This window comes from Pinus tabuliformis, chromosome J (assembly GCF_031772625.1).
Source record: "Pinus tabuliformis cultivar Carrire ecotype Pingquan chromosome J, CPIR1, whole genome shotgun sequence".
NCBI classification, from domain to species: Eukaryota; Viridiplantae; Streptophyta; class Pinopsida; order Pinales; family Pinaceae; genus Pinus; species Pinus tabuliformis.
This window is the reverse complement of record NC_142295.1, coordinates 370,731,417-370,803,505: the sequence shown is the minus strand read 5'-3', so window position 1 is coordinate 370,803,505 and position 72,089 is coordinate 370,731,417. Positions and strand designations below refer to the sequence as shown.

Sequence of the window (72,089 nt, the reverse complement as noted above, 5' to 3'; positions counted from 1 at the left end):
AAAGGTCTTGTATAAGGATCAGATGCAGGAAAATAAACAAGAAAAGGAAAACAAATAATACACAGTGCTTGATGAGATCACAGGAAAAGTAAAGGTGCCTGAAAATTATAATGATTAGCAACCACAACAACCAAAATAGCAACATGCACCTCAAACACCTAAAAGTTGTGTTAGAAAATCTACTAGGATAAGTAGACCCCCTGAATGATACTCTCTGTCATTATAAATTGTATTGTTGACTGATTATGGCGAAACATAATTTTATGAAGAAGTAATGCAGGTAGAAACCAGGAAGAAGTGGGAGCTATCCATGAAAGAAGAGATGGACTCCTTGATACATAACCAAACTTGGGACTTAGTCAGGTTGCTTGTAGGTAAAACAACATTGTAGAATAAATGGGTTTATAGGTTGAAGGAATAAGATGGAGGTAAATAGAAGTACAAGGTTAAATTTGTTGTAAAGGGGTTTTCACAGAAGAAAGGTACAAACTTTGATGAAATATTTTCTCCTATTGTTAAATTGACTTCAATCAGAACTATTTTAAGTATTGTGACAGCAGAAGATTTTCATCTTGAGCAGTTAGATGTAAAGACAACCTTTCTCAATAGGGATTTTGGGGGAAGAGATCTATATGCAGTAGACACAAGGGTATGAGGTCAAAGGGGAGGAGAAATTAGTGTGCAGGTTGAAGAAGAGCTTGTATGGCCTGAAACAAGCTCCAAGGTATTGGTATCTAAAATTTGATAGGTTTATATCTGAACAAGGTTATACTAGATGTCACTTTGACCATTGGTTAGAAATTTTTATCTCTGACAAAAGGTGTTAGAAAGATTTAATATGCAGAATGCAAAACCAATTACTACACCTTTGCCTAGCCATTTCAAACTAAGGAGATGTGTCCCAAGACCTAGGGAGAGATGGATTATATGTCTAAATTTCCATATGCATCAGCAGTTGGAAGCTTAATGTATGCAATGGTTTGCACAAGGCCTGATATTGCACATGGAGTGGGAGTTGTAAGCAGGTACATGAAAAATCCAGGAAAATAATAGTGAATGGTAGTGAAATGGATTCTCAGGTATTTGAGAGGTACCAAAAATCAATCATTATGCTTTGGTGGTTCAAACATTTCTCTACAAGGATATGTTGATGCAGATATGACAAGTGATAAAGATAACAGGAGGAGCACCACGGGGTATGTGTTTACTTTAGGTGGAATATCTATCAGTTGGGTTTCAAAATGCAAAGTGTTGTTGCACTTTCAACAACAGAAGTGAAGTATGTTGTTGCTACAGAGGCCAATAAAGAAATGATTTGGTTACAAATGTTTATGGATGAATTAGGCAAGAAGCAAGAGATGGGTAGGTTATACAATGACAATAAAAGTGTCATTCATCTTGAAAATAATTCAACATTTCATTCCAAGACTAAACAATATACATATCAATTACCATTTCATATTGTCAGTGTTGGAAGATGGACAGTTGAAGCTAGAAAAGATACACACTAGCCAGAATCCTACAAATATGTTAACAAAAGTTGTAACCAAGGAGAAACTGGAATTATCATAAGTTTCAATTGGTCTTCAAGAATGATGATGAAGATGATAAACAACCAGGTCCAAAGTGGAAGCATTGTACAAAAAGTGAAGTAGCGGTGGAGTTTCTATAATCAATCTCCAAGTGGGAGATTGTTGGGTGTGGAGCCTGATTATCTTCCTGATCCAGAGGTCTTTGTTTTCAACCAGATGTATACCCCAGGAAGACTATACACCCCTCCATGCAGGGGGGGACTTCCTCCCCCCCCCCCCTCACAAGGATCCTGAGGGGACCATCCCCCCATTTAGGGGGTACAGGGGCCAACGAGCCCCCGACAGAGGTTCGGGGGCAGCACCCCTGAAGCTAAAAATAAATGAAATTTTGCCTTGTAAAATATTGTAATTTCGTAGTCAATCTCAGTCGTTCATGATGTTGTCCTCTGAGATGATTCTAGGTTAGTTAATCATGCCAGAGCATCTAAAATGTTTTGTTTGTTTTTAAAGTTTTTAGATGACCAATGTTATGAACAATTTGGAAACAGGTGCTTAAGCCTTAACAATTGCTAAGTTGGATGAAAGGGTTGTCTATTTGTCTAAAATAGTTAATTGATTTAAAGTGGGTGAACAGCTGAGTCTTAATGAAATATAACTTGCTAAATATTCAAACAAAGTATTTGGTTGGTTATAAGAAAAGAATACAGGAAAACAACATTTTCCCATACAACAAAATATATTTAATCTAATGTAGATGGGTGTGACAATTAATTGATATAGAGGAGTTTATAATAACAAATAGTTTTATAAACTAGTCCCTAATTATTGTTTATAACTTCACAGGCGATTTAAGACTGACTGATACTCAGTATGATCTTACCTAGATTTCTGCATAAAGGCTTAAATACATGAAGAAAGACATAATGAAATAAGAACATAAGAAAAACTTTCTAGGAGACAAACTATAGGAGGCAAATTCATAATCCTTTCATTAACTTGAAGCAAATCTCCAACTCGATTATAATTCTTCTTTGAAAGTTCATCCAAGGGTTCAACCCTTAATAACTCAAAGGAGGAGTTATTTATACAAAATAAAAGTTCTAGATATTTTAAAACAAAAATACAAAAATAGTACAAAACTATAGGAATTTTAAAACTGTTAGGTGTTGGCACTATCTTTCGGGAATTTGTTATTGATATGATCCCCAAAAAGTGTTGCCCAGTTGTCTGTCAATTAATGATGAAATTTACTCAATAGTTTCACATAAGTGATCCCACCTGTCTTGACTTGGTATAGAAATATTTACCAATTTCCAGTAAAATTCATCAACCTCGCTGTACTTTTCAAAAATGGGCTTATTTACAAAAATGTGTTAAATCTCATGCTTAATTCTCAAATCTAAATCTAAAGCCTCTAACTTTGTTTCCTGGTAAGATTACCCTTTACACCTGCGAAACTAGATTTATCAGTTGCTATTGTATAAAGCTTCTAACAATATTCCTCCAAACTTATCAACCTGTCATTTGGTGCCACTAATCTTGGTAATCCTCTCTGATTAAGTAATTTTAATCTAAAATGAAACCTTTGAACAACTGTCTTCAAGGCTTGGCACTTGGTCTCCAACTGAGTCACGAGGTTATTTTTCTACAAAACCTTCTTAATATCAAGAATGGTTTTTGTTCTGTCCAGAATCTGAATCTACTCCAACTCGGCCCTGGCTTTTGAATTAAGAGCTTTGATCATGTCAGTGGCTTCACTTGGTTTGTCTTTAAGAAGTTATTTAACTTATTCAATAGCTATTGACATCTGTTTATAAGTTCTTCCTGCTCAAAAATGATCTTTATGGAGGGCCATACTTCAGTTATGGCTTGACTGATATCTGCCCAAATGTTTTCTTTAGCTTGGGCCAAGGTCTAAGTCATTAATGACTCACTTTCCAACTCTTCTATTCTTCTGGTAAATATGTGGGTCTTCTACATCTCTTCAACATAAATAATGTCATTTTTAACCTTTTGAGTCTCCAGATTCTTAAATTTCTTGTGAGGCTTTTCATTCTCTTGTTTCTCGTGAGTCAGCTCCTGTAAGAATTTGTTCAAATCTCCTGTTTTTTATGTAGATTTTTTTGTTGCTGATGTCAATTCCCCTGTTGATCTTGTATTACAAATGAATGATCCTACCTATGACTTGATCTTAAACTGAGATTTCATCTTCCCTGAAATGAAATGAAGTTCATCCATAATAATCATCTTCCTAATATATTCTAGAGAGAAAATTCTCATTGGAACATATTTGGGCAATTTATATGGAGCTAATTCACAGCCATATAATCTAATCTATGTATAATTATGATAAAGATACCAGTCTCTTGTTCTAGCTTGATCACTGAGGTGCAGGATCCTTTTGATTTCTGGACTGGTCCTGGGCTCACTCTAGCTGTTGAGAAATTGTGCAATTGGGTGAATGAAACAGTCAATGAAGTCTGAAAATTTGAACTCAGTTGAGTTCCTTCTTATCAATGAGGTCCACTGTGTGACTGTTTGATTCACTTGCTAATCATCCTGCTTGTGTAGAACAATAGGTAACTTGTCTCTTTGCTGAAAAATAGTCATATGTACTAGTACAAAAGAATATTTAAACACTCCTTCAGTAGTGATTTTCATCAGTTGTTCATGCATAGTTTCAGCCAAAAATTGATTGTAATTATACATGAAGGCAGGTTTATTTTCTTTAGAGAAAATGGATATATAACCTAGGATAGATTCATCTACCCATTGATCTGTTTGGTAGCCTAACAAACAAGTAACTAGGGAAATGATGTGTTTATCTATCTCAGGGAACATGGATACTGGATAGGGAGGATTATTTTTAGGAAGTTCATCATCTTCAGGGAGAAATATCTCAAAGATATAAGCTCTTTGATGGAAAGTAAGCTTATGATATATGTCCAGTGAAACAGCAGTTGAGAAAAAGCTAAGGGAATTTTTTTCATGGATCAGAAGCATTTTGTTGATAATTTCTAGAGTGATAGATATCAGAATGTCTCCATTCTGAGCCACCACAGTTCTCTACAAAGGGTTATACTTAGCTTGGCACCACATGACTAGATAAGGAAAGGAATGGGTTTGAGCAAACACATACAGGGGCAAAATGGATTCCCATAGATTAATTTTGTCTTCAGAGTCAATATAGGTTTGTTTTAGCCAATTGTGAAATTCGAACATGTCTAATCCGCACTCTCTATCTGTGATTTTGAAGAACTGATCAACCAATGGAATGTGATCTAGGTCTAAGGCATCATAGGCCTTTGGGTTTTCTTGTAATGAAGATGAACTGGCAGATGGCTAATATTTTCTCTTAGGAGCCATGATTACAGAATTGCAATGAAAAGATAATATAAAATAGGGATACAAATACCTCAAGTTGATGGGTTCTGGTAGTAAACTCAACAGTGACATAGAATAAAAACAGGAAAAAGTGATCATATGAAACAATGAATCGGTATATAAGAGGATTTATGGAAAATAAATGGCGTAACAAGGGTGAGGGTAATCTTTATAACTGGGATAAGTTAACTATTACGGGAAGCTCGTTGTTGAACGGAAGGGTTAACGTTAATGCAAAGGAAAGAACATTAACGGGAGGAACGGATAGCACATGAGCGGAAATGAATAGGGACATGTGGAATGCAATGGTTAGGAATGGAAGGCGCAGGAAGGATATTACCGCTGGCACGATATCAAAAGGCGCATGAAAAATATTTACTGTTGGCATATTTTGAGGGGTGGGTGGTGGTAAGAGGTAATGATCGATGGGGGTGCAAAGTGCGAAGGGGGTGACACGTAGCAAGGGGCCCGCGAGAATGAAATTGTTTTTCGAATCCCCCCTGCCATTATCGCATAGCGTAGTAAGGGGTTGAGAAATGGCTTCCCTATTGTTGATCTGGGCGGGGAAGCAGATAGTCGTCTGATTTTGTTCGACCTTTAGTGCTTTGTGACAAAACAAGTTTGTCCTTTTTTGACTTTGACTAAAAATTTTTGCAATGTTTATTTACATAAAAGTTAATCACCGATTAAAGGTAATTAAATCCTAATCAAATCTTAATCTAACTTTCTGGCACATTTGGACTAGCGGCCATTATTTTGCCTAATTTACTTGTAATCCTAATCTAATACATCTTTAGCCAAATTTTGAGCATATTAGGCCATATTTATTCTATTATGACCTATCTAATCATGTTCTACCAAGATTAAATAGTTTGGTGAACTTATTCTCTAATCTAAAACATAAATTTAAATGATTTGATCAAGATTAAATTGTATGATTCAAATCAGAAGAAAAGGTAGTGGCATTTAAACAAACACACTTATACAAATTTTGATTTTATTTTGGTGGGGTTTTATTTCATCTCTTTTTTTATTTTTCATATTTCCATTTTTATTCTTTATTTTTTCATACCCTTTTTTATAAATAAAAACTAACTTATTAAAAATAAAGCATGTTACAACAGTTCATTAGGCGAATGATTTGATGGTAGAAGTTATGTTAATTTAGGGTTTTTTCCCCTAGAAGGTAACCCTCAATTTATAAGAGGGAATTGTATTGCATTTTTGGATTATTATTCTGAGTGAGAAAGGAAGAGGGGACTATGTGAGATCGAAGAGAAAATTACAACGATTTTTTTGTAGGTTGTATCTCTTCATTTCACTGGATAATATAGAAGGAAGGACTAGTTATTTCTCCTTGGACGTAGCCAAAATTGGGTGAACCACGTATATTTGTGTCTCTCTTGTTTTATGTGTTTTCTATGTTTATGTTTCCACAATATTTTATGTGTTCCATTGCTCTTTAATATATAATTTTCTAACAAATTTAGCAATCTAGTTTAGTTATTCTCGGGTGTATTCATTTAACTAGCCTCTAACTACTGATAGAGTCAATTGAAGGTCAGTTGTACAGAGGGACAACAGTCTAACTCAGAGATCTATCAGTTAACTGGTCAATCAGCCCAAAATATCTAATGTGTGCATGGAATTTGAATTCCTCAACTGAAGTGGAGATGATAAGGCCAGTGTAACATGAGTTGTATACTAGTTGAGTGTATAGTTGTTGCATGGAGTTAGGAGATCAATTCCTTGTGAAATATGTAAGGAAATAGGGACTTCCCTATTGTTTAGGAGCTTGAATTTTCTTATATTTGCATAAGGAACTAGCAGGCTAGAAGAGCAGATAATTGGCTAAGTGTTGGCCAGAGTTTCTCATTCAACAGAGAGAATAGTTATTCTTTTGCGGTGTGCTCAAAGCTTGAGAAAGAAATTGTAATAGTTTTTCTATTCAAATGATTAATGCAAACATGCTTGAGGTCTTTTTCCCAGTTGGGTTCCCCTAGAAATCACTGTGTACTTGTGGTTGTGCTTGTTGCATGTCTATGCATGTTGTTCTAAATTGTGATTTTCATTCTGCAAATCGGTAGAGTAGAATTGTGTCTCTTGTTTTTTTTGTTGAAATCTTGAGAAGTTGGCATTTCTAAAAAATTTCTACATGGTATCATAGCCCTGAAATCATGTTAGAACTAATATTTCAAACGTGTCCCTCATGAATTTCGAATTCGCAGCGTTAGTGCAACAGTTTTTCTTCAAGATTGAGAGAATGTGTTTCAACGAACTGAGATTGGAGTATGCCCTTGAGGGTAGATCGAATTTCATAGACTGTAAGTATCAAATAGAAGTAGTGTTTGATGATAATGGTGTGTTAGAATATTTCAAAACTGATATTGCAAAACCTCCACAGTCGGATGCACAGTAGTTAACCCAGTGGAAGAAGGATGTTGTAAAGGCCAAGAGAATTATTCTGGAAGGTGTGAGAGACCATGTGGTCTCAAATATCCATGGAAAAGAGACACCATTTTCTATGTGGAACACATTGACTGAGCTATTTGAAAATAGAAGTGACCATAGAAAGTTGGCCGTAAAAGACAAACTTCGAAACATTAGGATGTAGAAAAATGACACTATTCCACAATATCTCTCCAAGTTTACACAAGTTCGAGATGAGCTTGGAGGGGTTGGGGTGAATGTTGAAGAAGATGACCTAGTGAGCCTAACTCTTATAGACCTTCCAAAATCCTGGCACACCTACCTAGAGTCTGTGAATGGAAGGGAAAATTTATCAAATTTGGAAAGGTTGTGCCCTGATTTGGTTCAAGAAGAGTTCAGGAGAAATTTCATCTAGTGCAGAGGATGAAGAGAATTTTCCATTGGTTGGAAATGGGAAGAAGGGAAAAGGAAAGAATACCCAAATAAAACCTGAATCCGGCCAAAATAATGGCAAGAAGAAAGACTCGGGCAAGATAAAATGTTTCCACTACCATGAATACGAGCACCATAGAACAAAATGTTTGCACAAGAATTCTAACAAGAATCCTTCAGGAGGAGCAATAGGTGAAGCATTGGCTTCACAATTATAATTAGGCTTCACCCTAATAGATTGCATGGACATCACTATTATGAGGAGTGTGTAGTGCCTTGATTATGATGCCTTGTTCCATATGATAGGGTTCAAGGAGTTTTTTAGTAGCCTGGAGGGGAAGGATCTCCAAATGCACATCGAATTGGGGGATGATAGGAGGTATAGTGCTACAAGAATTGTATTGTCACCTTTGAGAGGGAGAAAGTCTCCCCTCTTCACCTCAAAGATGTTATGTTTGTACCTGAGCTAAAGAAGAACTTGATCTTTGTATCAGTATTGGAGGATAGAGGCTGTGATGTTATTTTCAATAAAGAGAAATCCTTTATGAGCTGCATAACTACCAGGCAAGTGAAACAGATTGAAGTTTGATTCAAGAACCTATACAAACTTAAGGTGGTAGAATGTGTTGCATCTAGCGACAAGGTAGAAAAATTGGAGAGTTGAGACGTTGGAGAACCCTAACACATGAGATTGGGTCATCTACACCATGGTGCCTTAAAAATCAGGAAGCAAACTACAACCAGTCTCCCTAAAGGCTCCCTTGACAAGAAAGATGTCTACAAGGGTTCCACATTGGGGAAATATGTCAAATCCACATTACATGGCTGATATAGAAGAGAAGATGCAATCTTGGAGTGAGTCCACTTTGATGTTTTTGGACCCTTTTCTACATCCTCCACAACAAAACATAAGTACTATGTTATTTTTATTGATGATTTCTCTAGAAATTGTTGGATCTTCTTCATGCAAAAGAAGGATGAAGTTTTCTAAAAAAATATTGAATTCATGCATTGGTTGAGAAAGAGACTAGGAAGAAGGTGAAGTCTCTCAGGAGCGACAATGGAGGTGAATTTGTTTTGAATTATGTCAAGAATTTTTGTGTCAAAGAAGGTATTTGAAGGGAACTGATAGCGCCCCATAACCCATAATAGAATGGGGTAGATGAGAGGAAGAGCAAGAGAATAGTGGGAGAAGCAAGAGCCGTGTTGCATGATTAGGGGCTACCATTGCATCTATGGGTAGAAACATGCAACACAACAATCTACTTGTAGAACTGGATCCCTCATAGAATACTTGACATGATCACACCAGAGGAAGCTTTCTCTAGGAAAATGCTTGATGTGTCTCATTTCAGAATTTTTGGAGATTCAGTTTATTGTCATGTCTCCAAGGATTCAAGGAAGAAAATTAAGCCTACGGCAGAGTTGGGGGCTTTTGTAGGATATAACGAAACTCCACACAATTACCAATCATACTTACCTGCACTAGGGATGACAGTTGCGAGGAGAGATGTCAACTCGATAAGGATAAGACTATGAGATTCTCTCTGAAATGAGAGTTGAGTATCACACCGAAGCAGGAGCTTCTAGCTCCAGAGGAGCCTTAGGATGAGCTTCTGGAGGTTGTGGAGCAGACAGGAGGCAAAGTAGAGGCACCCACTTAACCGAAATCTTCCAAAATGGGGAGAAAGAGAACCATATAAGTTGATAGGTTGTTGTAGGATGTTAGGGAGGATGTGGGAACCCCTACATTAGTACGCAGGAAAAGGAGGTCACCTGAGAGGTACATTGGTTACATGGCTCTCATGACAGAGCTCATTGACACAAAGCCTTCTTCATTTGAGGAAGCAATTTCTCAACCTGTTTGGGTTGATTCCATGGTGGAAGAATACGAATCCATCATGAAGAAAAGTGGATGGGAGGTGTTGTCGAAACCATAAGGGAAATCAATGGTTTGTTCCATATGGATCTACAAAGTGAAGCATGCAGCTGATAGGAGCATCAAGAAGTAGAAGGCCAAATTTATGGCCAAACAATTATCTCAGGTACACGGAGTGTAATATGAGGAAACTTTTGCACCAATTGTGAGATATTCCTCTATCAGATCCATTCTAGCATTGGCTATGTAGATGGGGTGGAAAATACACCAGATGCATGTGATGATCGCCTTTCTCAATGGTGTTGTTGAGGATGAAATTTACATAGAGAATCCAGAAGGCTTTGAGATGTATGATCATGAGTCATGTGTGTGCAGACTCAGGAGAGCATTGTATGGTCTCAAATAGACGCCCCAAACATGGTACACTCGGATCAAAAGTTATCTCAATGGGTTGGGCTTCACCAAAAGTGAAGCAGATGCCAACCTCTATCACATTGTGGTAGATGGTAAGTTGATTATTCTTGTTTTATATGTTGATGATTTAATATTGATAGGTGATGAGCAGTTGATTCACTCTTGCAAAGAGGATTTTGCAAGGGAATTTCAGATGAAATACATGGACTTAATGCATTACTTACTCAGGTTGGAAGTATGGACATGTGATGGTGAATTGTTTGTTTCTCAGGGGAAGTATGCCTCTAAAATAATTCAAATATTTCACATGGATAATTGTAAGCCTATGGATACACCTCTAGCTACAAACTGGAGGAAGGAGAATTCCATTTCACATGAAGAGGTTGATGTTACCATTTATAGGCAACTTGTGGGGTCTTTGATGTATCTTGTGAACAGAAGGCCCGACATGTGTTATGCAGTATGTTAGAAAATTATATATTACAAATAAATGGAACACATAAAATATTGTAGAAATATAAACACAGAGAACGCATAAAACAAGAGAGACACAGATATATGTGGTTCACCCAGTTTGGGCTACGTCCACCTCGAACAGCCAGTCCTTCCTTTCTATTATCCAGCAAAATGAAGAGACACAACCTACAACAAATCCGCTGTAATATCCTTTGTTTTCTCTCACAGTCTCACCTCTGAACAATCATTCTCCACACACAACAATCTCCCACTTGGAGAATCAATGTAGAAACTCCACCGCTGCTTCATTTGTTTGACAATGACTCCTCTTTGGACCTGGGTGTTTCTCATCTTCATCGTCATCCTTGAAGACCAATTGAAACTGAGAATATTCTCAGTTTCTCCCTGGTTACAACTTTTGTTAGCATATCTGCAGGATTCTGGCTAGTGTGTATCTTTTCCAGCTTCAACTCTCCATCTTCCAACACTGATCGTATGAAATGGTACTTGAGCTGTATGTGTTTAGTCCTAGAATGAAATGTTGAGTTCTTTGCAAGATGAATGGCACTTTGGCTATCACTGTATAACGTGCCCATATCAGGCTCCTTACCCAATTCACCCATAAACCTTTGTAACCAAATCATTTCTTTACTAGCCTCTGTAGCAGCAACATACTCTTCTTCTGTTGTTGAAAGTGCAACAACACTTTGGATTTTTGAAATCTAATTGACAGTTGTTCCACCAACAGTAAATACATATCCTGTAGTGCTCCTCCTGTTATCCTTGTCACCTGCCATATCTGCATCAACATATCCCTGTAGAGAAATGTTTGCACCACCAAAGCATAATGCTTGATTTGTGATACCTTTCAAATATATGAGAATCCATTTTACTGCCATCCAACGTTCCTTTCCTGGATTGTTCATGTACCTGCTTAAAACTCCCACTGCATGTGCAATATCAGGCCTTGTGCGGACCATTGCATACATTAAGCTTCCAACTGCTGATGCATATGGAACTTTAGACATATAATCCATGTCTTCTTGGGTCTTTTGGCACATTTCCTTACTAAGTTTGAAATGGATAGCAAAAGGTGTACTAACTGGTTTTGCATTGTGCATATTAAATCTTTTCAACACCTTTTGTATGTACTCATTCTGAGACAATGTTAATTTGCAATTTTTCCTGTCTCTAGTGATTCTCATACCAAGGATTTGTTTTGCAGCTCCCAAATCCTTCATTGCAAATGAATTTGACAATTTTCTTTTGAGTACATTTATTTCCTGCATGTTAGATCCTGCAACAAGCATGTCATCCACATACAATAACAATATAATATAGTTGCCATCATTTTGCTTTTTCAGATAAACACAATGATCAGAGTGACATCTAGTATAACCTTGTTCAGACATAAACTTGTCAAATTTTAGCTACCACTGCCTTGGAGCCTGTTTTAAGCCATACAAGCTCTTCTTCATTCTTCACACTAGTTTCTCCTTCCATTTCACCTCATATCCTTGTGGCTGCTACATATATATCTCTTCCTCCAAATCCCCATGGAGAAAGGTTGTATTTACATCTAACTGCTCAAGATGCAAATCTTCAGCTGCTACAAGACTTAAAATAGTTCTGATTGAAGTCATTTTAACAACAGGAGAGAATATTTCATCAAAATCAATACCTTTCTTCTGTGCAAACCCCTTCACCACAAGTCTAGCTTTGTACCTCTGTTTTCCTCCATCTTCTTCCTTCAGCCTGTAAACCCATTTATTCTTCAATGTAGTTTTTCCTGCAGGCAACCTGACTAAATCCCAATTCTAGTTATGCATTAAGGAGTCCATTTCTTCTTCCATGGCTACATCCCACTTCTTCCTGCTTTCAACCTGCATTGCTTCTTCATAACATTCGAGTTCACTAGAATCAGTCAACAATAAATAATATAATGAAGGAGAGTATCGTTCAGGGGGTCTACTTATCCTGGTAGATCTTATAACACCACTTTCAGGTGTTTGGGGTGCATGTTGTTGTTGTGGTGGTTGCTGTTGTTGATTATTATTATTTTCAGGCACCATCACTTTTCCTGTGATATCGTCAAGCACCGTGTATTCTTTGTTTTCTTTTCCTTGTTTCTTTTCCTGCAACTGATTCTTATACAAGACCTTTTCATTGAATATTACATCTCTACTCCTAATGATTTTGTGATTTTCGTAATCATATAAGCGATAACCAAAATCATTAACACCATATCCAATAAAGGTACATTTCTTTGACTTTGCCTCAAGCTTTGTTCTATTTTCTTTATCAATATGGAAAAAGGCCTCACAACCAAAAGGCTTTAAAAAGGAGTAGTTTACCTTTTTACTGTCCATGCTTCCTCTGGAACACCACCATCCAAGGAACTTGAAGGCCCTCTGTTTATTAGATAAACAACAGTATCTACAACATCTGCCCAAAACTGTAAAGGCAATCCTGCATGCAATCTCATGCACCTTGCACGCTCCATGATTGTTCTGTTCATCCTTTCTAACACACCATTTTCTTGTGGTGTTCTTGGAACTGTCTTCTCTCTGCGAATTCCATGTTCTGAACAGTACCTATCAAACTCTTTGCTGCAATATTCACCTCCATTGTCTGATCTAAGACACTTCAATTTCTTTCCTGTTTCAATCTCAACCAAAGCTTTCCATTTCTTGAAAGTATCAAATACATCAGATTTATTCTTAATAAAATAAATCCAAGTTTTTCTAGTTGCATCATCAATAAAAGTAACATAATAACGAGAGCCACTGAGAGATGATACCTGAGCAGGTCGCCATACATCTGTATGCACAAGCTCTAATTTTTCGCTCTTCTTTTCTTTCCCAACTCTGAGAAATCTGACTCTCTTCTGTTTTCCATAAATGCAATTCTCACAGAAATCCAAATCAACATTCTTCAAACCCGGCAACAAATTCCTTGAGTGAAGAATCTTCATCCCCTTTTCACTCATGTGTCCGAGCCTATGATGCCATAACGCTACATCTGCTCCTTTGGAAGTTAAAGCATTAACAGAGTTAGAAATACCATTGCATAAATACAATGTCCCAACCTTTTTTCCTTTTGCTATTACCAGGGCTCCTTTGGTGACCTTCCAAGCTTTATCTGTGAAATTTGTCACACAACCTTCACCGCCTAGCTGCCCTGTTGAAATCAGATTTTTCTTTAAATCTGGAACATGCCTTACCTCCTTCAGTAGCCATTGGTTTCCATTCTGTTGTTTTACAAGAACCTTACCCATTCCAACAATTTTACAGGGTTTATCATCACCCAAACGAACTTGTCAAAAATCTCCTTGAACATAGTCATGAAAGTATTTCTTATCAGGTGTGGCATGGAATGAGGCCCCTGAATCTACCACCCAGGAATCAGTAATATTTTCGAAAGAAAGAATCAAAGCATCTTGTAACACCTCACCTGTCACATTTGCTTCGTGATTGTTTTCTTGTTGTGCATCTCCTTCTTTTCCCTTCCGAGATCTACATTCTTTCTTTAGGTGTCCTTTCTTTCCACATTTCCAGCACACTATCCCCGATCTGGACTTGGATCTGCCTTTCCTTGATTTACTGTGATATCCTGAGCTCTTTCCTCTTTCCATTTTTCTTCCCCTAGACTCTGCACTCAAAGCATTACCCGATGTCTCACCTGAGCTTTTCCGTCGCATTTCCTCGCTAAGGATAGCACCGACAACATCATCAAACTTTAAAGTACTAGATCCAGACACAGAGTTACTAATGGCCATTACTAAACCATTCTAACTTTCTGGTAATGAGCACAAGAATAACAGAGCTCTAACTTCATCATCAAAGTCTACCCCTACAGAACATAACTGACTTGTAACAGTATTAAAATCATTTAAATGGTCTGCAACAAATCCACCTTCCGACATCTTCATATTAAATAACCGTTTCATGAGAAATACCTTGTTTGAGGCCGAGGGTTTTTCATATAGTTTTGACAACGTCTGCATCAAACCCTCTGTCGTGGTTTCCTTCGAAATGTTGAAGGCGACTGACGCAACAAGGCACAACCGTATTGTTCCGAGTGCCTTTCTATCGAGAAGGTTCCATTCTTCGTCTTTCATACCCGTCGGCATCTTTGTTTTTCCGCCCAATGGTAGGTATAGATCTTTCTGATACAGATAATCTTCCATCTGCATCTTCCACAGCGAGAAGTTTTGGCCGTTAAATTTCTCGACCCTAAACTTACCATCTTCCGCCATTGCTCCCACTCGAACCAGGAACCCTTCTTTCCTGCGAGTTTATCAGCCAAATAGACCTTCGGCTCTGATACCAGTTGTTAGAAAATTATATATTATGAAGCAATGGAACACATAAAATATTGCAAAAATATAAACACAGAGAACGCATAAAACAAGAGAGACACAGATATACGTGGTTCACCCAGTTTGGGCTACGTCCACCCCGAACAGCCAGTCCTTCCTTTCTATTATCCAGCAAAATGAAGAGACACAACCTACAGCAAATCCGCTGTAATATCCTCTGTTTTCTCTCACAGTCTCACCTCTCAGTTTCTCACTCACAGAATACACATCTATATCTCAGCCTCCAATACAATGCCCTCATACAAAGAGAGGGGTTGCCTTCTAGGGCAAAAAACCCTAAACTAAACATAAGTTCTACCGTCAGATCATCTGCCTAATGAACGGCCCAGATTGACTAGAAATTACTATACTTTTACAAGGCAATTTTACATTTGTTTTTAGCTTTGGGGGCGCTGGGCCCGAGCCCCCGCCGGGGGACTGCTGGCCCCCGGACCCCCCAGCTGAGGGCGATCAACCCCCCCCGGACCCCCGCGGGGGGACAAGTCCCCCCCGCACCCCCCCCGTGTGGAGGGGTGTACAAACTTCCTGGGGTATACATCCGGCTGAAACAAAGACCTCTGAACAATCATGCTCCACACACAACACAGTAAACCAGCTTAGTCAAGATATGGTGAGCCCTACCAAGTTGTATTGGAAGGAAACAAATCATGTGTTACGATACGTTAGAGGCACTACCAAGTATGGATTATGGTACAAGAGGACAGAGGGAGTGAGGCTCCAAATCTTCGTCGAATCAAATTGGGCAAGGAGTCCATCAGAAAGGAAAAGTAGTTTAGGTGTTATCTTAAGTGTCAGGTCCACAGGTATTTCCTAGTACAGCAAGAAGCAGAGGTATATGGCACTCAACTCAGCAGAGAATGAATACATGCATTAGAGGAAATTTCAACCTAAAACTGCCCATTAAATTTTCATGCAATTTCCATGTCATAAAATTTAAACCAATCAAAATCCTATAAATTTAAAAAGAGGTACAAGTAAATATTTTGGAGGGAAAAGAAGAAAAATTACTTTTTTTAATTGTATTTTTGGCTTATCTCCTTATAGGTTTACTCAAATTTCAAGTGTAGACACTCGTTGGATGCGAAATTAAATTCCACATCCAACGAGTACCCATTATGCATAATTTTGAGAAGACTCGCATTAAAAAAAAATGTGGATACATTAAAAAACATGTTTCAACACACTTTTTTAATATATCTGCATTTTTTATCAATGTGGGTCTTCTCAAACACGCTTTTTTAATGTATCTGCAATTTTTATCAATGTGGGTATTCTCAAACACATTTTTTTAATGTATCTACATTTTTTTTATCAATGTGGGTCTTCTCAAAAGTATGCATAATGGGTATTCGTTGAAAGTGGAATTTAATTCCGCATCCAACGAGTGTCTAAACTTGAAATTTGAGTAAACCTATAAGGGGATAAGCCAAAAATACAATTAAAAAATAATAATTTTATTCTTTTCCCTCCAAAATTCATAGCTCTTATTTTATTATTTTATTATTTTCCCTTAGGAGGTCACTTTTAGGCTGAAATTTCCTCTAATGTTTGCAATTCAAGAAACATGTGAATCCATATGGATGAGGAAAATACTTGTGGTTCTTTTCAGTCAGGAGATGGATCTGACATTGATTTATTGTGATAATCAGTTGCATTAACCTCTCTGAGAATATGGTATTTCATGATAGGTCCAAGCACATCAATATCTGGTATCATCATTTGTGGCACTGTGTGCAAAGGATAATTATGTTGCTATAGTACATTCCAACTGAGGAGCAGGATGTTGACATCTTGACAAAGGCATTGTCAAGAGATAAATTTGAATTCCATAGGTGCAGGATAGGGGTGGTGAAAAATCCCTTTCTTGCTAAGAGGGAGTGTTAAAAAATGTAGCAAGAAAGACTCAATTTGACTTTTTCCTTAGTCAAATTGAGTAAACTCGAATTTCTACATCAGCAGGACAAATTGGAGGCAGCTAACTAATGTGGCATGGCTCTTGCCACTTAGTGAGCTCAGTGAATTCGAGTTAGGGGTTTGGAGTTTAATTATGCATGTGTTGATTGCTAAAGTTTAGAAATCTAGTTCAGTTATTCTTAGGTGTATTCAGTTAAATAACCTCTAACTACTAATAGAGTTAGTTAAAGTTCAATTATGCAATGGGACAACAGTCTAACTCAGAGATATGTTAGTTAACTAATCAATCAGACCAAAATAGCTAATGCATTCATGGAATTCGAATTCCTCAACTGAAGTGGAGATGAAAAGGCTAGTATAACATGAGTTATATACTAGTTGAGTGTACAGTTGTTGCATGGAGTTAGGAGATCAATTCCTTAGGAAATGCACAAGGAAATAGGGCCTTCCCTATTGTTTAGGAGCTAGAATTTGCTCAGATTTGCGCGAGGAAATAAGAGGTTGGAGGAGCATATAATGGACTAAATGTTGGCCAGAGTTTCTCATTCAGCAGAGAGAATAGTTATTCTTTTGCAAGTTGTGCTCAGATATTGAGCAAGCAATTATAATAGTTTCTTTATTCAAATGATTAATGCAAAGAGACTTGAGGCTTTTTTCCCAATTGGGTTCCCCTAGAAATCACTATGTGCTTGTGGTTTTACTTGTGGCATGTCGATGCATGTTGTTCTAAATTGTGATTTCCATTTTGCAGATCAGTAGAGTAGAATTGTGTCTATATTTTTTTAGTTGAAATCTTGAGCAGTTGCAATTTCTATCAAAAATTCTATAGGCCCTACATGGATGGTCGTGTTGTTGATGATCTCTTTTAATTTATATTCTTGTCACTTAACGTTACTACCCTACAGAATTTTTGTATGTCTATTCATATTTGATTTTTGTATGAACATATAAGCTACAGTTATGGATTATAACATGAACTAGGTTTCATGTTAGATTTTCATGATCTATTACAGAATGTAAGAACCATACATGCGAACTACAATTTATTATTTTTTTATAGTTTTGCCTTACAAGGATAAGTGTTGATCCTTGACTAATACACACTATGTTGTGTATATACAAGATGTATTTTCCTTTATAAATATAAATGAAGGTACAATTTTAGTTTCTCGGGAAAAAAAAGATAGTAGTGTTGTGTTTTTTTCTTTTTAAGGGATTGTTTTTTAAATTTTGGTAAGATGAATACTACTTATGAAGAGCATGATTTTAATACAATCGTAATTTTAGAATAAAAGATAAAAACAAAACAAAAATGAGATATGGTACTCAAAACATCACTTTTTAATTTGAGAATTGATTTTAAAATTTTGGTTACAAAAATGCAAATCATTTAACCTACAATTTCAAAAAAGTCATAATTTTAACATCAAAAAGGTCAAAAATTGTTTACAATCACTTTTACTTTGAAATTTGAATTTGATATTTTGTTAGCAACGTTGTAAAATTAAAAAATAAAAATAAAAAATTACCAAAAAAAATGATATTAATAACACCATTTTTCAATTAAAATTTTTATTTTAATTCTTAGAATAAAATTCCTATTATGAAATCAAAATTTATAATAACTTGGTCTAATTTCTTAACTTTATTTCTGTAATATTATTATATGATTTTTCAACTCATTTCTATTAAATTAACATATGTTTTCCTTCTTATATAGCCTAATATTATTATATAATTTTTCAACTCATTTCTATTAAATTAACATATGTTTTCCTTCTTATATAGCCCAATCTTCAAAGTATGTCATATACTATTAGTCTCTTCCTCCGTTTTGGTAAATAGTTTCTTCCTCCTTTTTAGTTAATATTGATAGATAAATTTATTAATTTCATAAAGGCATGTTATAGAAAAATGCAATAATCATTAACAATCAAACTTTGGCATGTTAGGTATACAAATACAATAATCATCAGGAATCAAAGTTTTTATTTTTTTTTCTCGATTTTAATTATTTTATTATATTATTTAATTAAATTTGTTTGAAATATTGTAGGAATTTGTTGAAATCACAAATTTATCTTATGAATATTTTATATAAATTAAATGTTTTAAAAATTTATTAAGTTGTTAAATTTATTTTTACATGTAAAAGTAAATTTTAAATGAACATATGCAGCGTCACTACTTAGTACTTGTTTTTCTTATGCAAAAAAATAATTAGCTAATACATATGACTTTTTTCAAATTTGGTAGAGATTTGTTAGAATAAAAAATAAAAATAAACACTCAAAATGTATAATAGTAATTGAACCATATTCTAATAGATTTTAAATAACCAAAATTCTAAATTATGACTGGATATTAGAAAAAATATAAGCGCAAAATGTATAATAGTTCGATTTAGTCATATCCTAAGGCATTGAATGATTGACATTCAAAAATATTGTTTTTAACCACTTTATAACCCATTTGCAACTATTTTTACAATTGAAATAGTTATAATACTTTTGGATTTCAAAGTAAATAAGATATTTGAATTTGAAAATGTATTTTGCAATAACCAACATAATGATATCAATATGGATTATATCAACTATATACTTTTTAAAATGGACTTTCAAAGACTTATAGATTTAACCAATGTAAGTTTTTTTTTAATAATATTTTTTTCATAACTAATCAATTTATTATTACTCATATTTAATTTTATAATAGTCTCTTTGTGTCTCAAATGACTCTCGTGTGATTTTTATGTTATAAGTTTTCTCACTAAAACTTTTTCCTTAAATTTTAATTTTATATCAGGTTACTTTTATCTTTTAAGTTTGCTCCCTAAACCTTATTTTTAATATTTTAATTTTATATATTATTTATGATGAGGGGAATATCCACTTAAAATATTTTATATTTCAAAATTTTATATAATGTATTTTAATTGTTTTTATTAAATATTTTATTTTTTTAGAAATAAAATAATTAAGCATTTAATTTTTTAAATAGAATAATTAAGTATAAAAATAAATTTTGTATTGTGTTTAAAGTAAATTAGAGTAGTTTTATGGATTCGGTTGAAAATTTCATTTCTTTTTTAAATAAACATTGTTAAAATAGTAAAATTTGTTCATTAAAATTGTATACTAAAAATGTTAATATTATATGTTATAAATATTTTTATTATTTTTGACATTTTTATATGATGTTAATTACATTTATTTTATTTTTTCGTAATTAAATTTGATTTATTAATTTTTAATTATATTTAATAAAAAATTATAAGAAAATTAACTATTTAATTATATTTTAAACATTATTCTATTTTATATTGATAATATTATTTTCAGTAGTGGAGGAATGACCTGCTATAGAGTTTTTTGAATCCAACGTTTCAGACTACCATGTGAGTCCATCAGCAGGGATGCGTCAATAGAATTAAGAAGATAATAATGAAGTATCCAGGAGCTAATCATGAGAGTATATATATGGATTATGAAAAGGAATAATGTCAGAGATTTAGTTGGCCAAGATCTAAATAATTTGGTAAATTTTAGAAAATCATCTGTAATAGTTCTATTATTCCTAGAATCTATGGCGCCCCAAAGGCTCATAAACCCAACTTACCTCTCAGACCTATAGTTAACACGACAGGTTCCCCTACATACCTTCTTGCTAAATACCTTGCTAAAAAACTCACACCCCTATCGGGTATGACTCCTTCTTATATTAAAGACTCCTCTTATTTTGTTCAATGGATTAAAAACATAGAAATAAAGGATGACGACCTTATGGTTAGCTTTGATATTGTATCTCTCTATACTATGATTCCTATTGAGGAAGCAATTAATATGATGAGGGACATCACTGATAAAGAAATTGTGGACCTTTTAGAGCTTTACTTAAAATCCTCCTACTTCAGTTTCAAAGGTAAAATATATGAACAAACCCATGGAGTGGCTATGGGCTCTCCTCTATCCCCCATAATTGCCAACATCTTTATGGAGCACTTTGAACAAAAAGCCCTTAAGTCATTTCCCTACACCCTTGAAGAATGGAAAAGGTATGTGGACGACATATTCGCCAAGTGGAGTCATGGGAAAGAAAAACTTAACCTATTCCTCAATCACTTAAATAGCCTCTCTAACCATATAAAATTCACTATAGAAATTGAAACTAACAATCAACTTCCCTTTTTGGATATCCTTCTAACTAAAAAAGGAGGGTTACTTGGTTTCCAAGTCTTTAGAAAGAAAACACATACCGAGTGATATCTACATGCAAATTCTCATCACCACCCTAAACAAAAAAATTGTCATAATAAGGACTTTAACCACTAGGGCCACTAGAATATCTGACCCTGACCATATAAAATATGAACTTAACCATCTTCACAAAGTATTTGAATTAAATGGCTATAATAAGAATACCATTAAGAAAGCCATGTACCAATCCATAAGCAAGAATAATAATGATAACAAAAACCAAAATTTGTCAATTACTCCTAAGGTTTCCCTTCCATACATAAAAGGCACCATTGAAAAAATCACTACAATTCTTAATAAACACAACATTAATGTAGCCTTCTCCCCTCCTAACACCATAAGACAATTATTCAACTCGGTTAAAGATCCCATAAACCTAAACTTCAAAAAGGCATTTATGTTATTCCTTGTTCATGTGGTAAGGAATATATAGGCGAAACAGGAAGGTCTTTCAACATTAGAATCAAAGAGCACACAGTGGACTTAAGAAGAGAAAGGACCTCAAAATCAGCCTTAGCAGAACATGTTCACTTTTCCTATCATTATATCTGCATGGAAGAAGCCAAACTAATTAAAAAAGAGGACCACTATCTTAAAAGAAAAATCAAATCCATTGAAATAGAAAAAAAAAAGAACAACCTTAATCGTGACGATGGATTAGGACTAAGTAATACCTGGAAACCTTTATTTGAAATCCTAAAAAACCAATTTTTTTTTCTCTGTAAAGACTAAATCTATTAGAAGGAAAGAAAAATATAATTACAATGAGGCAGAAGCCTCAGCTGAGAGCATCTGAGTGCCACCATGTCATCAAAAATGTCCCATAATTAGGAAAACCAGTTACAGTTTGCAAAAAACCAAACATTAGAGCGAGAGTACAATGGCATAACCAAAATGAGGACTTGAGATAACCCCCTTTGAAGCAGTCGAGACAAACACCAAAAGACAGAATTGTTGTACATGTCAGCAATAGAACCATAGACTATTGAGAAACAGAAACATAAACAGAACCACAGAATCGTCAACAGTCGAACATAATCAATTAGCAATAAAACTCTGAGAGGACACGAGGGAGTCCAAGTGGCGTCACATGGGGACGTCCTGGTCCGGTGACTCCTCAACGACGGGGCAAGCATTGCCATACCAGATTTCGCCATCCTTCGCTACGTCACCAGCCGCGCTGCCACCTGGAGGATCCAACGCTTGACAGGTGCCGCTTGAGCTGCCAGCAAAAGCCAACGAAACTGTGGCTCCAAGAGAGTTGCCGCCTAGTTGCCTGGTGTCACCAAGAATATCACCAACCTCATGCTGTCTGCCACGCCTTGCGGCCTTGCCTTCTTCTGCCGGGTTCTGCTCAGAGCCATGACTGCTAGAAATTCTGCAAATGCCCTGAGAATGCTTTGCCGAGGTACGCGCTAGCGCATGAGGCTGAGCTTCTTCTTCAGAGAAGATAATGGTGATATTAGCCATGATAATGGGCCTGTTCAGGTTGATCTGAAATTTAAAATGAGTCGACTGGAAGGCATTGTGTGGAAAGGGTCTGCGGGACGGGCTAGGTGGGGGCGAATTAGCCGGAGATGAAGACGGAGAGGCAAGGGGCAGTGGCTGATCAACAGACTGAGCTGCCTGAGAGCGTGCGTGACCACCACAGCTGCCTCCATGGCGGCTTCTCATGCAGTGACGGACCATGGTTAAGCGGCGAAGGGGAAGCTCAGAAGAATTGAGCTCTTGGAAGGGAGGCAGAGAAAGCACAGTGGGTTCCTGAGCAGGGTTCAAAGAGTAGAGTTGGGAATGAGAGAAAGGACAGCCAAGGAGCCAACAACAATTGCCTGTAGCCGTTCTGCTGCAAGGGATTCTTGCAAGGAGCGCGCAGATGCAGAAGGAAGGGGGGCAAACAATGGAGTTGAGGATCGAATGCGCCATGTATAAATTATCAGCTGCCTTGTCTCGGCCAGAGCGAGCCATTAAGACGTCCTGCAGGCGGACCTGCTATCGCCTTGGGTGAGCCTTCATGTGCCAAGTCTGGGTGTAGGTAATAGCGCTGGCCAGCAGCTGGCAGGGCTGAGCGCCAACAAACCAATTAATCGCCATTAATGAGCTCGATTTCACTCGCATCCAGGTAAAAAACCAATAATTTACTCATATCCCTTATATTGATTTAATCCCTCTTCCAAAAACTAATCTATCAGAACACTTATATGAAAAATTTTACATTAGAATCATAATTTATTAATTACAATCTTATATGTATTATATGAATTTAAACCAAAGAAGATAATAAAGCTTTCATATTTCAAAAAATAAAAACTAATTAACACTAAAATTTACATATTAGATTATATTAAATTAACTAATTAACCCCCTAATGTTGCATATAAGACATCAATATTAATATTTTATTAATAATCTTATAAGTAATGGAAATTAATTTAAAGCTTTCTTAATTCAAAAGTAAATCATCACCAAAAATAAATAAATAAATAAATATATATATATATATATATATATATATATATATATATATATATATAGATAACACACTAGATTTTACATTTATAGTGAATCAACTAATTAAATCCTTAATGTTGAAAATTCAATAGAAATTAATTCACAAGATTAATTAAATTTCATAACTAGTCATTTATTAATCTAAGATAAAAATACTTAGGAGATAAAATTACATTCTAATTATATTTTATTAAAAATAATCCTATAAGTAATTCAGGAGGTTAAGTTAAGCTTTCTGAATTCAAAATTAAATCATTACTAATTAACTAAAGAAATTACAAATAGATTATAATGAATTAATTAATTAAACCCTAATGGTTAAATTTCTAAATTTTACCAAATTATTTAGATTTTGGCCAACTAAATCTCTGACATTATTCCTTTTCATAATCTATATATATACTCTCATGATTAGCTCCTGCATACTTCATTTAATTCTATTGACGCATCTGTGATGATGGACTCACTTGGTAGTCCAAAGCGTTGGATTCAAAAAACTCTATAATAGGTCATTCCTCCACTAAGGAAAATTCTCCTCATCTGTATGGATTCATTATTTTTTATTGTATTTAAATAATAATAATAATATGGTCTTGAACCTGCGATCCACACTTCACGGGTTCTGAAGACTGTGATCCCGCTCGCTCTTAGAGATCTCTGATCCCTGCGGAAGAGCCCGCAGAGGGCTAGACTTCGAACTGCGGTCGACCACCGACGGCTGGACTTCAAACTGCGGCCGATCTGGTTGGATCTACAGGCTCCCCATGGAGGAGCTGACTCCCCCCCAGGGGTCTTCCTGTCCTCCTCTGCCTTCCGCTGCTGAGGCCTTCAGATCCTTGTTGGCCTCTCTGCCCAAGAAGAAACATGTGGAAGCAGCCAAGTTCGTGAAAAAGCTAGAAGATATCCCTAAGATCGCCCTTCTGCCTGAAGGTCTGATTCAGGTAGCCTTATCACTAGCAGATCATGCTCTGGTCAGTTATTTTACAAGTCTTTGGCCTTCCCCGAAAGCAACGGAGAACTGGGTTGCTAGGAAATGGGCTCCTCTGATAAAGAATAAGGTAACCTCTTACTTCCTCGGAAGAGGATACTTCTTATTTGAATTTTATAAGAAAGAAGACAAGGATCTCATTTTCAGTAATGGCCCCTATTTCATGGGCCCTCAAGGCCTGTACCTAAATAAATGGATGCCAGACTTCGATCCTGCGGTAGATGTGCCCTCAGCGGTCCCAGTGTGGGTAAGACTCCCCAATCTTCCCGTACACTGCTGGAACTGGGATTCTTTGAAACATATAGGAAACACTCTTAGGAAATTTATAGACAAGGCCAATAGCAAAGACCAGTACGATTACGCCAGAATTTGTGTGGAGGTAAATCTGGAGGTAGGGTTACCTGAAGCCATCAAAATCATTGTAGGTCCTTGGACGCATGTACAGAAACTGGACTATGAACAGCTGCCATTCAAATGCTGGAAGTGCCATGTCTATGGCCACTTCGCCAGAGACTACCCGTCCAAAGGGGTAGAAGAGAAATGGAAGGAAGAAGGATGGCAACAGGCAAAGTGGCCAAAAACTACAAATAGGAATAATGCAAATGCAAATGCTAGAGCTCCCCAAGCGGAGCCTTCTCAGAAACCACCCATGGAAAGCTAAGGGAACAAATTTGAGATCCTTGGATCTGAAATCATGAACACGCAGGAGACAGAAATCCAAAAGGAGATCTCCCCTTCCAAATCCAAAAGTGTACTAGAGAGATCCAAAGAGAAGATGTCAGAAGAAGAAGAGGAAACCCAAGAGTCCGAGGAATCGGAGGAAGAAGGGGAAATAGGTGAATCACAATCTACCCCCAGAAGATCTACAAGAGGGCGCATGTCAGCAAAGGAAAAGAGAGACCAAAAAATATACAAAGACAAGCTTCAGGGCAACCAACCAATGCTAGAGAAACTCCTAGCAAAAACCCCGAAGATGAAGAGGATCCAAACCCAGAGCTCCAAAGGAGCTCATCATAGCAAAAGTAAATAATGAAGATAGTCTCCTGGAATTGTAGGGGAATGGGCACCGAAGTTAAAGAAGAAGCAATGAATAGTTTAATAAGACTGGAAGCCCCGGACATTCTTCTCATCTAGGAGACTAATATGGAGGATTCAGCCTTCCTCCAGACAAGCAAAAAATTTTGGAGAAAAGACGGAGCACAAGCAACCTCTGCCCGTGGAGCATCGGGAGGACTTGCGTCGCTCTGGAATCCAAATAAGTTCTCTCTAATCTCTGAGTCCTTGAACACTCATTGGATTATGTTAAAAATGCAACACTTAGAATCTAAAGAAATTATTTGCTTATTCAATGTATATGCTCCTAACAATGCAGGTGAGAAAAACTATGATGGGACTCCATCAAAAGCTTGGCAGATCTAGAAAATATGGAAATATAATCATAGTCGGAGACCTCAACCTCACCCTCCTCTCGTCATAAAAAAGGGGAGGCAGTATTGTCAGGGATCCAACAAGAGAATTAGTGGAAGACCTCATGCAAGACTGGGATCTGATAGATATTAAGCCGACCACGGGTAAGTTCACGTGGTCAAACAAAAGAGTAGGCCTGGGTCACATAGCGGCAAGACTCGACAGATTTTTGGTGCAAAGCTCCTTTCTACTTCTTGGACTAGAAGCTAGAATGTGCATTCTGCATAGTAGTGTATCAGATCATAAACTTATCAACCTAGAGCTGCTAGCAACAAGGGATATGGGGCCTATTCCTTTCAGATTCAACTCTCTCTAGCTTAAAGAGATAGACTTCATGGAAAAGGTCAGAGACTGCTGGAAAGACCCAGTCAAGGGATCAACCTTCTTTGTTTGGGAGGAGAAACTCAGAAGGGTTAAAATCATGTTAAAAATTTGGGCCAAGACCTTACCCAACCCTACTACAGAAAGAAAAAAAACTCAAATCGCTCTAGAAAGGCATCACCTCCACCTTGAAACAGTTGAAATCACTAAAGATGAGTTGGAAAAGGATGCCAAGCTTCAGCAAAGTTTTCATAAGGCATGTCTAGCAGAAGAAGAATATTGGAGGATCAAGTCCAGAAGTCTCTAGCTCAAATCTGGGGATAGAAACTCCTCCTTCTTTCATAAGCAAGCCCAGGCCAGGAAAGGACGTAATTCCATCACGGAAATAAAAGAAGAAAACAGAGTGCTGAAGGACTTTACAGACATAAAAAAGGCAACCTCAACCCACTTTGAGAAGCCGTATAGAGAAGACCTAGGAGCTTAGCAAAACAACATTTTGATAGATGTTGTCCCTAGCCTTATCACCTCCAAAATGAATCAGGCACTTGAAAGCAAAATCACACAAAAGGAAATCAAGGAGGCTCTCTTCGCAATGGATCCCGACAAAGCTCCGGGACCGGACGGCTTTACACCTAGATTTCTCCAAACTTGTTGGCAGATTGTGGAGAAGGAGCTCTGCAAAATGATCCAGAAGTCCCAAGACTGTCAGAAGATTGGAGGCTGCACAAATTCAGCCTTTCTCGCCCTCATTCCCAAAGAGAAAGGAGCAAAATCTTTTAGCAGATTCCGCCCAATTTCCCTATGCAATATTGGGTACAAAGTGATAACTAAAGTGATAGCTAACAGGTTGAAAAGAATTCTCCCTAAAATCATCCCGGATAACCAAGGTGGATTTATTCAAGGCAGGCAGTTGGTGGACAATTTCGTGCTGGTTCAAGAGGCGATTCATTCCAGCCTACACCGAAAGGAAAGAGGTATGGTCATTAAATTAGATCTAGCAAATGCTTTTGATCGTGTTAGACATAGGTTTTTGTTTGATGTGTTGCATAAACTGGGGTTTGGGCACAATTTCATTAAGTGGATCAAAGCATGTATTTCGGAACCTTGGATTTCCCCCCTGGTGAATGGTAGGGCTGCAAATTTTTTCAAAGCCTCTAGAGGGCTGAGGCAGCGGTGTCCCCTTTCACCCCTCCTATTCGTCCTTCAAGCCTCTGTCCTCAGCTTTTATCTAGACAAAAAGCAACAAGATCAAGACATTGTTGGGCTGTGCATTGCAAGAGGGGTTAAAAGCATCAACCACGCCCTCTTTGCAGATGATACACTTTTGTTGGGCGCAACTTATCCTCATTCAGCTATCAAATTCAAAGAAGTCTTGGATGACTACTGTAAGGTCTCAGGCAGTGTACTAAACAACGTAAAATGTCATATCTACTGCTGGAATACCCCTACTTCAACTGTAAGCTCCATTGCCAGATGCCTCGGATTTGCAACCTCATCCTCTTGGTCCTCATTTAAATATCTTGGTCTACCCATCTTTCACAAGAGGCCTTGGAGCAAAGACTGGTATCCTCAGTTAGACAAATTCAAAGCAAAAATGCAAGCCTGGGGATCCTCATGGCTCAACATTGCCGGAAAATAAGTGCTTATTAAAGCAGTGCTCAGCAACCTTTCAATTTTCAAGTTCTCTGTCCTCTTGGCACCTGTGGGAATCATCAAAAGGATGGAGGAACTGATCAAACAGTTTTCTGGAAAAGAGGCAAACAAAATGAAAATAAATTTTCCTTAGTCAATTGGGAAACAGTTACCAGACCAATCCATGAGGGAGGACTGAACTTCAAAGATCTCAGAGCTCAAAATCTAGCCATGGGAGCCAAATTGATCTGGAAAATCATAGCTCCTAAACCAGGTTGGGTACAAGTTGCATTGTGGAAGAAATACTTCAGAGGAACGAGACTCAGATGCTTGGAGCAGCCTAAAAACCAATTCAGAACCCCTTTCAGCATGTTCATCAATAGAATTGGCCCACTGATTAGAAATCACTCCTTCTGGATACCAGGAAATGGAAAGAATATACAACTGTAGAAGGATAGTATTCTAAACAGACCTCCGATAGCAGATTCTAGAGAAACGGAGGAGTTGAAACGCTGGATGTCTATAGCGAACATGAACACTCTATGGGACATATCGAGTTGTAAGGATGATGCGTGGGCGGGACGGAAACAACCCCCAGTTCCTCCCGCCTTGCAATCTAAGCTGAGAACTCTCATCACCAATCTACACAAGCTGGCACCTATACATGCATGCAGGCTAGATGCAAGAGGATGGAGATCAAGCGGGTAGGCTACACTGTAGCTCAGGGCTACACAAAATGCCTGGAATGACCCAAAGTGCCTCCCAACCCTGCTCCGTGGGTAGGCATATTGAAAATCGCCTCAATTCCAAAAGTTGATTATTTTTGTTGGCTCCTCTGCCATCAAAAAATCCTCACAGAAGACAGGCTTCAAAAAATGGGTATTCATGGACCCTCTAGATGCATGCTCTGCAAGGAAAACTCAGAATCCGCCTTCCATCTCATGATCGAGTGCAAGTTTGCAGTCTCCACATGGCAGGAGCTTCTTGTTGGCTGGAAATACAAATTCATCTTCCCCTCCTCAGTTTCGAAGCTGTTCACGGGTTGGATAGCCAGATATCCAGGTCCAACTCCAAAAAATAACACAATCAGGGCAGCGTGGAGCGCTCTGCCTAAATTCATCAGCTGGAAAATTTGGCTGGAAAGGAATAGAAGGATATTCTGGAACAAGGAACAGGATTACAAACTAGTTGTCAACTCAGTGAAAAGCCAACTAGTCGAGTGGCTGGTTGACAAAGGAGATGACTCAAATTTAAGCCAGTAGGACAGAGATTTGGGAACTGCCCTCAACTTCAAGTTCCAAAATTCGCACAACTCTCCTCCTACCCTCAAAAAATGGCAAATCAGGAAAAATGAAGAAGAATTTAAAGCCTGATTATCCAATCAACCGCTTCCCTCTCTCTTCTTTAATGGGGCAGCTAAAGGGAACCGAAGAATTGCTGGAGCAGGTAGGCTCATCATTACCCCAGGAGACACTACTTCGCATAGATTTGCTTGGGGATTAGGCCATTCCTCAAGCATACAAGCTGAAGCAATGGCCCTTTTTCAAGGAATCAAAATCCTCAAAGAACTGGGCCTTGAGGAGGCAAATGTTTTTGGAGACTCCCAGGTTATCATTAAAGCAGTGGTAAGCAATTCTAATCCAGAGGACCTACAACTAGCAAGGATAATTACGAGGATCAAAGGCATTACAAAGTCCCTAACTCTGAATTACTTTCATGTTTTGAGATCAAACAATAAAGAAGTGGACATTGAGGCAAACAAGGCAGTTCAGTTAGAGGCCGGTAATATTCTCAGAGACAAGGAGATCCATTGGGAACCAATCCCTTAAAGAGCTATGTTTTATTGCATTCTTTTGCTCCAGTTTGTTTGTATCTTTCATCTCGGGAAATTAGCAGCAGAAGTGCAATTTACTAAATGTAAAAAGAGGAATCTGTTAAGAGTAGGAGTAATATTCCTCTTGTGGGAAAGCCGTGCAGAAATATGCTCCTCCTTTTGTAACCGAATTTGTGGCTTTCAGCCAATCAGTTAATGAAAATTCCATAACTGTTCTTGTTAAAATAATAATAATAATAATAATAATATGGTCTTGATGATGAACCACACTAGATAGTTCGAAGTATTTTGACAAATAAAATTTGATATAATCTTCTCTGAAGAAAAAAATTAGAATAATAATAATATAATAATTTGATATATTTAATAAAAATCATGTTACTACAAATATTTTAGCCATACTTCTTTTTATATACACATTTAAATGTAATTTTTAACCACTCCTCTCTTTATATACAAAATTAATATAAATTAATTTTAATTAAAATAAATATTAATATAATTTATTTATAAATAATATTAATTTTTTATTTATATATATTTTTTAACTTTAACATATCTAACATCATATTAAGTCCAATCAAAAAAAATATTTTCTCTTGAAAAAATACCTAAAAAAAAATTGAAATTATCCTGGTAAAAAGAATAATAATTTGATACATATATTTTTCGAAATATTATATACAAATTCCATATTGCATAAAAAAAAAATATTACCTTAACATAAAATAATAATAATTTAATAAAGTATATAAAATTTAAATAAATAATAATATGCCACTTATCATTTCGATGACGTGAGAATATAATTGTTGACGATCAATTTATTAAAGATGGTTGTCCTTGAAAGAAGAATGACAGCAACCACTTTAAAATAAATCTTTTAAGTGCTTGGAAATTAAATTAAGGCTGAACGGCCTTGGTACAGACAATTACATGTTTTGTACAAAAACACATAATTATTTTTTATATAAATTACACTGGACTTGGAAATAATTGAACAGAAAATCAAAAAATTAAAACAATATTCCAGTTATAAAAGAATATTAAATAAATAAAATATTTTTTAAAGATTATAGGGTAGAATTAAAAGGGTTGTACAAATGGATATAATTACCGTAGTTATTTTTATATAATTTTGTCAAAATTTTATTTTATAAAATATTTTTTTTGTTTGAAAATTTAAAAATGGTATGTTTTTTTATTAAATTATCCAGATCATTTGAAAATAAAGCCCCATAAAAATTGTCAATTCAATATTTTTTTGTAAGTTTGGCAGGGTTACATCTTCACAAGATTTGTGTAGTGCCCCGCTCTAGTTGACTGACAGTGATATGACATTAACATTTATTTAGCCCTAAGGCACACACTTTATTTTTTGAAGACCTCAAGTTGAGGATCCAAGCACATGACTCTATTATTAGTGGTTGTGATATTAGTGGTTGTGTTGTTTATGTATGTTCTCCATTGATATTATGATGAAGATAGCATTAATGGTTATGTATGTTATCTATTGGTATAATGATGATTGTAGCATTCATGGTTATGCATGTTCTCTATTGATATTATGATGATTGGAGCATAAATGGTTATGTTTGGTCTCTATTGAATTTATGATGATGATCGTAGTAAAGGATACATATGTTCTCTATTGATATCATGATGATGATAGCTTTGATGGATAGGTATGTTTTCTATTTATGTTATGATGTCGATAGCTTTGATGGATATGTATGTTTCCATGGATGTGTCCCCTATGTTACCTAGTTGCATTAGTTCTGGTTCACAATGAACAATGATGTGAATGACTAGGTGATATTAATGATGCTATTATGACAATGACTAACACTGAGAAACCTTGTTACTGATGATTATTGAGTATGGAAGGAAACCACCAGAGGCACTCACATACGACAAGTTGACAACACTTGGTTTGATGAAAATTTATATTTTGTCTTTGAAATTCTAAGTCAATTTTGAAAACCTGCTATATATGTTTATCTATATTCTGATGATATGTTAGTGGTTGCAGGCAGAGATTAGTTGCTTGGTCGAATGACTCACATACGGGTGATGGGGTTGTACAATTGGATGGAACTGCATGGGAGGGGTGGGACAGTGTCCCTGATTTCACCCACTAGCACTTCTGCTGTGACTTGGGTTGGAAAGGTTGAAACACCTTCACCTTGAAGATCACCATGTCATGGGGGCAGGTCCCAAAGTTGGGTTGCTCATAAGGATCTTACTGGGGGGGCACGCATCAAGGCGAATTCCTTGATCCCCGACACCATTACTCTCCCTATAGCATGCAACATAAGAGATGATAGTGGTCTCTGTCGTTGCACCTATACTTTCCCCTCATAGCCACTAAATTCTTAAAAGGCAAGTGTTGTAGCACCCTTGGAACTTTAAGGGAATTTCTTGAAGGGCACGACCAACTTGGCACCCTTGGCATCACAAATAAACTATTAGGCATGACACCCTTAGAACTTCAAGGAAAGTTCTTAAAGGGCACGACCAAACTTGGCACCCTTGGAATCATTAAAAATAAATAAATAAATTAATAAATATAATCAAGATATGAAAACCAGGTAAATTCACATCAAGGGTAAATGATGTTAGAAACCGAGGTAATTAAATCAAGAATAAAACTTGAGTTAAGAGGATCATAGGAAGAAATAAAATATTTTACCTTCAAAACTCCACCCTTCCCATGTTGGAAAATATTAGGTAGATAATGTAGTTTAAATAGATAAAAATGGGCAAGAGGGACATAAATATAAGGATAAATATTAATCTTAAAATAGTTAAATCTAATTAAGAGAAGAGGATGGTGAATTAAAATAAGATTAATAAATTAAATTTTAGAGAAATTTAGAGAACCTTAATGTGGCAACAACCAACATAAGAATATCCATCTAAGAGATAACTTGAGTTAAATTAGAGAGTAGATAGGGGATCAAATCTTGACTTATCAATTGACTTTAGTAATGAACACAAATTAAAGAGTAAAAAGGGGGATCAAGAGACAACTAGGAGAAGAAATAGGAATCTTGTTAAGGTGAGGAAAAATATTATTTTCAAATTAAAATTTAAGTAAATAATTTTGGAGATCCTTGATGAGAGAGTGACACATGGGTGGGTGAATAATAAAACTATTGGATTATCAAAAATAATTAATTATGCATGAAAGGCCAAGTGTCACCTATGAGGACTCTTATAAAAGAAGGGGCAGGTCATGGGAGAAATGACTTTTTCTTTACCCTATTGTTGGATGGATGAGACTATGTCAGAGTAGTGACTACAAGCTATAGTGAGTTTGGTGAGGTAGAGGACTTTAGAGAGGGGACTCTTGAGCCAAAGAGTGCTCTCCTCTACCAGCTAATACATTCTTCCATTGTACAACCCCATTGCAGCTCGAGGGTTCGCAAGGAAGGAGAGTACCCAAGGAGTAGGTTGGGAGGTCAACCGATGGGTCATTTCATTCAGATTAAGCACATCGACATTCACACTTGGAGGTGACCGAAAACAAAGGAGGGAAAATAGCAGCAAGTCAAGCTTGAATCTCGTCTCCTGGTGAACGATACCCATGTTGTTATAATATTCTTTTGTATGACTTCATTATGGTTTTAGTTAATATGTAAATTAGATGATATGCTCAATAAAGTGAAATTCAGGAAAGTTTTATATAATGCTTAATAATTTTCGAGTTCCCAATGCTATTTTCTTATGGTTGTATTTTTATTATTTAAAAAAAAAAAAAAAACAATTATAGGGTTGGTCCCTACATTGGTATTGGAGCAAGCCCGGTAAAGATCGAGGCCATCATGGAATGGTCAACACCAACCAATGTTCATGAAATACGAAGTTTCATGGGCATAGCAGGGTATTATCGTAGATTTGTCGAAGGGTTTTCGAAGATAGCAAGCCCCATTACCGAGCTCCAAAGAAAGAACAAGAATTCATTTGGACTGAAAAATGTGAAGAGGCATTTCAAAGGTTAAAGGTGTTATTAATGACAACAACAATTTTGAAGGTGCTGGATATGGAACAAGAATTTTTGGTTTGCACTGATGCCTCCAAGGAAGGGTTGGGTTGTGTGTTGATGCAAGAAGGAAGAGTAATAGCCTATGCATCAAGGAAACTTAGAACCCACGAAGAAAACTACGCAACCCATGATCTAGAAATGGCAGCAATTGTTTATGCACTAAAAATTTGGAGACACTACCTTCTAGGAAGGAAGTTTTATCATAGGACCGACCAATGTGGGCTACAACACATATTCACTCAAGCCCACTTAAATGCAAGACAAAGATGATGGTCTGAGCTAATTAGTGAATATGATTTTGATATCACTTACATAAAAGAAATGGTAAATAGGTTGGTTGACGCTTTGAGTAGGAGACCTTTCAGTGATTCCCTTAAAGGCAAAATTTGAAGGAGAAACTGCTTGATTTACAATTTAAATACACGTGGTACCAGGAGGTTAGCAAAAGTTTGAGGAAGGAGGAAATGAGGGTCCCAAAATATGAAGAATACTCCCTTGATAATGATGGGTTACTACGGTTTTGGGGAAGGATATATGTACCACCGAATGAAGATATATGCCAGTTAACCTTGAATGAAGCACATCGCATAGTATACATGGCACACCTTGGTGTTAAGAAGATGAGTGCGGAGCTGAAACCACTCTTCTTTTGGAAAGGGATGAAGAAGGACATCGTAACCTTGGTAGCAAGATGCTTAGAGTGTCAACGAGTAAAAGTTGAACACAGACATCCAGCAGGATTATTGCAACCCCATGAGATACCAAAATCTAAATGGGAAGTTATATCAATGGACTTCATTGTGGGACTACCAATGACCTCCAGAAGACATGATTCCATATTTGTAGTGGTGGACACATTGACCAAGAGGGCTCATTTCATACCAGTTAAGACTACATATAAGGCACCAGAAATAGCCAGAGTTTTTATTAATGAGATTATGAGATTGCATGGAGTGCCTACGAAGATCATATCTAATAGGGGAGCAGTGTTTACAAGAAGGTTTTGGAACAGTTTCCAAGAAGCCTTGGGAACCCATTTGAACTTTAGCACTTCTTATCACCCTGAGACACATGGGCAGACAAAGAGGACTAATCAAATCCTCGAAGACATGCTTCGGATGTATGTGATGGACCAACAAAAGAGATGGGAAGAGTTTTTACCCCTCGTGGAATTTGCTTATAATAATAGTTATAAGAGTTCCATCAAGATGGTGTCATTTGAGTTCTTATACGAAAGACCTTGAAAAACACCTCTCAGTTGGGACCGACTAGAGGACTGAGTATTAATAGGACCAAAAGTGGTGCAAGAGATGGAAGAACAAATGACTATGGTTAAGGGAAGGCTAAAAGAAGCACAAGATCAACAAAAGATCTATGATGATGCTCATCGGATAGACCAAATTTATGAAGTGGGAGATAGGGTGTTCCTGATAGAAAGGCCCCAAAAAAGCTCTATAATATTTGGAAAGGGAGAAAAATTGTCTCCACGGTTTGTAGGACCATTGAAATCTTATAAAGGAAAGGGTCGATGGCATATAGGCTTGCCTTACCTCCATATTTAGCGCATATGCATGATGTGTTTCATATTTCTGTTTTGCGTCATTATATTTCAGATCCTTCGCATGTTATTGACTTTGGTCATTTGCAGGTTTCGAACGAGGGAACAGTAATGGTCGAACCAGTTTTCATATTGGACCAGCGAAATTTACATCTTAGATGACAGTTGGTGGACTAGGTTAAGGTCCAATGGGACAATTATAATCCCAATTCATCTACTTGGGAGGAGATGCGTCACCATTTTCCTTATCTACTCCAAGGAATTCAAGGCGAAGTCTATTATTAAGAGGGGGTGTATGTAGTGCCCCACTCTAGTTGACTGATAGTGATATGACATTAACATTTATTTAGCCCTAAGGCCCACTTTTTATTCTTTGAGGACCTCAAGTTGAGGATCCGGACATATGACTCTATTATTAGTGGTTGTGATGTTTATGTATGTTCTCCATTGATATTATGATGAAGATAGCATTAATGGTTATGTATGTTATCTATTGGTATTATGATGATTGTAGCATTAATGGTTATGCATGTTCTCTATTGATATTATGATGATTGTAGCATAAATAGTTATGTTTGGTCTCTACCGAATTTATGATGATGATAGCAGTAAAGGATACGCATGCTCTCTATTGATATCATGATGATGATAGCTTTGATGGATATGTGTGTTTTCTATTTATGTTACGATGTTGATAGCTTTGATGGATATTTATGTTTCCATTGATGTTATGATGATGATAGCCATGATGGATGTGCCCCTTATGTTACCTACTTGCATTAGTTCTGGTTCACAATGAACAATGATGTGAATGACTAGGTGATATTGATGATGCTATTATGACAATGACTAACACTGAGAAACCTTGATGCTGATGATTATTGAGTATGGCAAGAAACCACCAGAGGCACTCGCATATGATGAGTTGACAACACCTGGTTTGATGAAAATTTATATTTTGTCTTTGAAATTCTAAGTTCAATTTTGAAAACATGTTATAGATGTTTATCTATATTCTGATGATATGTTAGTGGTTAAAAGCACAGATTAGTTTCTTGGCCGAATGACTCACATATGGGTGATGGAGTTATACAATTGGATGCAACTACATGGGAGGGGTGGAATAGTGTTCTTGATTTCACCCACTAGCACGCCCGCTGTGACTTGGGTTGGAAAGGTTGAAACACCTTCACCTTGAAGATCACGATGTCATAGGGGCAGGTCCCAAAGTTGGTTCGCTCATGAGGATTTCACTAGGGGGTGCGCATCAAGGCGGATTCCTTGATCCTAGACACCATTAGTCTCACTATAGCAGGCAACATAAGAGATGATAGTGGTCTTTGTCGTTGCACCTATACTTTCCCCTCGTATCCAGTGACTAAATGCTTGAAGGGCAAGTGGCGTGGCACCCTTGGAACTTCAAGGGAATTTCTTGAAGGGCACGACCAACTCGGCACCCTTGGCATCACAAATAAACTGTTAGGCGTGACACCCTTGGAACTTCAAGGGAAATTCTTGAAGGGCACGACCAAACTTGGCACCCTTGGAATCATTAAAAATAAATAAATTAATAAATATAATCAAGATATGAAAACCAGGTAAATTCACATCAAGGGTAAATGATGTTAGAAACCGAGGTAATTAAATCAAGAATAAAACTTGGGTTAAGAGAATCATAGGAAGAAATAAATATTTTACCTTAAAAACTCTACCCTTCCCATGTTGGAAATATTAGGTAGATAATATAGTTTAATTAGGTAAAAAGGGGAAAGAGGGACATAAATATAAGGATAAATATTAATCCTAAAATAGTTAAACCTAATTAAGAGAAGAGGATGGTGAATTAAAATAAGGTTAATAAATTAAATTTTAGAGAAATTTAGAGAACCTTAATGTGGCAACAACCAACATAAGAATATCTATCTAAAAGATAACTTGAGTTAAATTAGGGAGTAGATAAGGGATCAAATCTTGACTTATCAATTGACTTTAGTAATGAACACAAATTAAAGAGTAAAAAGGGGATCAAGAGACAACTAGGAGAAAAAATAAGAATCTTGTTGAGGTGAAGAAAAATATTATTTTTAAATTAAAATTTATGTAAATAATTTTGGAGATCCTTAATGAGAGAGCGACACATGAGTGGGTGAATAATAAAACTATTGGATTATCAAAAATAATTAATTATGCATGAAAGGCCAAGTGTTACCTATGAGGATTCCTATAAAAGGAGGGGTAGGCCATGGAAGAAAGGACTTTTTCTTTACCCTATTGTTGGATGGATGAAACTATGTCAGAGTAGTGACTGAGCCATAGTGAGTTTGGTGAGGTAGAGGACTTTAGAGAAGGGACTCTTGAGCCAAAGAGTGCTCTCCTCTACCAGCTAATACATTCCTCCATTTACAACCCCATTGCAACTCAGGGGTCTGCGAGGAAGGAGAGTACCCAAGGAGTAGGTTGGGAGGTCAACTGGTGGGTCATTACATTCAGATTAAGCACGTCGACATTCACACTTGGAGGCGACCGACAATGAAGGAAGGCAAATAGCGGCAAGTCAAGCTTGAATCTCGTCTCCTAGTGAACGGTACCTATGTTGTTATAATATTCTTTTGTACGACTTCATTGTAGTTTTAGTTAATAACATGTAAATTAGATGATATGTTCAATAAAGTGAAATTCAATAAAGTTTTATGTAATGCTTAATAATTTTTGAGTTCCCAGTGATATTTTCTTATGGTTGTATTTTTAGTATTTAGAAAAATAAATAAATAAATAAAATTATGTGGTTGGTCTCTACAATTTGAACCCAAGACTTACACCTTTACAAGATTTGAACTCAAAACTTCCAATTCAGTGAGACTTCATTTGAACCCAAAACTTCTGGTTCAATGAAGCTTCATTTCCACGGTCATTTTCAATTAAACTACCTCAAAAAGACATCAATTTAATTCTTTAAACCAATAAAAAAATAAAAATAAAAATTTCAAAAAAATTAAAATAATTTTAATTTTAAGAAAAAAAACAATTTAATATAACATTTTTTTAAAACCAATATGAAACTAAATTCAATGCTGGTGCTGGTTTAACTATAACGTGATTATAATATAACAAACAATATAACAAACCTATAAAGTAATTACAATATAACAAACCTATAAACACATATAATAAAACATCATCTCATTCAATTTTATTTTATTAAATTCCTACCAAAACTTAAATATAATTAACTTACCTCATTATAAAGCCATTTGCGTTGAAGTCATAAACTTTAATCGTATTATTTTATGATTCAATTCAATATAAATTAAAGTGTATCTTTATGTAAAAAAATATAATTAATTATATATATATATATTAAAAATAAAATCAGTTAGAATGAAATTTGTAAAAAAAAAAAGGCGTTTAAACATTTTATTTTATCATTCTTTAAATATTTTTTATTAAAATAAAAAATTAAAATTATATTTTGTATGAAATTTTTTGACTTAAATATGTATATAATGTTTGCATATACTTTTATCATAATTATGATATACATTTATTTATTATTTAATTTTAAATTTAAAAAATAATTTTCATACAATTTTTTATAAAAAAAATCATATTGTATTATGTAGAACATATATATCATTATAAGGATGGCCAAAGCCATATAACATAATAGGCTTGAGAAAATCCAGCAACCACACTTTTGAGTGCACAAAGGTAATAACAATAATGATCACTACAAACAACAATAATATTAACTACTATAATAGTGAACATGGAATATTATAGCAATCATTATCGCTGCGTCAACATAAAGGGAATTATTCCAAGAGCCACAAAGTTGTTGATGCCAAACTTTTGATAACTTTGCCAGCACATTCTTCAAAACAAGCATTTAACAAATAGAGAAAACTAAGGAACCTCCTGAGCTTCAGTCCAGATAGTCGTATAGCAGATAAAGACTTCCACCGAACACCAATCATAGTTAATTCAAACAACATCCAACAAATCCAAAGAGCCGATACCAAAAATCGTGGCAACCAACAAAAGGGAGTAAAGGTCGGCCTTCTATCATCATAGAGAGAGCATACTGCAAGTGCCAGACACACTTGTCCAATACTCAATATATTGATTTGTCCAAGAACACACCCAGGAAAAAAAAACATCTCAAAATGAGGTATGACCAAAAAAATAGAAAATCCTCCTCTTAGTTTGACATAAGTATCAAAGGGTCTTGAGAACTTGTAATCGAAGTACAAATTGGGTCTCGGAAATCAAATCAGACACCAACCAAATTCATTAAATATTTTGAGAGCGGGAGAAAAGAACAAATTCGTTAAATATTTTTAGAGTCTGAGAAAAAAATAAAATTCACTCAAAAGCAGTACCAAGCAATCAGCGTTGTGATTTTGTGTGGAAGGTGACTTTTTCATTGGAATTCAATGAATTTTTTTCAAGAAATTCGATTGTGGAAGTGTTGAATCATTTTTTTAATGATATCTTTTTAATCATTAAAATTGTGATAGATTTTCCATTATTTTGCGGATGACAACGTGGCCTCCTTAGACTATCCTTTGACTCGGCGTTATGTCCATTGATTCCTTTGTCATAGAAGTTGATGGTGACAACACGCGTAGTTTTTAATGACTGCCTCCCCATTCACTGACTGAGTGGTTGCTTCTATCGTTGTTAACGTTCACTCCTCTCCTTCCGTGGATGTTGTTTGTCACCGTCGTCTTCCGGAAGGAGTCTCAAATTTCCTTAAGGGCGTCTTGTCGTCCATTTCTGCAAAGTAAAGTAGGGAATGGAGTCTTGTCATCCATGTTCCCACTCCATTCCCCAACATCATCTTATTACAACCCACAATTTATTATTATTTAATTCAATTATGGTATAAGTGGTCGGTGCCACGTCATTGTTTTGGAAGAACATAACTTATGGTAGCCATATCTAAATTCTGTAACCACATGGATGCAACCATGGGAACCCATGACAATGTGATCTCTCATTGGTTGGAAGTGCAATCACATATGGATATGTTCATGTGTATTTGTTGGGTGGGCAACTAATATATCCTGGGCCATTAACTCGTTAATGCGGGGCGGCAGTATATGCCACCCGTTGGATTGTGTACTTGTCATAAGCCAACAGGTGGCATATATTGTCGCCCCGCATTAATGGGTCAATGGCTCAAGATATAAGCCTTTCCTGTTGGATGAGGCAAATCTTGATGAGTGCATCTTAATAGGTTGGAAGTGAGGTGAGGATAGGATTACATGTTTATAAAAAATATGGATTTTAATTAATGATATTAAGGTTTTCATTTTAGCATATGTATTAAAATAATAATGATGTTATGATATATACATGTGATGTTATTAGGCATTGTCTATCTATGAGAAATTTTGGAGTTCTTGGCTGAAATCCAACAACAACAAAAAAATTGGTCAAATCTTCATTTTTGGGTCAAATCTTGGTAAAATTGTTATTATAGATGATCCAATGTTTATTATATTATAATTATGGGTACAAAGTATATATAAATTATGAAAAAGAAATTGGTCAAATCTTCATTTTTCTAGGTCAAATCTTGGTAAAATTGTTATTATAGATGATCCAATGTTTATTATGTTATAATTGGCTACAAAGTATATAGAAATTATGAAAAATATTAACATTCGTAATTATTTTGAAATATCTTTGCATTCATAAAGAATTGTTTGTCATATTTCCATTATTATTATCTATAATAATTTTGAAATTATTATTTTTGTTTTGTTATTTAAGATCATGGTAAAATGATATTCTGAAATAATTTATATATTGATTAAAAATAATAATAATAATCTATAAAAATCACATTAATATAATTAAAAGTAGTTTCAGTGATATATGTTATAATATCACAAATGCATAATTATTATTCTCTTAGTTTGTTAACATAAAAACAACTTTCATTATTAAGAAAAGTATGTACATAACTTGTTATAAAAAAATATTAAGGTTCATTTAAACCAATCTAATTTGTTAGACATGTGTTAACTATTTTTGTTTATGAAGGGAAACAAACTCCAGAAGATCAAGTACATTCCCTCCCTCACACACCAATGGGATTTTTGGTTTAAGCCTAGGATGTTTGCATTTAATGCTCCATATGCATTAAGCATCATATGTTGTGACATTAATAACAATGTGCATAAGTACATGCACTATCAAATGTAGTTGTATAAAAATTCATCGTGTCTATGTGCATATACCGATGATGTATATGTATGCATATATTGTCATTAATGCATCGTAACGAGATGCTCGATGCTTCTCTTATAGAAGTATGAAGAGACTATCAAAATTGAAAGAAATCATTAACAACGATGATTGCATACCAAAGAAATATAAACATTGGTTGAAATAAATGTTAGGCCCAATGCCTAAACATAACTCGCATGACCCACACAACAACAAAGAATAACCAAGCATCTAATATATGTTCATCATTGACATTCAATGTGGGTCCCTACTTTGTAAAAGTGGGGTCATTCTCAACAATAATCAAAAGCCATTTCTCATTATCGATTTTGGGGGTTTTCATTCACTGAATCTTGTTAAAACCAAAACACAAAAATTAATTGTCATTTTGTTGAGTTCATAAAACATTTATTGTGTCTGGACTCTCACCTCTCTCTAACAAAATTGTCAAACTCTATAGCAATCTTTGCATGTTCCACAATTATCAAGACCATGTTGACTAGGGAAATGAGGTACCAAGTGACTCCTTACTCATATTATAAGGAGCTTGACTCTATTAATAGGGCAACCATTATAAGTGATTTATTTCTAATTAGGTTTTCAATACCTCAAAAAGTGATTTGCAAAGACAAACTTAAAAATATAAGCGATTTATAAAACCAAAAGAAGACCCGACACAATAATGTCCTATAAATATGAGTTCATTGTATATATTTGACAAAAATAAAAGTATCTCAACATGAATAAGTATTTAAGCACATTGCAATTCTAAGGTTAAAAGTAGATGCTCTCTATAAGCTTTTTATTTCCATGAAATGAAGGTCATGAGATTTTGGCTATATATATAGTCATGAGCCAAGGCTAAGAGGTGTATAAAACTAAAATAGATGTTAAATGGTTTTGGCATGTCTAAAATAAGTGTATTAGGACTCTGAATATCCAAGTAACCTAGAGGCAACCCCTCAATGACTAAAGATCACATAATGAAGGTTATTTTTGTTTCTAATGTTAACTTCCACAAGGATCATAAGAAAAAGAAAAGCAAGTATTTCTCTTGAATCTTTAGCAACATATTTTGTTTAGCCAAGCATCATGTATTTGTTTGGAACATACCCACCAATGGCCATCTACGAGCTTCTATTTGGTGAAGGCTAAAGACATGCCCCACTTTCAATCGCACTACCAAGAGGAGACTACAATCCCAACTTAAGAAAAATATCATCTGGTATCACTAACTAAATTTTATGGAGGATAAGCATGTTAGGGTTGATCATCTCAAGCTTAATCTTGTGCTTAGGTCACAAGAGCTAGTGCTTTATTTGATTATTGAACAAGTCACTTATAGTGTGTTTCTTTGTTTACCTTCCTTGTAGGATTCATTCTCTTTCAAGGAAAACCTTGTGGGAAATCAAAAGGATGCTTCCCCATAGCCATGGAAGACATCCTGAGTAAACCCATCAATGCAAATATTTGCCTCATCTAAGGGGATTCAAACCAACCACATGTTGGCCCATAACTAGTCAAATGTTCATCAATATTGACAACAATCCATTGAGCTAACCCCTTAAACTGGTTCTTGTAACATTCTTGTCCATAACTTTTAAATACATTTTTATCCAGTAAACACCTTTTTTCCTCTTTATCTCATTCTTCAAACTATTTCCTATATTATTGACGCTACATTTCATCCTTAATTTTAACTTAAGAAAACATAATGAAACATTTTATTTTTTATTTTGTGACTAGGCTAATCCTAAGTCGGGGCTAGCCCTTGTATTGGATGGGAGAAGACCAATCCGCCCACAATGGGATGCTTTATTTATTTATTTTTTGACCAAGATAAGCCTAGGTCGGGGCTAGCCCTTGTATTGGATGGAAGAAGACCAATCCACCCACAATGGGATGTTTATTACCAAGATTGTGTGAGGCGTGATTGAGCCTGGACGCTCCTTGGGAAGTTTAATTCCCCCAAAGTGGCTTCCATATTCAACTCCTCCCCATGAGGTTTGAACATGTAACCTCCTCGGAACTAAACCCCATGCAAACCAACTAACCTACATCCCATGGGTATATTGAAACATTAAAACATACAACTCTAATAAATATAAGTCCATTCCCCATTGTATTCCCTTTATTTATTTAATTCAATTATTGTGTAAATGGTGTGTGCCACGTCATTATTTTAGGAAACACAACTTTTGTTAGCCACATCTAAAATTCCATAGCCACATGGGTGAAAGAATGATAACATATGACGAGGCAATTTTTCATAGGATGCCAAGTGTACACTAGATATTGAAGCAACAAATTCACAAGCATAAACATCCCTAACATTTCTAATTGAGTAATACATGTCTTTACATAAGTGGTGGAGCGTGCCTTGTAAAACATGCATCCCCTTTCCACCTGAATTTCACAGTTGCCCATCTTATCACTCATAATAGGCATGAGATATCATCAAGATTTCATATGACCACTAAAAACATGTGTGTGGTGGGGTGAGTGGTGGAGTGAGGATTTTTAAGCTTCAATATAGATATATTATTAATTAACAAAATCGCTACAAAGCTGCTAATTGCTGCCAAATTATAATTACTCCCAATTTAATTATAAACATATTTTATTAATTAAAAAATATGATTTCTAAAATGGTTTATTTATTATTATTTCTTTTACACTGGAGTGGTAGGTGCGGGAAGGGTTGTTCTCAAATTGAAATTGAGTATAGTTACGGGTTAGGCAACTAGGCAAATAATGTAACAGAGGCATAGATTACTACAAGAGCTCCTTTTGGCCAAAGAACCAAATATTGAATATTTGGTGGTGTTGGTAGATTCGTCGGGCCATCCTTTAGTCGATTGCAGATTCCCAGAATATTAGGAAATCCGATGGACATGGGCGCGGTCAATTTTTTGACCACGCCCATGTTTGTTGGATTCCCGAATATCCCGAGAATCTGCAATCGACTTAAGCTCATCGGATTTGCCAATGTTTATCCATCATGTTGTTTATAAATCTTTGCCTAAGGATTGCAAGTTGTGAAGCATTATTGATAAACTTAGGAATCTAAAACTAGCCTTCTCTACTATTAGCTTTTTTTCATGTGTTGAGAATGAATAACTATGTTGCAAATGATCTTGTCAATAAAGTGTAAACTTGAACATAGGAGTCTTAATGAGAAATGGTATACCTTCTCGTGCAACTATTTCTTAAGAGTGGGTCTCATATCCAGTGTAAATTTTCTCTGTATCTAGCACAACTTTTGGACAGTCTACACCTCCAAAGACCCTATGTGTTTTAAGATAGTAAAATAGCTAATAGATAATGAAAATAAAGACAGTGATAAAATTACAAATATAATTGGCCTTGAAGAATTTTCATTGTACTCACGTGTTGTACAAGCCAAAATCCAGGTATGGATTTTGATTTAATACAATATTCTCATCATAGTTTATATATATATATTACAAACATTTTTTTATAATATAAAAATTTTCAATTATACACACACACACAATCTAACTAATAAATGAAATGGCCCTTTTTCAACACTTGTTTTAGATAATTTTGTCCAAAATCTAGTGATTTTTTTTTTTAAATCATATGTTGAAGGTAGATAAAGAGTGCCAGCTTTTTTAAGATGTTGAATCCATTATGCATTCAAAAACATATTTTAAACAATACAAAATCATAATCTTACTAAAAATAGTATAGTTGAATTCTGGCCAAAGAGTCATTTCATCTTAGTTAGACTACTTAAGAGTCATTTCATCTATTAGTTGGACTACTTACATATGTTTGTGTGCGTGTGTGTGTTAATTGAGTTTATCTAGGGTGTTTGGGAGGAATGATTGGAATCCTCCCTACCCAAGTTCAATTCACACGAGTGAATGATGAACTTTGATATAATGAACGAATATATGAATATGAATTTTCGTTTAACACGTTTCTTATATATATTAGCCTTTAACGTGTTATAAGGTAGAATGCATACATTTTTTAAATTTTATTCATGGTTAGATTACCCAAAACACTTTATTTCACAAATAAAGGTTTTTAAATATTAATTTAATATATATGTTGATTATAATTTTAATATTAAATTATTATTATTTTATATATTTATATCATTATTTAAATATTCATTTATTTCCCAAAGAGGGTGCCCTACCATGAACCCCCTACCTCACAATGATTCAATGAAAATTCATGATCAGGTGGAAATCATCATTGTCTACCACTCACCACAACTTCACTCAACATGCCATCTCTATAATACTCATTCCATCGGTTTCACAACACCATCAAGATCACACGCACAAAGCATACTCAACCTCAGGCAACACCTCCTCTCAACGAGTTCAATCACTCTGTTACATCATTCGGGAATGATAACATCCCATCATAATCAAACGATCCATCTTCAATCCATTGAGGACAATATTACTAACAGTGCCTCTCCTAATAATAACCTTGGTACCAAGCACAATTTTGGTAGCAAATCTACTAAAGCAAGGATCTCTTTAAAGTATGACTGGTGCATTTTGACGATGGAACAAATGCCTATTCTCTATCTTGGAAAAACTCTTCCTATCGAGGTGCCCTCACCACCTTATTAGGACCATACAGTGCAACTTACTCCATCCACTCTAGCAAGGGAATTCCTTCAAAGACTACCAACACTAAGAACAATAGCAATTTGGATCATACACCTCTTCACTACGTGCTCCTCCAACATCGGGGTAAGATCATTCTCATTACAATTCAACTCCTTTCTTCAAATTCCTACAAATTGGACCACTCATGAGATACTTCGATCTATGGATTGGCACCACAAAACCCAACGACCTATTTCTATCTAAAATTCTTATATTCTTTCAACTCTCCTGATCCCTCTAACTCGACTCCCATGTTATCATCACACTCTTCTCAAGCCCTTGTTCCTCAAGTTCACATGTCTCTCTCTCTCATCGGATTATCCTATTCCCAAACATTTGCCCTCTTTCTTCACCTCAAACAACGTTTTCTCAACAATATGACCCACAACAATCCCTCAACCTCTCACTGTGGCAAGGGCATAAGCCGCCTCTCCATCACTTCTCCCTCACCCAACAATCCTCCCCTATCACCCAACAAAGAGCCCAAAATCAGGCCAGGTAATCCCAAGCTTGCTAGAGCAAATCCTTCCAAAAATGGTGCTCCAAGAAATTGCCCATTATGAAGCCCTAGTTAGGCAGGATCGCAAGTACACTTATGATCAACATGTGCAAGTTGAAACTCAATAATAGATTCCAAACACAAGCACTTCTAATTGTGCCTAATATGTAGGCAATCAATGTCTACTGGCATGCCAATATTCTTCTTGGGTGCATTCTGGCAACTTCTCACAAAGATTAGGAGTAGAACATTTACAAGCTTGCTGAATTTGAAGACAAACTAGAAGTTATGGATAAAAGCTCAATATGCTCCTCAAGATGTCCAGTCATAACTCATTTTTAGTCAGAGTCTGCATAATCCTCCTATCCTATATTCTTTTTGTCTAACTAATTCTCTCATCAAACAAAATCAACACAACTTGAAAATCTTAGAGTTTAATCTCCAGTCTAGCCTTCTTCAAAGTTCACCAAAAAAAGAAGCTTTGTGACCTTTTGATAATAGTAATGCAAATATATATATATATAATTGTTATTATTTTATATATGTATATTAGCAAAATATTTTATTAAAAAAATAAATAAAATCAAAATTTTAAAATTAATTTATATATATATATATATATATATATATAAACTTTTCAAATTAAAATTATATATGTCAAAGCAATGTCAATAATATTATATATATATATATATATATATGAATGAAAAAAAGAAGGTTACCCAAAAAAATTATCAATATCAATGATGTTAATTAACAATGAAATGATTTTGGCAGTGAATATCTATGATTCTTTTCTAATTTTATTTAAAATTTGTAAAAAAAAAATTAATTTCAAAGTTTAATTATTAAAATTGAATAATTAAAATATTAAAATTAAGAATAAGTATGAAGAAATATGAATGTGACAGAAATATATAATTTGGATACATGAATGTGTATAGACATATAAAGTATGGATACAAAAATGTGTAAAGAAATATGTATGTGAAAGAAATATAAGTATACATAATTCGAAAAATAATTGTGATAAATGTGTGGTAAATGATCAGATAAATGATTAAGTAAAATGGAAAATACAAAAAAAAAGAAGAGAATAGGAATGTTGTAGTTTACTTATATATTTTGGAAATTTTCCAATCATATTTTCAGATAATATTTGTCTCAACTTTAGGGAGAATTTATTGAAATCACAATCTTGTTAAATTCCCCACAATCCAATTACCCAAAAAGTTTTTCAAAAGTTGAATCCACATATATAATCAAAAATACATTTTAAACAACAAAATATCACAATTTGACCAAAAATTATTTAACCAAATTTATGCCAAAACCCCTGCGAGGATTTATTGAAATCACAAACTCGTTAAAGTCTCCAGTCTCCATAATCCAACTCGTTAAAGTCTCCACAATCCAAGTGCCCAAAAAGCTTTTCAGAGGCTAAATTTATACATACAATCAAAAACCCATTTCATACAATAAAATATTACAATTTAACCAAAAATTATTTAACCAAATTCCAACCAAAAACTCGTTAAAATCTCCACAATCCAAGTGTCCAATTTTTTTTTCAGAAACTAAATTTATACATACAATCAAAAACACATTTCAAACAATAAAATATAACCAAAAATCATTTAACCAAATTCCAACCAAAAACTCTAAAGTATATACTATATATTTTTTCAAATAAAAACAACTCATAAAACATTTACGACATACTCAATATGGTCAGGAAAACATGGGACAATGAACAAAAAATTTCAACAAAAACTGAAACAGTTTGCATGCTTTTGAATATATGCCATAAATGTTATCAGAACCCCTCAATCACTAAACAGTGTATTGTACTGAATTTCACTAATGGTATTCTCACATTCTACACAGAGTAGATATTGGAATTTGGGAGAGCACGGGCTTTCTTGGATTAAATTTTGAACCACAAGCCTATGGTCCGTGAGTCTTACATATCTAAAAAGTGCGAGTAGAATACCACTGCCTTTGCCATCATCATCTGAGTACTGGAAATTACAAACAGTTCATACCAACTAGGAATTCAAGTTTAACAAGTGATACTGGTTTGTTTTAACCCTGAGATGGTGTAGCACTGAGAGTAGCATGTTTCTCCATTACTCGACGTGTTGCAATGGCCGCTGCTTCAGTGGCCCGCCAACTGCCATTAGCCATTAAAGTAGCAAATTCAGAAGTAATTTCTTCTTGAACTTTGGTCCGTGCATCACCCAAAGGATCCTCTGGTTGAGCTCCACCCTCCAAACAGTTTGATCCACTTTCACCCGCAGCTTCATTACAATTATTGGGCCCTTTGGCATCTGAGTTGGTTGAGTCATCTAATAGATGACTGACAGGTTTAACTGTAGGTGGTATATTGCTGCTAACATTAGTTTCAACTTTTACTGATTCTGACACCCGTCTATCTTCTTGCTTGTTTGGGGATTTTGATATTCCTCGCTGCTGCACAAGGTTGGACGTGGGTAATGAAGCACCCATATGAGGAACTTGAGGTACCCCTCCATATCTTAGAGTAGCTTCAAACTGCATTATCATTGGCACTGCTTCACAGAAAATGGGAAAATAAAAATGAAAAAAAATGAGTTAGTGATATAACGCTCAAGCTCAGCAACATTCTTCGCATCCACACTCTTCTGCATAAACATCTGTATTGAAAACGACTTACTTATTAAAGGGCCCATTGGGCTGTTCATCACTTCTTGTGGGAGCCTAAGGATGAAATCTGGGATGTTGCAGCCAACCAAAAACTGTGCAACCTCATTGCTGAAGTTGTTACAGTTATGGTGCAACAAACTATATGTTTCAGCTGTATAGCGAGGGCTTAGTTCTTCCAGGAATTCTTCAAACATTTCCATCGGGACGTGAGTGACACCCAACTCAACCACTTTCCACGGTTTTCCATATGCAGTTTGCCCTCTAGGGCTGTGTTGAATACCACCCCCAAAGTAATACTCCTTCCCATAAACTACCACACCGGTATGCCTGGACATAAGAATAAAAACACATGCCAAATAATGTTCAGTGTAGAAAACAAAATCTTGGTGCATTCCAATTCTTGTAATAGCATGGATCTATGTTAGTTTCATCATATCTGGAAAGTATCAGGAAAGCATTCTGTAAATTCAAGACGGATCCTTTCAATAGCCATTTGGCATGATTGCATGCATCAGAACAACAATGACTTAGTTATATCATATATGTACAAATTTCATATAGAATTCAACTTAACTCACATATATTTAAAAGTGGCTTTTGGTGCTTGAACAGCACGGGTACTGGATTTGTTAATCATTTAGTTTCAATGTTTGCAAATATTGGTATTATTTTAGAAATGAATCAACAAACGTCAAAAAGTATGAAATCTTAGTGGAAATACGAGCAACAAGATAAGCAGGTAAACTAATTTTGCTCCGAAAATTCAAGTTTCATTGAAATATTTTTTGGATTTTACATCTAACACCTAGCAAACTTAAAAACCATTTTTCTGCTCGTATTAAGCATCAATAGCTATTGCTCAAATGCTTTTTTGCACCCCCAAAAAAACACTAAAACCTCACCCCATCAAATCCAAAGACTGCACTTTCACCATGCCATAAAACCTCTTAGATTCAGCAAGGTTAATTGTTTTCTTGGCCACTACTTCCTCCAACATTTTTGGATGTCTCTTCTGTGCAAACCTTTCATGAAAAGTTCAAAGATCATCCAAAGTAATATTTAAATTGTAAAGTTTATCATTTTCTATGAAATAGCTCTACAGGTTAGTTCAGTTGGTCGAGTTTCGTTGCTAAAGCACCTCACTGCTAGCGAGTTGTAACGAGGTTGCGGAATCAATTCTCCTCAAGAACCTCAGGGTTAGGCTTTGCTAATAAACCAATAGGATGTGATCCTTTCAGGTAGATCTACCTAGATATTTCTTTAAATTAAAAAAAAAAAAAAACAAAACAAACAAACATTTCCATGGATAATTTAGGCGAGTTAGAAGAAATCATTTTCCATGGATTAATTTAAGCCACTGTGAATAACCATTCTAACCATTGTGTAGGGATTAAAAGGTACCATTATAGATTCATATTTTTTTTTAGTGTAGAAGATTTAATTTTAGAAAGTATGAAAACACGTTACAAGCCTATCGGCAGAAAATGTCAAAACTATACTGATTGCAAACCAAAACCCAGGAATGATAAAAATTCACTTAAAAGTTAAAAGGCATGTGCTACCGACTTAGGACACTTAGAAGAAATCATTTTCCATGGATTAATTTAGGCCATTGTAGAGATTAAAAGGGACCATTATAGATTCATATTTTTTTATTGTAAAAGATTTAATTTTAGAAAGTATGGAAACACGTTAAAAGCCTATCGGCAGAAAATGTCACAACTACGTATACTGATTGCAAACCAAAACCCAGGAATGATAAAAATCCACTTAAAAAGGCATGTGCTACCGACGAAGACATCAAAAATGGAAACAAGGCCACGCAATTTTTGGAATTTTCATTTTTAAAATATCCACAAGGAAAATTTGCATAATTTAGCTTAGACTCCTTGTGCTCCTTAAACCCCAGGACCTTGGTCATATCAAATGTGATATGTGACCAGGAAATACAAATATGGGCATGGACTTGCAGTGGCCATCCAACGAGATCTCCCCCAAATATTTTACAAATATTTTACAAATCCATCACGAAAATAAAATAGAAACAACTCATAAAACATTTACGACATACTCAATATGGTCAGGAAAACATGGGACAATGAACAAAAAATTTCAACAAAAACTGAAACAGTTTGCATGCTTTTGAATATATGCCATAGATGTTATCAGAACCCCTCAATCACTAAACAGTGTATTGTACTGAATTTCACTAATGGTATTCTCACATTCTACACAGAGTAGATATTGGAATTTGGGAGAGCACGAGCTTTCTAGGACTATATTTTGAACCACAAGTCTATGGTCCGTGAGTCTTACATATCTAAAAAGTGCGAGTAGAATACCACTGCCTTTGTCATCATCATCCCAGTACTGGAAATTACAAACAGTTCATACCAACTAGGAATTCAACCTGGTTTAACAAGTGATACTGGTTTGTTTTAACCCTGAGATGGTGTAGCACTGACAGTAGCATGTTTCTCCATTACTCGACGTGTTGCAATGGCCGCTGCTTCACTGGCCCGCAAACTGCCATTAGCCATTAAAGTATCAAATTCAGAAGTAATTTCTTCTTGAACTTTGGTCCGTGCATCACCCAAAGGATCCTCTGGTTGAGCTCCACCCTCCAAACAGTTTGATCCACTTTCACCCGCAGCTTCATTACAATTATTGGACCCTTTGGCATCTGAGTTGGTTGAGTCATCTAATAGATGACTGACAGGTTTAACTGTAGGTGGTATATTGCTGCTAACATTAGTTTCAACTTTTACTGATTCTGACACCCGTCTATCTTCTTGCTTGTTTGGGGATTTTGATATTCCTCGCTGCTGCACAAGGTTGGACGTGGGTAATGAAGCACCCATATGAGGAACTTGAGGTACCCCTCCATATCTCAGAGTAGCTTCAAACTGCATTATCATTGGCACTGCTTCACAGGAAATGGGAAAATACAAATTAAAAAAAATGAGTTAGTGATATAACGCTCAAGCTCAGCAACATTCTTCGCATCCACTCTTCTGCATAAACATCTGTATTGAAAACGACTTACTTATTAAAGGGCCCATTGGGCTGTTCATCACTTCTTGTGGGAGCCTAAGGATGAAATCTGGGATGTTGCAGCCAACCAAAAACTGTGCAACCTCATTGCTGAAGTTGTTACAGTTATGGTGCAACAAACTATATGTTTCAGCTGTATAGCGAGGGCTTATTTCTTCCAGGAATTCTTCAAACATTTCCATCGGGACGTGAGTGACACCCAACTCAACCACTTTCCACGGTTTTCCATATGCAGTTTGTCCTGTAGGGCTGTGTTGAATACCACCCCCAAAGTAATACTCCTTCCCATAAACTACCACACCGGTATGCCTGGACATAAGAATAAAAACACATGCCAAATAATGTTCAGTGTAGAAAACAAAATCTTGGTGCATTCCAATTATTGTAATAGCATGGATCTATGTTAGTTTCATCATATCTGGAAAGTACCAGGAAAGCATTTTGTAAATTCAAGACGGATCCTTTCAATAGCCATTTGGCATGATTGCATGCATCAGAACAACAATGGCTTAGTTATATCATATATGTACAAATTTCATATAGAATTCAACTTAACTCACATATATTTAAAAGTGGCTTTTGGTGTTTGAACAGCACGGGTACTGGATTTGTTAACCATTTAGTTTCAATGTTTGCAAATATTGGTATTATTTTAGAAATGAATCAACAAACGTCAAAAAGTATGAAATCTTAGTGGAAATATGAGCAACAAGATAAGCAGGTAAACTAATTTTGCTCCGAAAATTCAAGTTTCATTGAAATATTTTTTGGATTTTACATCGAACACCTAGCAAACTTAAAAACCATTTTTCTGCTCGTATTAAGCATCAATAGCTATTGCTCAAATGCTTTTTTGCACCCCAAAAAAACACTAAACCCTCACCACATCAAATCCAAAGACTGCACTTTCACCATGCCATAAAACCTCTTAGATTCAGCAAGGTTAATTGTTTTCTTGGCCACTACTTCCTCCAACATTTTTGGATGTCTCTTCTGTGCAAACCTTCCATGAAAAGTTCAAAGATCATCCAAAGTAATATTTAAATTGCAAAGTTTATCATTTTCTATGAAATAGCTCTACAGGTTAGCTCAGTTGGTCGAGTTCCCGTTGCTAAAGCACCTCACTGATAGCGAGTTGTAACGAGGTTGCGGAATCAATTCTCCTCAAGAACCTCGGGGTTAGGCTTTGCTAATAAACCAATAGAATGTGATCCTTTCAGGTAGATCTACCTAGATATTTCTTTAAATTAAAAAAAAAAAAAACAAAACAAACAAACATTTCCATGGATAATTTAGGCGACTTAGAAGAAATCATTTTCCATGGATTAATTTAAGCCACCGTGAATAACCATTCTAACCATTGTGTAGGGATTAAAAGGTACCATTATAGATTCATATTTTTTTTAATTGTAGAAGATTTAATTTTAGAAAGTATGAAAACACGTTACAAGCCTATCGGCAGAAAATGTCAAAACTATACTGATTGCAAACCAAAACCCAGGAATGATAAAAATTCACTTAAAAGTTAAAAGGCATGTGCTACCGACTTAGGACACTTAGAAGAAATCATTTTCCATGGATTAATTTAGGCCATTGTAGAGATTAAAAGGGACCATTATAGATTCATATTTTTTTATTGTAAAAGATTTAATTTTAGAAAGTATGGAAACACGTTAAAAGCCTATCGGCAGAAAATGTCACAACTACGTATACTGATTGCAAACCAAAACCCAGGAATGATAAAAATCCACTTAAAAAGGCATGTGCTACCGACGAAGACATCAAAAATGGAAACAAGGCCACGCAATTTTTGGAATTTTCATTTTTAAAATATCCACAAGGAAAATTTGCATAATTTAGCTTAGACTCCTTGTGCTCCTTAAACCCCAGGACCTTGGTCATATCAAATGCGATATGTGACCAGGAAATACAAATATGGGCATGGACTTGCAGTGGCCATCCAACGAGATCTCGTATATTAAAGACGTTTTGAACGTGTGTCCCCCAAATATTTTACAAATCCACCATAGTGACAATGTTAATACATTTGAACTGTATAAGACTAACCAAATTTCAGACAACCAAAGTCAAACTTTTGATGTCATGCCACATAGACAGGAAACACTTTTCCAGCTCCAGTCAGTAACTTCAAAAAAATAAATGAAAACAAAAAACTTTTATTAATGTCAGACTTGATGCAAGAATGCAATTTAATTAGAATTGTTTCTAAGGTTCCAAATTGTTAGAACTATTCTAAATCAAAATTTGTCATCAATCCGACCTCCACATTGAGTTAAGCACATTTGAGTTGATTTCTTTGCATGATAGGTCCATTAAAGTGGTCAATGGTTATTGAAGACTGATGGTATTCAAGCCTTTGCACATATTGCCTCTTGCCATCCTTAATTAGCTGAAGCAACATTCACTGGTAGGATACTACATAGAGTGCATCTCTAGTGCCTTCAGCCTTTAACCTGCTTGGCCTACTCGATATCAATTGTAGGAATTTTATGACTACGTTATACCATACAAATTGTTTATCCTCTATGACTACTAAATATCCCTAACTTCATCCTGCCCACCCTTTAAATAAATGAGGGGATATAAATGACAACTTCTGGTAGAGACCCCCTTTCATGAGATTCCCTCTTTATATGTAACTCAGTGTTCTTGGAAAAAATGTAACTTAAACATGCAGGTCGACTAACAGTGACATCTACTTAGACTCGTCGATATCTTCCCATTTTTTAATTTAGTATATACAACTAATCCAAAATCCCACACTTCCAGTGAGTTAGGAGACAGTCTCATTGACCGGATGTTCATCGTCACCATTGGTTCATTTATGACCAACGAAACTACACGAAACTACTCATATTAATTTATGATCTACTAAAACCAAAACATAAATTTGCAAACAACGGCAGAATATTACAGACATTTGTCTCGCAACCAAGGGACTATAAAAAGGGCAATTGAAGCTTATAAAAGCAATAGCATGTGCCCAATCGTTATATATTAATGTACAAAAGTAGTTTTTGAAGTTTCAGTAAAGAAAAAGAAGATTACAATATAGGATACGTCTCTGAGTAAGTAAAAAGGGGCCAAGGGATGAAATCACTCTAGAGATCGTTATATATTAATGTGAAAAAGTAGTTTTTGAAGTTTGGGTACAAGAAAAAGAAGATTACAATATAGGATACGTCTCTTAGTAAGCAAGAAGGGCTCGAGGGACCACACGATGAAATCACTCTAGAGAAACAATTGTAATACCTAATGACATTTTAAATAAAGAGCCCAAAGTTAGAGAACGGAAAAGATTACAAAAGAACTTGAAGAAAATCTGATGGAAAGGCTTAAAAAGGAAGACGAAACTAATGAATTGCATGTTGAAAAGTCAAAGAAAGAAAAATCAAATGAAAACTCCAAGCTTGATTTAGAAGAATACCTTATAGAAAAACTTGAAAAAAAAGCCCCAATAAAGACATAAAAAGGAAGAAGTAGCTAACGCGTTGAATAATAAAATAAAGAAGATTCAATGACAAAGGTTGCTATATATCACCACCTGCACCATTTAGAGGAACAACAGTCATCAAAACAAGGGTGTGAAAGTCAACAAAACTTCATATGAGGCAACATGGAATCAAAAAGGCAGCCAATATGAAGGCACATCGAAGACTAAGAGTAATGCATGGAGATATCAAAGCATCACAGCGAAGACATGGATCCAAAGAAGAAACCAGGATCAAAATCAAGAAAAGACTACTACAATTAGACCCTATCTCCACATTTGGCTGCATTGGTTATTAGGTTATATTATATGGCTTCTTCCCATGTTTCGAGGATGAAACATGCTAAGGGGGATGGAATGTAATATACCTAAGGAAGATAATATGGACTACATAGGGAGGTATCTAGAGGGATAATTAATGTAATGTGGCCATAATAATGTAATAGGTCTACTTTCTAATTAAAAGGAAATAATATAATAATAAGGGGCATTTGGCATAAGGTCCCCAGAAATACTCATAAGAAAGTATACATACATGAGTATCATTGTGTTCAATGTGTATGTATCATTGTGTTCAATGTGTATTAGATTGTACTACCCTGCAATAAGCATGGTTTGTGGAGTGATTCCTTCCATAGGGAGCATTTGATGGTGTTAGCTTACCTTAAGGGTTGTTCTCTCTATATTCTTGTGTTGTTCATGGTGAGTTCCTTTGATATCTTTTGTGTTTGAAGACTAACATTTGGAAATTTTCATGGTGGAATCTCTCTTATATCTTTGAAGCTTTACTAAAAAAATTCAAGACATCTCAAGAGGTGAAAGTCTCAATGATACATGATATGATTTCCCTTGTCATGTGCATGCTAAACATATGGGGCACTCATCCCATTACTTTAAATATTTGTGATTATACCATCCAATTAGTTGTAACAATATGTAATTAACAACTTCAATTTGTCCCTCTATTTGCAAATGGAAGGAGATACTCCTTTTTAACTTGGTGTCACTCATTTTTTTTTACATCTCACTTATCATCTAACCCTCTAGCCTCTAAGACGCCCCCATCAATAATTGGCTCAGAAGCAAGTTTGAACTCATGTGGGGAGTATAATATTTTTCCTCTCAACCATTTGAGGTAGACCCAATTGAGATATTTCGATGTCCATCATTGTCTACAATGTGATCCAAAGGTGGTTGAGAAACTTAGGGTCCCTATGTAACATAATAGATGTAAACAACCCAACATACACACATGTAAAAACAATGTTGTTGCATCTTACCCCATAACCAAAATTTTTCAAGGAATAAACACATACATATTTCTTTTATTAACAATCATAAATATCTAATTGTGATGACATTGTGTTCCTGACAACCATCCTACAAAATAAATGGAATCTCTCTCCCATGGTTTCGAAGGACACTGGAAGTGACATCTAAGTTCCAAATTTTGGTTTGGAGGATTAGAGATGCTCCACAACGCACATTATCTACTAAGTTCTTAGCATCTGCTTGCATACAATTCCACTAGAGTCACCTCTATAGCTTGGCCACGGTCTTATTCATGAGAAAAGCCCTTACTACCCTTTATCAACCAGAGTTGGCATTCCGTAGTAATAGAGTATACCATCTTCCGTATGGAATCTATGTTTGCATTATGACACATTATCTACATCGACACCCCCCATTGCGTCCATGTATGGATGCCACTCAAGATCAACATCATACATATTCATGAAATACTAGACTTCAAGTGTATCAAGTTGAAAAATGACAACACCATTGGTACCCTTTATCCAATGTCCCTTTGCTTTCCACATACCTAGCCTTAGCCTATACATCATCCAATGTGCTAATATTGAACAATTGAACAATGATATATCTTTTTGGATGAGGCTATGTAATTCTTTGACATATTTGCACTATTGCTTCTTTCTCCTCCACAATCAGTAATTTGATTGCGAGCTAATGGAATTCTATCGTATCTCTTTTACCTTTTTACCTTTGTTTATGTTAAAGACAATGCTACTTGCTTTTCATATCTTGTTCATACCCAATGAGATGGAACTACTTTTCAATATTTTCTTAAAACAATTCCACAAGTTCATAGGCAACTTTCCTTATGATATTGTCTCTAAGTAAAACTCTATCACCATGGCAATGCATCCCCTACCAATTTCAATTAGTGCATACAGAGTGGTTATTTCAAGCAGAGGTTATGTGGTTAAGGGAAGGAACTTCAATTGACTCACCACTCTTTCATTGAATCTTAAGACGGAAAGGATTGGCCCAAAAGAATCAAGTATAACCCAATGGGAGTCCACTTGTGGGAGGTTGGATGAGTAGATATGATGATTTTGAAGGGGTTGATGTGCATTGATTAACACTAAGGTGGACAATGAAGAAAGGATTGACAGGTTTTTTATGGAGAAGTAGATGATGAAGGATGGATCGATGAGTAAGAAAATTATTGGCATCGATTAGGTAGTGCTGGTGGTGTTGATTGGTATTAGTTAATGATAGAGCATTGGGAGTTGTTGGAATTAGCAAGCCTAAAATTGTTGACATTGGTAGGACTGAGGTTGTTAGGAAAAGGAAGGTTGTTGGTGGGAGGAAGGTCGTTGATATTAGTGGGAGGACAGCAATCACTGCTCAAGAGAAAGTGATTGGATCTAGCGAAACCAAATATAGGTTGTAGAGCGGGAATATGTTATCGTTATTGGTGGTAAAAAGAGATTATCTAGTAAGTGTTAGTGATTTATTCTTGGTAGGAAGCCTATTTAAAACGGCATAAGAAGTGCCAAGGGAGTTCTTTGGCTTCCAAACTGCAAATCACTCAATTAGTTAGTTGGGTGCAAGCATTAGTTCCAAGAGACTAACAAAAGGTGTGAAATAGTTGCTTGCTCATTACATGTTTTGTTCTACTAGGAAGGTTATGTCTCAAGGCATGGGGAATTCAATTATAGTGTGAATGTGCAAAGCCCTATGGCACCGCTTTTGTCTGATTTGTGCAAGAAGGTCTTGGACCCATCTATGTTAATGAAATTTTGGAATTTGTAATCCTGGAGTGTTTTTTTGGTTTAATGAAGGGTGTACCTTGTTTCTTCATGGGAATGTTGTTTTTTGGCCAATGGTTGAATACATGCTATTGCGTTAATAATCTTTCATTGTCATTTCTTTAGCCCTATGCCTGCAAGGCAAAGTTTTACAATATTTTTCTATTGTTTGCAAAGCTATGTTTGTTGTTAGGAGCTTATTTAATCTACTATAGATAGTTTCATTGGTTAGAAATGAGTTGACAAAGATGAACATGCATCTCATCAATGCGAGTAGATCCTATTTCATTGTAACCATTTAGAGTTTGGATCATAACTTTTGTTATAAAAGTGTTTCCCCTTTCACTAGTTAATTTATCTGAATTTATCTGAGGAGAGGTTTGATGGTGAATATTAGAAGTGGGTATTGTGCAAGTGGAGATTCTTTTTGGGGATGTGTAGAAACCATTCGTAGAGCAAGGATTGGTTTGAAAAATTTATGTATAATCAACAAGGAAGAGTTTGAGTCTCCTCATGCAACATTGATCATTGTGGAACAAGTTTTGTCTCTTTGATGAAATATGCAACAAGAATTGATGCTTCTTTAGTACTTGGTTAACACCATGATTTCAATTATAATGCTTAATTCAATGAGTATGGATTTTTTGTCTCCACCAAGGATAGGTTTATTTGCCAACAATTCAACAATATCTTCCAATATATTTACCACCAACATATAGTTTGATCATCATCCCTAAATTTTGCCTCTAGTTGTGGTATGGTGGCTTCGACTAGTACAACCTTTTAGGGTAAAAACAAGGATATAAATTAAGCCATTTGGAACACTTAATGTTGAGAAGTTGAATGATTGTTTGCATCAACTTAAAATATGCTTCTCTTGAGAAGTATTTTTAAACTTGTATAGGGTCAAAATGAACTATAACGCAAGAGTGGTGAGTCAATTGAAGTTCCTTCACTTAACCACATAACCTTTGCCCGAAACTATCCAATAACAAGTACTAGGACTCCTCTCTATACAAAAACTAAACCGTCTTCAACATGTGATACATGATTCCTAATAATATCCCACATCCAATTCCCAAAGCTTATCCATTTTGTTTGTCCAAAGACAAGGCATGTTATAACTTGATTTGCAGAGTCATAATCCTTGACTATAGGGCTAAAGTATAACAAATAGGATTCACTTAAGTACTTGATTATACCTCTTATGTACTTGTATTTTAAGTGACCTAGACCCTATTCATGTTTAAATTCAAGGAAAATGTATGTCATACAAGAAAATATAATAAATTCACTTGTAAATTTGATAGAGACAATTTTACAAAAATTCTATTATAAATTTATATATACTCAAACAAAAAACAAATACAAATATTTTTAAACTTCATATTTAATCAAAAATATCAAATTAAATCTCGAGACTATACGCATGCATGCATGCATATATATGGCCACTACTTTAGATTCAACAAAACTCAAATTTTCTTTACATACATATGCCACTATTTGAGATTCGACAAAATTCATTTTTTTTTTTAAATCACCACATTGGGTGACTAAGCTTGTAGTCATAACTAAGGCTCTTTCGTTTCTTTTGTTTCTGTTGTTTAAGGTAGCTGAAAGGGGAGCACTATCATTATTGAATAGACAAATCACCACATTGGCTAACTAACTAAGGTTCTTTTGTTTCATTTGTTTAAGGTAGTTGAAAGGGCAGCATTATCATTATTGAATAGATAAATGCAAGACTCCAATTATCTTCCAAGGACATTCTAAAATCGATAAGATAACCTTCTTGATGGAGATGAGCACATATGGCAAAACCCCCTTTGATACATTAACAAAGTACACGTATGTATAGGGGAGATGTTACATTTTTCCCCCTTGCCTTCCCAAGTTTCTTTGTTCTAAAGAGACAATGTCAATGCTAATTTGGTAGAGAATGGAGATAAAATGCATTAGTTAAAGAACAATGTTAATATGCCTCGCATTTGATGGGTACAACCTCATTTTTCTTCCGCAACAATCCTTTGATGTAATCATTGTACATATAATGCACTAGCTCCATGTGAGCTATGTTTTAAGTATTCTACCAAGATGCTTACCTTCTTGTTCATAAACTTTGAAGAAAGCTCGTTATTCCATCCAAATTGCATTCAAGGGTTTCGGTCTTCCAAGTAAAAGTAGCGTTAATAGTATTCACCAATACACATGATTATGAATATGAAGACAACACATATCTCTCCCTTAATTTAAATGTGTTAACTCCACCCACGCTAAATATACTTTCAATAAATTAACAATGCAAACATAGACAACTCTATTGACCACACACTGTCCATAACAGAAATTTCGAGTTATGAGAAGAGTGTCACCAAAAGTAGGAAGTTGAAACTCATAATCCATTTGTGCTATGTCTCAACCTGGTCCTAAGATTGAAACTTACTTAGACATTTGCTATTTGAGATTTGAGAATGACTTGTGAAAATGAAAAACCTAGGATGGCAAGCTTTAAAGTTTACATTAACTAGCATGACAGAGTCTGCTTTCCCTGGCTCTACTTTCAATCCTGCTTATAAATTTACCAATGCCTAGCTCTTATCAAGCCATTTATGATTTTTTTCTTCATAAAAATAATTTTTTATTTCATAGATATAGTAATATACACAACAAGAATCATCATGTAGTTTTGCATTAATGGAACACCACAGAGGTAAGCAAGCTTCCCCTTCCAACATACGCAAGAAAAATCAGAGGTATGCTTTATACATTTTATCTCTTTCATTTTCTGACATCATTTACCAAGAACTTCTGTTCAAATAAACATTCGGGGCACGCTTCACTTCATATCTTAAATAGAGCAAAGTAGCCATAACTACTGCTAGTTTTTAAATTTGGATAGCAATCTATAATGAACATATACTAATTCACCCATAAAGCCAATTAGCCCGTTTAACAAAAACGACTTAACATGGTTTTCACTAAGCTTCTTCTAAGATTTCACACCCATCAATGATGGTCGATCATTCTCAAATTAAAAAATGTATCCCTGTTACCGAAGATGAAGTGCCATTAATGATACATATACATGTGGAAAATTCTATTAATTGGTGTGGGTGTTCTATAGGCTTATTAACCTAAACTAAACTAACTAATTTATCTAATATTTGCAATCCATTAATCATACATCTCTTGCTTCCATTAATCATACATCTCTTGCTTGGCTATTGTAAAAACAGCAAGAAAGAATGGAAAAATAAGTATATTTCACAGAAATCAGTCTACATTAAATGGAACTATAAAATATAACTCTAACCAAGTTAAAAACATATAATGAGATTACAACCATGTCAGGAGCGAAGGCCGTTCTCCAACTTCCAAATTTACATGCAAATAATATCCTCGAGTATTTCAAATTCCATATGTGCATGACATAGAAGTTTCTCATGAATATTGTTATGTGTTCAAACATTAAAACTAAAATATGCTTACCAAATTCCTTCGATGGCTTTTCCAAGAAAAGTAGTTGAGAGTTGACGAGCAAGTCCTTGGCTTAGATCATAAACATTTACCATGACCTTCTCTCCTTCCTGCATGATGAGGATGATTAGTAATTTCCTTCCATGTAATAATCTCACATGAATAAAAGCACAGGCATATTACACAAAGATACACATGTAAACTCCTTTATAAAAAATGAAAACACTCTCCCAAGGGGTGAGACGAAGTGAGGTGTTCCCCTTTATTTAGGCTGCAGAGCGAAATGGGTGTGATTCTATGCATTACATTTTGAACCTACTGTAAACTCCTTTTAAAAAAAATGAGATATTTATGCATTGCATTTTGAACGTACCGGCATGGTATCATGATATAACAAAACAACAAAACCAAAAATGTACACCAAGCATACACATCCACGTGGGTGAATACAAACAAATATAGAACGTCATCATTCATGCACAACAGCCACAGACTACATGTAAATATCCTTGTTTCCTCATGGACATGAACGAAGAGTGGAAAGGATTCTCAGATGATATGCTGTCCACGTGGGTGAATACAGACAAATATAGAACACCATCATTCATGCACAACAGCCACAGACTACATGTAAATATCCTTGTTTCCTCATGGACACGAACGCAGAGTGGAAAGGATTCTCAGATGATATGTTGTTTCCAAGTCTTTAGTGATTATGTTCAGTTCGAATTCAAAATTTTCGATGAACTTCATTTATATATAAAAAGGGTTTAGATTAGGTAGTTGGGAGAAACCGTTATTTTTTTTAACCAGATTCAATTCTTACATGTATTAATTTAGATAGTCCGGAGAAATTGTTATCTTTCTTATCCAAATTCAATTCTTACAGGTAATATTTTGAGTTCATAATGAGTAATATTCATACAATAAATTCAAACACCTTATTGTGTGAAGAATCCATAAGAATAAAAACAAAAAATATATATATAAATAATAAGAAATCTTAACATTAATAAAATATTAATATGAATAACAGTCCCGATCAATAAACATGTATAACTCATGAATAACTTAATAATCCAAAAGAATAGCACATGTTTCTCAAACTTCATATACTTGCCGAAGCCTTGACCCTCAATGAAATAGAAATCCAATACAAGTCTATAAACTGTCACAATGCAAATCGGCCGACAATCGTTGGAGCATGAAAAAAAAAGTCGAAAGTAATTGACTTGAAGCCTAAAAGCCTGAAAATCAAAGCCAAAGCCTTTAAGGCTTTAAGAACTGTATTTACCATTTAGTAGAGGCAGTCAAGCTCAGGCTTGAAGACCGACAAATAACATGTGAAAAATGAATGCCTAGGGTAGAGAGAGGTATAGGTTACAGGTGTAATATTTTTTTACTTAAACTAATAAAACATAGAAAACCCTTCCTTGAACCCCAATTAAATTTGTTATTAATTTAGCTTTTACAAATTTGAATTCATTTAGGTTAACATTGGGTTCACATGTGGGGATTAACAAATTTGGGGTTTACCAAAATTCAAACACAAAAGTTCAAATTCAGCAAACCATATGACTTAGCTTATCAATCACCAATATGTGTGTCTTTACATTTAGAAGTGAAGTGCACTTTACAAACTACGAGGAAAATATGTGTCATGTAACATAATGTGTGTAACACTAAATATATTGTTGCTTTGTAAACATTTGCAAGGCATTTGACACAATTCTTTGACATTTGCTAACTAACAACCTTAAGGATCTAAGTCTTCCCACCTTGGTGATATTAGTTGTGATAACACTTTACAAGTCTATCACTGGTAGGTACAAGTAAGCCTTGGTGTGTGCAAGGGAATTCAAAGTAACATAGGAATTAAATAAGGTTTCCCATGACTTTACATGGATGAGCTAGAGGTAATTATATGAAGTACCTTGAGGCTTGACTCCACTGATGGCTTCCTTCTTTCTGGACTTTCTATTAGCTTTTGAGGTCACTCCAACAGTGAGAGCACTAGGTCCCCTAGTACCTTGGCAATGCTTGATGGGCATATAGATGGTTCAACTAAGATGGATGCTTGACCTTGATTAAAGTGCTAGCACAGTGCCTTACCTAGGAGGTTGTTACCCTAATGTACATGATGCCTAACTCATTGGGTGCACTAAATGGGGGATCAATTGCTTTATTAGGAGAGGTATCTACCTAGGAGAAGCAGCACTAGGCACATGGATGAGGGTACTTAACACTAGGAGCATGGGACCATGTGATATACACCTTGGGCATTGGATGCTTGGCATGAGGACACTTGGGTTAAGGAGCATACTTCATGGAGGTTGGTTGTAGACCTAAACACATGTTGAGGATGACCACTGGAGGATAGTGGTCACATTGGCACACATGTTGAGGAGCATTAGGCACAAAAGGACATGTGGCACACATTTAGAGGAAGGGTGCCCTACATGAAGATATGTGGATGGTAGACCACCATAGAAGACGAGGCATTGGACTAACACCTTGTTGGAGAGCACACCATCTTAGAGGATGGGATACAAGGGGGGCATTTCATGGATTGAATAAACCTTATGCGATAATTGTTTATTATTGTATTGTAGAACACTCCTTGAAGATTTCCTTGATTGTTAACCATGTGGACACAAGATCTTGTTTTCTATGAGCCTCCCTCACCTACTCTATATATAAAGGGAGAAGAGATCTCGTGTAATACCATTGTACTCTATTCTATCTTTGTCATCATCTTGAAGATATCTTGTAGGAAACAAAAAACTAGGGCTACTACAAGACAAGACAAAGACACATCTTGGATGCTCTTTAGATACTACTCATTATTTACTTAGGTTCATGCTATGCAATTATACCCTAAGAAAAAGAATATGACAATTGAGGAGATGATGGTTTGTTTTGTGGCTCCTATTACAACACTAGGTTTCCAACAGTAGTAGAAGACAAGAAGAGTGGAGCTAACAACTTGGATGATATTGTAGCCTTGTTCATGTGGTGGATGGAGACTAGGGCATGATCATGGGGAACCCAGCTTGATGAGTCTTGAGCTTGGTGTGATGATTTGCTCCAAAGAAGACTCAATTTATTGTATTCTTAATGTTCCATGGAAAGTCTTGATGCCAAAGTTGAAAAACTAGGATTTCAGGAAACCCTAGGATGGACAAGTAAACTTGGAGGCCAACCATGTATTTATGTAATTCAACATGGCTATGGTTTGTAAACCCTTGTTAAAAAAGAGCATTGGTGTAGAGAATTTATGTGATTATAAGCTAGGTATGTGCCAAGGAGACTTGCCAACATTGATGCTAGTTTGTTGAGAATCTTTGGTGAGTGAAAAGCTTTGCTTGGGTGTGATTCCTAGCTAGTCGGAATTGGTAGCTAAGGCTTTCCTATAATTTTCCAACTTCAATTTCAAGACATTAAGACAAAGATCCACCTCTTCACTTGTTGGTGACACCAACTCTTCTATGTGTGTACAAGATATGAAGAACATAACTTCAAGTGCTAGACAATAATCGAATAGGGAGGGTAGTTATCCTAAAGTTTTCCAAGCACATTCATGCTAAGAGATCAATTATTTGAGCTATTATTCTTGCAAAATTTTGACATTACCACACTCATTGCTTTGGTGTTAATCCAACTAGTGATGATGATACACAAGCTCAGGTGAATGACTAACTTCTAGTTCTTCTAGTTCTTGATATTGGTAGGCTCGTTTCAAACAACTTTCTTAACGAATGCTCTAGAGCTTTCCAAGAGAAACATAAATAAGGGCATTCAAGTTGAGATTTACAAAGCCTACCTTTGGTCCATGTGGTTGAAGTCTTGCTTTCCCTAGGCTTTATCACTACTTGTATTTATATCTCCTATTCAAGGATGAATTAATTAAACCTCCTAGGTACACCAAACCTCAAATGCCTTGCAATCTAAGCATTCCTCTAGCACAACCCAAAGCTCATTCCCATAGACTTCACAATAAGATGGACCACCATAATCCTAAAGAGCACTATAATTGTAAAATTTACACTTTAGAGCCTAAGATCAAGGTGCATTTTGATGAGATAAAAAGATGGCTCTTCTATCTTTTCAGGGACTCACATAGGCTCCTTTTAGGTAGTCATGGAATGGCATGCACTAGGCCAATTACTTATTTCTTCTGGCCTTCTCACACTTCAAAAGGGAAGAGAACCTTTGACCAACAACTTGGCTCGCGTAGACCCGTGACGCATCACATATCCAAGGAAATCATTGGGGTCACACTGATCACATTTTATCATAGTGCTGAATGTCAAAAAACCTTTCCAATGTAGCAAGATTCTTCTCTTTCTATGTGACTTCCTTCTTGATGAGGCTAGTTGATGTTCCACATTTTGATAGGTTCAATCTACCTTGTGCTGGGATTCTCTTATTTTTTATTAGGGTTTATTGCTGCTATGTAATCCATGAAGTTGTGCTTGCAGTTTCTATATCATCTATCATATAATATATTATGGTGCTTTCAATGCCATGGGTCAATTTTGGCCTTGGTAGATATTAATATATATAAATAAAATTAATAAACTAAAATGGGCAAAAAAAATATGTCTAATACTTAAAAAAAAAAGTCATAATAAGACAACAGATGGAAAAAAGATCAATCTTAACATCTTGATCCCCTATCTTTTAAGCAATGACCTAAGGGGCTTAACAAAACCAGGGTTAAGATGGATTTAGTTGCAACTTCGAGAACCTTCATCAAAGATCACTCTCTGCACTAAATTTGTACTTCTATAAAAAGATAAAACAATGGAAAGTGTATCAAATACGTACATTGTGGCAATCTTCTCTACTTCTGGGGCTTTTCAATTCTGGTATATAAAAGTATTCTCGTTGCTATATGATGCCTATATTGCTCATGGACTAAGAAATCTAATGATAGAGGTCTTACATCCAAGCCAACACCCTTACAAACAATCCATATTTTTTTGAGAAAAGAAAGATGTGACTGCTCCTACAGAGGTTGAATATTATATGGAAAAAACTGATGCCTATATTGCTCATGTATTGAGAAATCTAATGAGAGAAGTCCTACATCCAAGCCAACGCCCCTAAAAGCAATCCAGATTTTTCGAGAAAAGAAATATAGGGCTGCTCCTACAGAGCTTGAAAATTATACGGAAAATTGGAGCATGTTTCTGGTAAAATTAATTTGGATTTGTTAGGTGTTTGTGGAGGTTAACTTTACAAATTAGCTCAGAAAATAATGGAAATTTTGATAGGATTATGATAAAATTTGACAGGATTTTTTTAAAATCTGGGTTATAGTTGTCAAACTTTAAGATTTTGGGTGCCCTAAATATTTTTTTATGGTGCTCAATCCATTTTCACTATAAAAAACAATTCAAACACTCTAATATTCAGATTTTTTTTTTTAAATTGTCAGATTCCAATAAGAATATGTTATCCAAACGAATTTGTAGTGCCCCTTTTATATAATTGTCTTTAGTGCTAATTTTTGGATTTTGTGGTGCCAGAATGCGGCATAAAAAAGTATGGTGAAATCTTGATTTGTGTTATTTAAATTAGTTTTTTCACTGTATATGGATTCAACACCCTGAAAAACCCCTATGATACTTCTATTGAACAGAGATTACTCATTAAACTTGTGATTTCAATGAATTCATGTTAAATTTTAGAAAAATTAAACCTTAAAAATCTAAAAAAAACTTCCAAAAAATCCCACTAAACTCAACTTTCTTCATATATATTAAAGTGAAATATGAATTTATAGATGTTTAAGATTTCAAATTAAAATGGTTTTTAAATGTGCCGGAATTTAATGAATGTATGATTGGTAATTTAATAAATTTGTGGATTAGGAGCATCCGAGGATTGGAACCTCATATCTTGTGGATGAAATTATTTAATAATATTTATAATTATTATAGTTAAGTTAGGGATAACCATAAATTTAATAATATTTGAAAATAGGTAAATTTAATAATATTTGAAAATAGGTATTAAAATGAAATTATGTTAATTTATTATTTTAATATGCAGATTTTTATAATTAAAATTGTGTTAGGAAAATTTATAGAAGGTTGAAGAATATGATATTTTGAATAATTTTTTTTTATTTTTTATTTTTAAGGGTAGAAAGTTTAAATAATGAATCAAAGAGTGTCACATCAAATACAAATAAAAGTAAGAAATTAGAAAATGAATTTAATTATTAGAAGGATAAAAAGAAATGTGATCGTTGATGAATATCAATTATTAATAATAAGATTAAGTGAAAAAGGGATTGGGAGAATAATTATAATAGGTCAAATTAAAATAAGAAATGGATTAGAAGAATAATTAGTTTCGAGGGTTAGCTTAATTGGTTTAGCTCCCGTCGCTAAAGCACCTCGATAATGGGAGGTCACTGGGTCAATTATCTTTTATGGCCTCGGAGTTAGGCTCTGCTACTAGCTGGTGTAATCCCTTTGGGTAGATATGCCTAGATATTTTCTAAAAAAAAAAAAAAAAAAAACCTGAGGATTAACTCAATTGGTCACATTCCCATTGCTAAACTACCTCACCAACAGGAAGATCACATTCCCATTGCTAAAGTACCTCACCAACAGGGGGATTAACTCACCAAAGGGGGATTAACTCCGTTTGGGTAGATATGCCTCTCAAAAAAGAAAAAAAAAAAAAACCCGAGGATTAACTCAATTGGTCGCATTCCCATTGCTAAAGTACCTCACCAACAGGAGGATTAACTCAATTGGTCGAGTTCCCATTGCTAAAGTGCCTCACCAATGGGAGGCCATTGTCAGCTCTGTTATAGCTGGTGTGATCCCTTTGGGTAGATATGCCTAATATTTTCTATAAAAAAAACCTCGAGGGTTAACTCAATTGGTCGAGTTCCCATTGCTAAAGTACCTCACCAACAAGAGGCAAACCTCGAGGGTTAACTCAATTGGTCGAGTTCCTGTTGCTAAAGTACCTCACCAACAAGAGGCCACGGTCAACTCTGCTAGTTTGGTTGGCAGATGTGATCCCTAGTTTGGTTGGTTGGTTAGTGGGATGTGATCCCTAGTTTGGTTGGGGGATATGATCCCGGGTCACCTCTGCTAGTTTGGTGATTTGTTTGCCGAGATTTTCCTCAAAAAAAATAATAATAATTGAAATTGTTAGATCAAACTAATAATCTTAAATTTTGGTCAAATTGAATTAAGGTCAAAATTAAATATTTCTATTAAAAATCAAATTATAACTAAATTATTAAAATAAAATTAATTAGTACAACCACATTAAAAATATTAATGTGGTTGATATAGTTGTTTTATAAATATAACAGAACAAACTATTACAACACAAAGAATGTCTTACCAATGTACACATTTACCTCATTAACCATGTATAAAAAGGTTATGGGTCAACTTTAACTTGAGAAAAAAAAAGGAATTACACATCTTATTATAAAATGGACCATTTTGCTAAATAAAATTTGCTTATATATTATTTTCCCCATCTAATTAGAATATGAACATATTAGGAATAATCTCAAATCCCTAGGAAATTGGTGCGCGGGGAGCCTGTGGCGAATCTAATTTAATTTGAGGAAAAAAAAAAGGAATTACACGTCTTATAATTTCCCCATTTAATTGGAATAAGAACTTATTAGAATTGGAATAATCTCAAATCCCTAGGAAATTGGGCGGAGAGCCCTGTGGCACAAATCTAATTTAATTTGAAAAATAAAAAGGAGGAATTACACATCTTATTATAAAATGGACCATTTTGCTAAATAAAATTTGCTTAGATATTAATTTCTCCATCTAATTAGAATATGAATTTATTAGAATTGGAATAATCTCATAATCCCTAGGATATTGGTGGGTAAGGAGCCATTGGTCGAATCTAACTTTTTAAAATTTATTAAAAGCTAATGCAATCTAGCAAACTTTGTAACACACTACAGCCATTGATAAACATTAAGATTAAGCATACCTAAGCACATTCCCTGAAAATAAATCTAAGTCGTTAATTAAAAAAAAATAAAAAATCAACAAATCCTCATCTACCTTCAATTAAAATAAGATGTTTTGAGAAAAATTAAATATTATAAAAATTAAATTAAAATTAGAATTCTTATTACATATTAAATTAGTATTAATCAAAATTGGATAAGTAAAGTTAGTTCCAACAAAAATGTTATCAGCCCAGGGAAGATGGTGACACCTTAAGAGTGGGGCTTTATGGATTGAAGCCAGAGGCTAAAATACAAAGTATTTTCACAACATCATTTGGGAGTTGTGTGATAGCGAGGGTAACAAAGCCAGAAGCCTCTGGGGTCAATAACTTCAACTCTCTATTCAAGAATCAGTTATGTCCAAAATGGGGAATCAGTCTTTTTTATATGCATGTCCAAAATGGGGAATCAGTCTTTTTTATATGCACATGTTGAAGGAGATCCGTCTATTTGGAAGAAAATAAAGTGGATTTTACAGTCATCCCAAAAGTGAATTGATCATATGATTTTAGTGACTTTAGGCTTATTGCCATGTGTAATAGTCTACACAAAATCATCTCTAAAGTTATTTCTACAGCTTTATCCAAGATTATTGCTCCGGAATAGTTTTCTTTATCCAAGATTATTACTTAAGAATAGTTTGGTTTTCTTAGAGTCAAATTCATTAAAGGTCTCCATTCTATTTAGACATTAAGCCATTTCATTTAATCAAACTTTTTCTATTGAATTGATCTTGGGTCTTCCTTAGATTAGGTCTGGCAGTTACTGATTCACCCTGTGCCTAAAAAAAAAATGTATAAGAAAGAAAGAAAGAAAGAAATTATTTTTAATGTCTACAAGGCTAAAGATAGCCTATGGGATAGATTGCTTCTTCAATTGCTTGATGTATTCGGCCCTTTTTTTGTGAAGCTTCAAAATAAATGCTCCCAGGTTCTCAAAAAACCCCTCGCTAAATAGATTATCCCAAGAGCTAGCTACCAACATATCTGCATAACTTTTCTTGTTGTCTTTGAAGGCCTCACATTCTAAAATGATTTTTTTTTTTTTTTTTTTTTTTTCCACTTTTTCGGAAGAACAAAAAATGCATACTCTTTCCTCCTACACTTTCTTTGGCCTTTTCCAGTGCCCTGTTTCACAACGGAGTTGATGCAAATTAGTCCTTAACTGAGCAATAAGAATTTTGGCTCTCCAATAGATATTGGCCTCTATGTATGCTTTTGGTTGATGGCTATGAGTGGGATTAAACACTTCAATATAGTAATTTTTTTTTCTTCCTAGCTCATTATCCCAAGTACGCTTGTGGAACTTTTCCATAACAAAATCTTTTATTTCTTTGTTGTTTATGGGACACGCATTCAAGCCAATACCCCATTTACTAAACCATTTGTTATTTTGCTGCATCCAAGTTTTTTTTCTCTTGCACAATCTATCATTAAAGACAACCTTAGG

General features: G+C 35.3%; 2 protein-coding genes across 2 annotated transcripts; both read right to left on the bottom strand.

Annotated features, from left to right (window-relative positions):
- Positions 1–48,592: 48,592 nt before the first annotated feature.
- LOC149227280 (uncharacterized) lies at positions 48,593–49,866 on the bottom strand. The gene is made up of 2 exons (XM_089375477.1): positions 49,527–49,866; positions 48,593–49,401 (listed from the first exon to the last, which is right to left on the bottom strand). The coding sequence occupies exons 1-2, from the start codon at positions 49,849–49,851 to the stop codon at positions 48,917–48,919; spliced, it is 810 nt and encodes a 269-aa protein (XP_089231603.1). The 5' UTR covers positions 49,852–49,866; the 3' UTR covers positions 48,593–48,916.
- Positions 49,867–51,626: 1,760 nt separating this feature from the next.
- LOC149227279 (uncharacterized) lies at positions 51,627–62,723 on the bottom strand. The gene is made up of 3 exons (XM_089375476.1): positions 62,630–62,723; positions 52,563–52,879; positions 51,627–52,439 (listed from the first exon to the last, which is right to left on the bottom strand). Exons 1-3 carry the CDS (start codon positions 62,710–62,712, stop codon positions 51,955–51,957), a joined length of 885 nt encoding a protein of 294 aa, XP_089231602.1. The 5' UTR covers positions 62,713–62,723; the 3' UTR covers positions 51,627–51,954.
- Positions 62,724–72,089: the final 9,366 nt, after the last annotated feature.

Excerpts from the sequence above, each read along its gene's own strand:
- LOC149227280 (XM_089375477.1), bottom strand. The coding sequence starts at position 49,851 with ATGTCCAGGCATACCGGTGTGGTAGTTTATGGGAAGGAGTATTACTTT. Across the intron at positions 49,402-49,526 it reads CCCAATGGGCCCTTTAATAA|TGCCAATGATAATGCAGTTT; the intron begins GTAAGTCGTTTT and ends TCTGTGAAGCAG.
- LOC149227279 (XM_089375476.1), bottom strand. The coding sequence starts at position 62,712 with ATGGTAAATGTTTATGATCTAAGCCAAGGACTTGCTCGTCAACTCTCA. Across the intron at positions 52,880-62,629 it reads AAAGCCATCGAAGGAATTTG|GCATACCGGTGTGGTAGTTT; the intron begins GTAAGCATATTT and ends TCTTATGTCCAG. Across the intron at positions 52,440-52,562 it reads CCCAATGGGCCCTTTAATAA|TGCCAATGATAATGCAGTTT; the intron begins GTAAGTCGTTTT and ends CCTGTGAAGCAG.